Below are 72,089 nucleotides of genomic sequence, written 5' to 3'. Positions count from 1 at the left end.
TATGGACTTACCTTCACCTTTTGCTTCGACGGCTGGAACAGAAAAGTCATTTGGACATTGTACATCTCAAGATACTGTCGCTCAGTGAGCTGCTGGGCTCCATTGATTTTTAATCTCCTAAAGCACCGTGTCATTATTGCGGTAAAAACAACCGTCCCCATCTTTTCTTTGATGATCTCTCTAATCTTAATTGACAATAAGCACAGATTGAGTTTGTGTAGATTTCCGTGTCCCCTCTGTCCATCACAGCGTGTCCAAGCGTTACTCTGTTAGATAGATGGGTGGAGTGCATGTGCATGACTACAAGCAAGAACCCCTTGCTGTACACACAGGCACAAACACACTGCTCTGTCTGTGTCCACTGCCGACCTCTTCTTAGCTATCCAGCCCCACACCACAGAGAGCCCAGCTCCTGCCAGCACAAGCACTTTAGGGTTAATAAATGGATCCCAAATGGATCTAACCTCCAGAAGAGACACAAAGCGATGAAAAATGGCACTTTGTCACAGCACGCATAGAGGGCCTATCACCGTATGGTGACCTTGATATTTTAACCAAGTGCTTTGTGAGCCATAATTGACTTTCCCCTCGAAAAATCCATCCTCTCCTAACAATCAGATCCTTCCTCTCTCTCTATGTCCTTTCATCAGTATATTAGTGGATCACCCCTCATATCCAGTGGGGAGCCCAGACTGATGTTACTGTTCATACACTTTTCAGTTCACCACATATATCAAATCCCAGGAGGAGATACAGTGTGAAGTGCATAGATTCCAACTCACCCTTTAGATTGTCATCCTCAACATAAAGATGAGGAGAGAATTGAGAATCCCATGGGTTAACTGACTGGGAGATATTTTAAATAAATAAAGCTTAAAATTTTAAATGAAAATCAATCTATGCTTATTGTGATTTGACTCTAAGATGCAAATTTTGAGGCAAAAGCACATTTAACTTGCTGGCTTTTGCACTTCAGTTTATTAGTGCAGAATTGTTTCTCCGTCTGACATTTTGTCTGACACCTGTTTATTGTGAAAATCTAACTTTATAAAACTGGTAAAATACTAAAAATATTTGTTACAAACTGGCAAAGTTAAGTCAGTCTCTTTATTTATTTTGTAAGCAGTATATTGTGAGCTTGTGATTTTTCAGCAGAAAATGCTGTAAACAGCAACTCCCAGGAATCCATGTAGTTTGCAGGTCTGAAAGTCTGTTTTTATTGTATTTTGTTTTATTTTCATGCATGTCGAGCATAGCTGTGTAGTTAACCCTCTAAAGTCTAAGCTATCAAATCTAACCATATATTTTGGAGATGGAAAAAAATAAAATGTAATCAGACTTCGAAAAGGGTCAGAATCGTCATGGATTGTCAAAGTCATGGGAGACCAATTCAATAAAAACAAAAATGACATATTCTGATAACCTGAGTTTTTCTCATCAACCAAGTGAGACTGACAACTACACTTCTATTGGATGATACACTGGTGTTCCACTGTTAAAATCTTATCTTATTCATTAGTTTAGTCAGGCAAAAGCTGAAAACAGCCTTATAAAAGTTAGCTTATGTTGAGTTTAGAAGTATCTATTTAGATAAAGCTTATTCCCTCTCATGCAAACACCCATTGAGCCATAACTGTGGCTGTGAGGCTCCTAATGGGCTTTGTTATGGAAGCAGGATGGATAGTGATGGTTACTGTTTCACACTGGAACACAGCTAGGGCATGGAGGAGGCTATAATTCTCATGATAATTGGGTTAATACCTGTCATGATATCCCCTATTACCACAGCAGTAAATAGAGGAGAGATAGGAATTATTGTTGTTAATTAGAAAAGATGTAGATCAGCAGCATGAAGAGGAACTGTATATCTCAGCCTAATGCAGAGCAGAGATCACCTTTATTGTTATAACCACATGAATGTGCCTGGCCTGTTTGTGTGTGCATGTGTGTTCTGCAAAGATTGTACAGTATATTTTATGTATTGCTATTTTTATAGATATTAAAATGTTCCTACATATGTGTACATTTAAACTACCACAAGCACAAGAGCTCTGTGCATCTGTGTATCAATACACTGGACATTGTGTGCTAGAGTGTATATAAGTGTGTGTCTTACTGAGCAGGTGTGTGTGAGAATGTGACACAGTGTCTGTCCCCTGTCCTCTTCCCTTTTCAGGGCTGGTTACTCGGGGGGCAGCTATAAAAGGAAAGGGCTCTGTCAGCCTGTGATGTAGCTGGCTGTGTGCTACGCACACACACACACACACACACACACACACACACACACACGCATGCACGCGCACACACACACACACACACACACACAGATTAACACACTGACATACACACACAAGATAAGGATAAGGCAGAGGATATGGGCCAAAAGGCCAGCTGAGTTTACTAAACTTTCACAGGAGACTGAAATAGACCCCACCAATTTGTAGGGTTTATAGCATCTCTAGCTCTATGCATATGTCTGTGTGTGTGTGTGAGGGTGTGTGTGCAATATGAGTGAGTATCAGAGGGCCCTTTCAGACATCTGCCCATTTTCTGAACATGTTAGTCTCATGTCTGAGTAAATATGTGGTTCTGAAAGCTCAAACCCACTGTAGCTTAAGATGATAGTTTTGCATAGTACACTCTTGTCAATTTGTCTTGTACTAGGCTATTGTCAGAGACAAACTGTTTTAACTCATTTTCATTTACGTTGACTTTCGCAAGATTGTCAGCCACTTGCAAACCAAAGATTTGAACAGCAGATGGGTGTAGCTTAGTGAGATGTCACGTTCAGCTGAAAATCAGACACAGCGAGCAGGTTTAAAAGATTTATTCAACTGGTAAAAGATGTCAATGCAGAGCAGGTAAGTAGTTTGAGAGGGTGTTATGTCTACTAAAGGGGGGCTGGAGTTTTGTCAAAGAAGACAGAGGATGTCAGCGGTATCCAGGAAGAGCTGATAAGTCTTTGATTTATAATTGTAGTTTGAACCCTTACTTGCTGATTCCTCGAACCTCGCCTTGGAGCTATTGGTGGGCAGGCTAAATACCTATATGGAGCGATGAAAGTCCTTCCCTATACTGCCAGCATTCCACATTAGAAAGTACAGAGGCCAATTACTCATGCATGAAGAAGAGAATTTGATGAAACCAGACCATCCATCACTGCACTTCCCTGTGTGCACATTTACCTCAGAATATTAATGTCTATAAATATTTGTATGTAGCAAAGAGCCATAGAAAATATGAAGTCCCAGCAAACCCGTACCTAATGCCTATGTAACCTTGTACCCAGGTGATTTTTGTTTTACTCAGTGAAACAGATTTTACTATCACTTTTCACACAGTTCAATTTGTGGCCCCCATCCTATCCATTCTAGTCTGTTATTGCATTGAAGATCACATCATTCCATTGTCAATGCATGCTGAGGCACAAAAGATCCACAAATCCATCTACAAAGACTTTTCCTGTTTCTTTCAGACAGAACTCTACAACAGCTTCATAATGAGAAATCTATATTGTGGTAGTTATGATATTCTGCATGTGGATATCATCCAGCCTTAATGTGGACCCACTTCCAGCTCCATATTTTTCTTTGTGGACTCAATAAAAAGATTTGATGCCAAGATTCGGCAAGTGTCTGTGCTCACAGATCTCTGATCCTAATATAACCATATTAGGAATATCCTCTCTCATTGACATCATACCAAGAGTAGAAAATAAAGTGTTCCATCCATAATGTTTGGGGCAGAGACACAATTTTTTTAAATTTTGTCACCTTTACACAATCACATTGTAAGTTGAAGTGCAGACTTTCAGGTTTAATTCAAAAGGTTTTACAAAAATGTACCATAGGGAAGGTACATTAACAGAACACAAAGAGTAGAAATCAGAAGATACTAAAGAACTTAGGGAGCTAGAAATACAAAAGCAAAAACCAAGAAACTAGCAATGATTAATCATAATGAAATCAAAGATCAATAATAATTAAAAACACTGGTTCACAGACCCAGGACTGTGACACGTACGACTCTCATGGAGCATCACTTTGAAACACAGCCTGGCAAGATGGTGCGTTCACAGCCCTATAGGCTACATAAGCACAAAAACACAAATTGTGCAAAAGTAATTGGCGGAAATGTGAAAGCTGGGAGTAATAGAAGAGTCGCACAGCACTTGGTGTAGCCCCACAGTTCTTGTAGTAGAAGAAAGACAGGTCTCAGTGGTTATGTGTGGACTATCGCAGGGTGAATGAAGTGTCACAGTTTGATGCCTACCCCATACCCTGGGTCGACAAAGCTCCTGAACCGGGTAGGCACCCGGTCCAGGAGCTTTACACAACACTGGATTTAACCAAGGGCTACTGACAGATTACCTTGTCTGCAGAGTCTAAGGAAAAAATGGCCTTCTGTTCAACTTGTTCGGAGCCCCAGCCACTTTCCAGTGTCTCGTGCATCAGGTGCTGTGGCCGCAAGCTGCATATGCTGCCACCTACCTGGATGATGTCATCATCAATAGAGACACCTGGGCGGAGCATGTGGGTGGTCATGGTCCTGGAGTACCTGAGGCGAGCGGGGCTCACAGCCAACCCGAAGAAGTGTGCGGTTGGATGGACGGGGTACAGTATCTGGGGTACCACTTGGGGGGCAGGCAGATGTGTCCACAGATGGACAAAACAGCAGCCATTGCATCCTGCTCTCGTCCCAAGACTAAAAGAGAGTGTGCGCTGGAAAGTGCAAATTGCGAAGTGCAAAGAGCAGACTGTGTGATTGCGCCAAAATAAAAGAAGGCGAAATGCAGCCCACTTATTTATAATGGTCCTTTTGGGTTACAACAGTTTAGACACAGAGAGAAAAAGGAAATTAGCAGAGCTGGCATTTTGGCATTGGGGTGATCATTTATCGAGTGCAAGCTAAAACAAGAGAGAGTGAGAGAGAGACAAAAGGCAGGATAGCAAGAGAGACTCAGGAACCTCGACAATTTTAAAGCATTAACTAAATTAAATCTGATTACAATCAGCTTAAAAATGAAATTGTTATGAAATACTGTATTTTGTGAGTCCCACGTCACCTCCTGAAAATGTTTCTGCTCTTAGCAAGGTAAGCATCTCACAGAGGTCTTGATGCATGCTTAATCATCCAGGTAAGGAAATCCCAAAAAGTTGATTCTGTTCATCTGGACTTTCAGTGAGAGAAACATTTCGTCACTGAAGACTCTCTTACTTGGATAAGAATGCTACGTCCAGATGAACAGAATCAACTTTTTCGGACACCTGTGTAAAAAGATAATATGCAGCTGGTACCATAGAGCTCTTTGAGTGGTCAGTAAAACAAGAAAAGTTCTATATAAACGTATACTTGTGCATGTCTGAATAGGCTGTAATTACATCAGAGACAATACATTTGAAAAAAAAACAAAGATAGCAAAGAGTTCAAGTTCACACAAATACATCACGTGTATTTCAGGTAAAATATTCATCAGTACAGACAAAAGAAATGCTGAGTGAGAAGTTAAAGTTTGCAGATTGCTGCTGTCACTTCCATCATGCCTCTGTGAATTTGTGGCTCATTTGTAATCTCACCTCCTTTGTTAATAATTAAAGAAAGGGTAAGAGAGCCGGAATTTTTTGTAAGTAATGAATCTGATTCTGATGTCTGCATACTCCACGAGATGAGGCACTCACACCTGGAGTCTGTACCCCTGCTAGTTGGGACAGATCGCCTGCAATGCAGTAAACAGCTAATGCAGATATACTATAGTGTCCCAGTAGCACATGCGCACACGCGCACACAAAAAACAGAGCAAGCACATGGAAACAGAAGCACAGATTTAATCAAGCATATATCTGCATGCATCTTTTGAGATACATTTTGCCTGCACCCATGAAACATAATCATACGCTCAACTCATTTGTCCAAGAAATAAAAGATGCAAATTACGAATGGGTTCAGCTGCAATCAGATTTTGGAGGCCACAGTGGATTTTGCCCAACCCCATAACATTCAGTGTTACTTCAGCTCACTGAACTGAGTTCGTCTAATCATGCTGTGATGTAGAAATCAGATGCATCCATCCTAAAATAAAATACTTCCTAAATAATGTCTGAAATGTCTTACTTTTCTGCATTTATAACATGATAAAAAAATTATTATTTTTTACTGTGCAAGTGTGCTATGTGGTCAAATCCTGCCTCAGTTTTAGTATGCATACTTTGATTGCAATTTTTTTTCCATATTTTGATCACAATTCTTTTTTTCTCATTTCTGTTCAGATCCGGAGTGACTGTGAAGATAAAGTGGCTCAGTGAGAGGAAGTGTGAGAGAGCAAAAGGGTGAGAGAGGGAGGTGCAGGAGGAAAGACCTTGATGGGAAGCAGAGGGCATCCAGGAAAACATCAATGAAACTCAACTGATGAGGACTAAAGCTGAGCGAGAGCGAAAAAACCTTGACTTTGACGAAGAGTTGGGCAAAGATATAGACGACTTCAAAAGGAGACGGCGAGAGACGAAGCGGGATGAGAGAGTGATGGAGTGAGTCTGAGAGGTGGGGTGGGCAGAAAGAGTGATAAAGACTTGTGACAGGGTGAGAGCATAAATAGGTGGAAGTAAAGAGAGATTGACAGAGATGGATAGGTGACATAAAGAGACAGAGATGTTCATTTGGATGGCACATCTGTCAGTGCCGCGGTCACTCGTTGTCATTACTGACCATAGCCCAGTGTAGGCTCACAGTACCTGAGGCACTGAGTGTGCCCCCCTTCATTCTTGTGTTATAATCTGCATGTGTGTGTGTGTGTGTGTGTGTGTGTGTGTGTGTGTGTGTGTGTGTGTGTGTGTGTGTGTGTGTGTGTGTGTGTGTGTTGTAGCCATTTCATTGCACTGGCAGCTCTTAATCTGTATCTGTCCATGTCTGACAAATGAACCAGTATTTTATTCTTAAAACGAAGGCCAATGATCTATCTTTTCACTCCTATAACATTCTCACTCACTATTAACTTTATTTTCTTTTGAAAGCAAGATCAAACTTGATGCAACATAATTTCCCCATCTATCCATCTTCCTTGTCAAACACCTGCCTCCTACATTACCCACAATGCAGCCTTATTACAAACAGTTTACTTAGATATAAGTGTGTTATGCAAATAGTGGCTAATGTAGCCTTGAGCCTCTAACCTAGCTACACAGGTCTCCACAGACACATACACAGATATACACCAGTGAATTTCTTATTGTTTACATACTTGTATTCTTTGGACCAAACAGTGATTCAAGTACCTATTTTTGAGGTAATTTGCCTTTTTTGATTTTTATTTGAGTTTTGTTACTTATTTCGGAAAGATGTTATCTTTAGCGTTGGGTTCACTTTTCCCTCAAATTAATACTTGCTTTGCTATCTGCTTTGAGTTTCTGCTTTAGTGTAGTTCCATACATCAAAAAAATTAGATATAGATGTTTTTCCTCATGTTCTTGTGTTAAACAGCAATATGATGCAACAAACACAGCAGTACTACTAATCCAAAATACTTAAAGCTTCATAGAACTGAAACAAACATTTATTTTAGGTCCATTCTGCTGCTGATACATACTTTAGGTTTCTGAATATTAAAGTTGTTGCTGCCTTTCATAGTGTGTAACTTGAAGGCCCTGAGTACTTTCTCCCACACTGAAAACACTGGAATGATACAATTATTTTAACATTGCCTAATAAGACTGATTCAGGACAGACAATTAGTTATTTAAACTTTCCTAGCAGTTCTTCACAAACAGGGAACAGTCTGTCTATTTTCTCCATCTGTCAGCTGCTGCTGGCTCTTCCTCCTCCTCTTCCTCACACACTGCTGAGTTTGTCCTGGTGGATCATCAGGGGTGCAAAGCCTCACAGATGATGTGCAGCAGTGGGTCCCTCAGTCTGTCCTCACTCTGGACACTTGCAGTTGTCACACATGGAAATCAAATGTGTGACAAGCTGCAGGATTCAAACACAAGTGCAACTTATAAATACATGTTGTATGTATACTGCACAGCCGCTAACAACTCCAACATCATTGTGAAGTTTGCGGCCGACATTACAATGGTGGGTCTCATCACCAAAGGTGATGAGACTGCCTACAGGGAGGAGGTCAGCGCCCTGACCCACTGGTGTCAAGACAACCATCTCACCCTCAACGTCGCAAAGACAAAGGAGTTGATAGTGGACTTCTGGAGGTGCAGAGAAGTACACACCCCCATCACCATCAACGGCGCTGCTGTGGAGAGAGTGAGCAGCTTCCGGTTCCTTGGGGTACATCTGGCTGAGGATCTTACGTGGTCAGTACACATAAACAAAACAGTGAAGAAGGCGCAACAGCGCCTCTTCTTTCACAGGAGATTGAAAAGATTCGGCATGAGCCCCCGCATCCTCAGGACCTTCTATCGCTGTGCCATTGACAGCATCCTCACTGGATGCATCACCACCTGGTATGGCAACAGCACCGCTTACAACCACAAAGCTCTCCAGAGAGTAGTGCGGTGCTCTGAACGGATAATTGGAGGTGAGCTTCCCTCCCTCCAAGACATCTACAGGAAGCGGTGCCTGAGGAAAGCAGGGAGGATCATCAAGGACTCCAGTCACCCCAGCCATAAACTGTTCGGACTACTTCCCTCGGGAAGGAGGTTCTGTAGCATCCGGTCCCGTACCAGCAGACTGAGAGACAGCTTTTTCCATCAGGCCATCAGACTGCTGAACACGTCATAGACACCTCACCTTCACTACTGGAACTTCAACATTATGCACTACATACTGTACATTAATGCCACTGTTTTGCACATGTCTCAACTCTGTATATTTTTATATATTTTATTTATTGTTTACTTTATTTAATTTGTAAAATATGTATACACACACACACACACGCAGAAAAACATATTTAGTATACACATCCAGAAATGCATATACTGTATGCATATATATATATATATTGTACATATATTTATTAGTTTCAGATTAAGCCATTCTTATATTTTGCTTGTTTTACGTTATTGTATTTTGCACAACTCTGCTGCTTGTGAAGCTCGCACACAAGAATTTCACTCACATGTACTGTACCAGTGTATTGTCACATGTGATGTGACAATAAAAGTGATTTGATTTGATTTGTTCATACTTTTATTACACAATCAGAGAGAAAGAAAAAGAGAGAGTGTGTAGGACAGACAGACAGGTGGCAGTCTCAGGTGTATACACTGCTACAAAACAGCACAAAAGAAGGAGGATTTAGTGTTTGTGTTATTACGAAACAAGAAGAGTTCCCAGATGATACAGTGGACACATGTGTGACTCCTGTGATTAAAGCATCTTTCTTTCAGCTTAACGAGTGAACCGTCAGCTCGTTCAAACACACGTTAAAGTCCGTTTGGCTCGACACCACCGAACAGAGGCAGCAATATAACATAGCTAACATTAGCAGTGCAGTGAATCCTGCTTGTGCCGTCATATTCAGGACTGCAAACCGAGCAGCATCACTGACTTTCAGCTTGTTGTGTTTGTGGATATATGACTGACTTTAATTATCCATAAAATCATCACATTCTCTGTAAGATTAAAGTAAACTATTGAACAGCGTATAAAGTAAAGGCTTTAAAACCAAGTTAGTACAAACATCGCTAATGTCACATAACTTTCCCGACATGTGGCCAACAGTAATGTTTTAATGTTCTTCATTATAAAAACATTTGCGCATAAATAAGTGACATAATATTCAGTACTTACTTCTGAAATTTTACTCATCGTCCGCTCCCGCCAGTTTTTTTTTCGGCAAAATTATCCACACCACCGCCGCGCTATGAAGTCTGGGATATGTTAGGCCATGAAGGCTACACCGACCCATCCTTAAAATTCAGGAAAATTAAGGACGCATTTGAGGGCCGCATTTCGAGCAGCCTTTGAATTGGGACAGCCTTCGTCGTGTCACTGTGACGTAATCGGCCTTAAAATGCGGTCTTTAAGGCTGCAGACCAAATCCGGTCATTGGTACTTCCTGGCTTGTGTAGTTACTAGGTAACAAAAGCTCAACACTGCCCCTAGCATCCTGGAGCACTTCCGTTGTGTTTTGGAATTTGCATGTGTGTTGGGGTTTGCATGTGTTTTGGAATTTGCATGTGTTTTGGATTTTGCAAGTGTTTTGGAGTTTGTACGTGCTTTGTCTCTAGGGGCCACTGTAAGAAACAGAGGGCGCAAGAGACGCGACTGAAAATACTATATCAAAGAATATTAAATAATCAAACATAAACACAGGACCATGACAGTTGACTCTTCAGCTGTATTGCCCTCTTGTTTGCACTTTCCTCATCATCTCTTGTACATATTCTCGGTCTTTATGTATGTGCGTCACCACCCTTATCTCCCTTGTTTCTTGGGTCTGTTAAAATGAATCTATAATCCACATAGCCAAATACAAGTATATCAATTCTTGTCAGCATTCAGAAATATATTTGAAAGAAGGAAAAGAAAATGGGAATGGGTCATGTTTACTTACATCACTTCTCCTTTAATAAAATTCTGTATGCGTATCTGTGTATCTGTATTCTGTAGTGTATGCAAACTTAAGTTACAAATTGCCAAACTGTATTTCGTATCCATGACAAGTGCATTTAAACTTCTGTCCACAACTGTATGTCAGATTTGTGGTCTTTTATGCCGATTAGTAGTTTTAAAAATAAAAAAACATCCTCTCAGAATGGATGTGTGACTCACAGTAGACAGGCAGTCTGGGGAAAGTAGTGACCCATTAAACATCATAGCTGTGTTAAAACACATCTGACTGACATACATTAAAGTAGCATTTTTCAGACTCTGGGCTACAGTCCAGATCTGAGTCACCAAAAAGATTTAAAACCGTTTTCAAATTATGGTAAAATTAGCATCCAAAGCTATTATAAGAATAGTGTTGCCAAATCCTTTCAAAAGCTCTCCAACAAATGACAGGATAAAAAAGTGACTATGACACAGTGGGTCACTTCTCTGGGAGAAAAAAAGAGAGCGAGAAACAGCAGGGTAATATTTTGTAACATTAGCTTATAATGTAGAATGTGCACTGCAGTCAGCAAAAGCAGCAGAGGGGAAACTAGGAGAGAAAATACAGTCCCCCTGAGAGGAAAAAAAAGAAAAGTTTGAAACCCCACTGTAATAAAACGCAGAAGATGAGTTGATGGGGAGATGCAGAGGTGAGAGGGAGTGGCAGGCAGGGTGAATGAAAAGCAGAAAGTGATTATGGTGGATGTCTTATCATTCATATTCTTCAGTAGCTTTATTCCCACCCCCAACCCTGTCCTAACACAAAGGTCTATCCTTCACTGGAAAGGAGGTTGAGTGTGCTTGCATGTGCCTGGGTGTGAGTGCTTAAACAATTCCAGAGCAAGAATGCACTTGTGCTATTGTGTGTGTTGTTGCGTGTATGTGATTTGAGGATTCTGTCAGTAATACAGACTGTCCTGAAAATCACTTCATTAATCTGGAGTGATGTACATTCATCTTCTGGATCCTGGCTCCTTTTTAACACTCAGGGTGTGTGCAGGCTGACAGAATGCAGACACATAGTCTGCTGCCTCAATAGGGATGGCATAATCGGTGAAGGAGAGAGAGCATGGGAGAATGAGAAGAAAAAGAAAGGAACACGGGTCAAAGATAGTTGACCTACGCTCAAAGTCAGAGTGTTACAAAGGAAGAGAGAGGCAAGAGTATCGGAAGGGAAAGAAGAAAACAGAACGGGAGAGACGAGACAGATGGATAAACAGAAAGATTAATGTTGACAACCTAACAAGACTCAACTTAGCAAGAGATGACAAAGACAGAAAGAAAATACAGACAGAGTTAGCAGGCGAGGAAAAGAATGATGGTAGAGCGGAGAAAGACAGATGAGACAAGCTGAGAAAAGAGATGACATATTGCTGTATATAAAGGTGGCAACAGCTGGCATAGTCTGCAGTTGTCAGGGCCTTCACCATGCTGGAACAGTAAAGTTCCCTGCCAATGCATCCTTGAATAGCAATGGCTAAAGACAGACTGCCAGTATAGGTCACTGAATGGCTAGGGCTAAAGAAAGACCCAAACTGTAGAGCCATGCAGGGACACAGACAGGGATTTTAAAGGCAAAAGCAGCTGGGGTGTGTTAGGTTGGTGTGTACAATCCTCCGGGACACCCTGCCATGGACAATGTCACCTTAATGTTAGGTAACAGCAGGACAGCAGCTTGTCAGGGTATATATACTCCCTTTACACCTGTCTTGCCTACTCATTTATTCTGTGGGTTTAATTTACTATATGCCATGTCTCTCTTTAGCTTTATGTTGTTAGTGAAACTGATGAAATAGAATTTTTTTTTTGTTTGTTTTTGGAGAGTTTTTAGTGTAATTAGAACATAGACATAGATATAAAAATAAAAAAAAACCAGAAATAAAACCCCTTTTAACGCAACATCAATCATTTATCATTGATTATCATTGATTATTATTTATGTACATTACATAGCCATGTAACCTCCGGATTCTGTACATTTCAAAAACAATATGAATTATAGAGGAGCACTAGAGGTAATACACCAGGAAATATATGAAGTAAAGTCTTTACCAAATGTATCAAATAACTCAGAACTACTAATTTTAAGAAGTTCTGATAGTTAATTTTTTTAAGCCTATGGTGACAGTTCCTCAGTCTGTACAGATTTTGTTAGCTTCTGTCTTTCCTGTGTTGTGGAAGGCACCACTGGGACACTGCTCCACAAGGGGCCTACCTTGACACTGTGCAGCAACCAGCTTGCCCAGAGATTCAGTTTTTTGTTTGTTTTTTCTGGCTAACACTAATGATCCAGAGCATTCTAGGTCTTAAAATCTGCCATAGAGGAAAGACCTATAGATATCAGAGAAAGAAATGGTGGTCTTCCTTCTGGTTGTGTAATGGAGGTGCCATAAGGAGGGTTAATTTAACTTGTGGTGATTTATATAGGCAGTTTCAATTCAATTCAGTTTTACTGATACAGCTCCAAATCACAATAACAGTCGCCTCCAACTACTGGTCACCACCCATCTTGAGGAGTTTGCCCCCTCACATATACTAATGTGCCACAAACAGGACTTTAATATCACCAACCATTCCCATTTTAATACGGTGTATCCATATAAATGGCCCACCCTGTAGGATACTGGCATACAGTGGGTTTACAGAATAGAGAGTGGCCTGAGCAGCTTAACCATCTATAAGAAAAACTATTTGGAGGACTGCAAGGAAAAGTCGGGTGAAACTGGTTTCAATGAGATATAAAGAGCAAAAGGTATGACACAAAAGGGTTTGGTCATAGTGTAGCCGGGTCAAGGATATATTGCATTCTTGTTTTCCCACTGACCACAACGCCTTCAACCTGGCTATAACTTCACTTATCTGGATGCTGGTCGAATCTCTGAATCTCACGCAACTGGTTCAAGCTCTGTTTCTGTTGCTTTTCATCTGCTTGCCCTCCTGCCACAACCTCCTCGGACCACCTGATCACTCAGGCTGGATTCACAATCCACACTCACCCCTTCTGAATACGACCCAGACCGTTCCACCTCTCCCTCGTGTCACACTCAACCTGCAAGCAAGTAAGCCGCTGAAAATCCATTGAGTTGCCTTGCCTCCCCGTCATTCCACTGACATTTCTCTCCCTCTGCTTCAGTGACCTCAATCCACTGCTTGCGAATCCCACTAGATTGTCATCTCGTTTCCTGTGCTTAAGTATTTGTCTTTTGTCTTTGTAAATACAATCTCATTGAAAAACCTACCAGTTTGCCACCATCTGCATCTGCATTTGGGTCCAATTTCATGCACTGCCCTTTGCTGCCATAATACTTGGCCTTGTCAAATTAAGGTGCTGACCTGCAGCACCTCGAGGTCAGCACCTTAGCAAGCCACTGGAGGGAATTTGGACCAAGCAATCAAATCTGGGGAAGTATATTCATGGATGCATAGATCTCTACAGGCTTGGCAACAGCACCCTGACTGCCATTATGTATCATGATGAAATCTTTTAACTTTTTGTCAGACCCTACGCTGGTGTAGTGGGCCTGGATCTGGTGTCAAGCCGGCACTGCTGGCTGACTTCTGGCATGGTAAGTTGTATATCATCCAGATATGGGCCAGGCCTGGAGTAGATGGCACTGTCTATGTGATGGCATGCCACATCTGGCCTGATTGTGGTTTGGTTTATGTGGCCCAGGCTCATAGAAAACAGGTCTGGCCCGGATCTGGCATCAAGCTGGCACTTCTGACTGACTGGTGTCATGGCAGGGTGTATGTCAATCAGATGTGGGCTAGGTCTGGCAATGATGGCACTATTTATGTTCCTATTTTCCTATTTTAGTTAGAAGACCCAAAAGACATGTTGCAATACTATACTGCTTTGGTAGCCAACGTTTCAAATGCAGGTTTGACAGGTTTGGGATTTTACACCTTATCCAAAACCTAGTGAGGGTTTACTCGTTTTTACCCCTGAGTGGCTGTAGCTCAGGTGGTAGAGCAGGTCAGCTACTAACTGGAAGGTTGGTGGTTCCAGTCCATTTACCATAGAAAAGCACTATTAAGAATTAGTCCATTTACTGTCTGAACAGAGTTTCGTCATGTTACTTTTGCACTATTATGTTCCAGCACATGTTGTTATTATTACATGGCTTGATTAAAATACACATTAGGCTGACATCTGGGGCCAGAGCTGAAACTGTTCTGGTCCAGCACAGGACCACCAGTGTGTCTGCAACTGGCCTTGTGCTGGCCCATGTGTGGATTACCTCTGGCAAACCTGGTCTGGGCCACCAAAGGGCCGTCATTCTTTGCAGTATATGGGCCATGTGTAAGCACATTGTGTGGTACAGATCCAGGACATGCATGTTTTGCTATCTGGGCATCCGTTGTCTCTTTAGGAGCATGCCCCAATTTTGTTAGACATACATACAGACACATGTGGTCCATAAAAACTAAAAACCATTTTGAGTTGCTGCAATGAAATTTCAACAAAAATGAATTAGCCTGCTGCATTATTTTTTGACTTTGGGGGGGTCTTTGATTTCAGCCCTCTGTATGTTCATAATTTTAATTCCCATCGAACAATTTGACATGCTTTTGTTTTTAACACATTAACTGATCTCATGTGTTCCTTTTTTTTAGCAGTCTATATCAATGGATGTAATTCTTAAATACTTAATACCATACTTTTGTCACGGGTTGCTTAGAGGATCCACTCGCAGGACTCCTGGGTAGCGTTCAAACAGAGATTGTTTATTACAGATCTTCACCAAGTGTATGTACAGACAGTGCGAGATTAGTGCTATATACAAGACGTGAGGGGCAGGGCTCCAGGGCTCCAGGGAAAACAGGGAAATCACACACGCGCTCAGAACAGCCTCTCTCCACTCCGCTAGCGACCTGTCACTCCTTCCACACTCCACACGGGGAAACACGGGGACGGGTCCGGGGAATCTAGGAACAAAGGAACACGTTAAGTCTCTGAGACAGAGGCACGGGAAACTTGAGCTAGGTGTGTACTGACAAGAGCCTTCACAACAATCCAGCGTTGAACAGCTGATCTCCTCCTTCTAATATACCAGCTGGTCTGATGAGGCCCAGGTGTGCACGATCCGGGAAGGCGTGGACTGAGGGCGTGAACCCACCATGAGTTCCACCCCGGCAAAACAGGGGAGAGGGAGAGGGAGAGGAAAAAGAGAAGGGAAGGGGGGCTAGGAGTGGAGAGATGCTGATCAGCGCCTTGCCGATCCCGCAGGTCGTGACAACTTTTGACTATTTACATATATTTGTACTCCATCGTGTTGTAGTGCAAAGCCAAAATTACAAGAAATGTTTCCAAAAGTGTAAATAAAGTCCTTTTTCAGGTACTCCTGTGTCAGAATCTATCAAATTGCACAGCAACTTCCGTCCGATCTTTCCTCTCAGGACCCCGTGACTAAGACCAGTTGTGCTGACAGAATTGAGAAGACAGTAATTAATGTAGATAATTTGAAGAGATAATCAGGCCAGGTACTAGATGAGGCTGACCTTTATAGTCTCTTTTTAAGAAAGGGGAAAAAAAAACATCACCCCTCATCTTCAGAATGCCCAAAATGATGCTGCTGAACAGGATAAAAGAAAAGTCTATGCTCAGCATCGCCAGTTTTCAGGTCTGCGAACTTCTAAGTTTGCTGTCAGATACTTTTTGTTAGGATGCCTGGGTTGTTGATCCAGAGTTTTGAGTTTATTATGTTATTTATCATTTCTAGTCTTTGGTTTCTTTGTTAGAGTTCTGTCTTGTGGTTTACGTCTCTGTTCCCTCTGTTGCAGTGCCTGCCTGTGAGTCTGTCTTTAAGTTCAGTCTGTGTTATGTTTCCTGTTTTACTTTGGAGGTGCATGTCTTATGTTAATGGTAAATGGTAAATGGCCTGTATTTGTATAGCGCTTTTACTAGTTCCCCCTAGGGACCCCAAAGCGCTTTACACACCCAGTCATCCACCCATTCACACACAGGGGCCCGTCCAGCAACCTGCCTCCGCTGGAGGGTCCAAGGGGCCCGTCCAGTCTTCGCCGCCTGCAGAACCACCACCAATTCTGTCACCTGCGGTTGGCGTGCCGCCATCTGGTCCTGCCTCACCCCGCCCTGCTTCGTCCGCCTCCGCATGGGCTGGTTCCGCTTCGTCTGCACCAGAGGTCTCAGCACCACCTCGTCCTGTCCGGCCTGCATGTCCTCGTCCTGTCCGGCACTTTTAAGTCTCTATAAGAAACTAATAAAGCCTATACACCCTTTTGCAAGCATTTTATAATGTCTGCTCACACATGAGCTAATCTTACCTGGAACACAAGAATGCTGATGCAGGCTTTTTGTCCATATATTTGGTCAAGACAGTGAAAAGCACACTACTTTAGATAGCTGTAGTGTTTAAAGATGTCTCATTCTCCTTGAAAATAAGTCAAACGAGAAAATTATGGACAGCTACATGCTCCGTATAAAGAAAATGTACGTCACAGGTAACAGTGTACAAGGAAAAACAGAGCCACTGGGCAAGAGAACAATTTATCCAATTCCTAGAAGCTTCAGACATCAAAGGACAGGCTGACATTACAATATTTTCTGTGTTGTGGAGACTCTTTTAAGTAAATAACACAATGTGGGGGAAAAAATCCTTTGCAATTAACAGTTCCATGCATTTGAAACGAAAAAGTAAAAGTGAGGCTCAGTAAAAATTACATTAATACCTTAAGTACAAGTGCAGAGAAAAATGTCCCTCAGACTGTTGTACTCTTATATATCATTTGATTATTATAATTAGTGCAGGTGCTGTTAAAGAATTATGGCTAATATGATGCTTTAGTTTAATTTGTGAAAAAATAAATTACAAAAAGTACATGCCTAGCCATAAATTTATTGTGCCATTTAACCCATATTATAAATATATTACTGATGTTTACTACTAGGGATTTTCCATAAGATAGCAGGTTTCACTGAAGTTGCAATAAACATCACAATCTGCTAAATCTGCAAGATCAAGATGATGTTATATTACATTTGTGACAAACATGCATAGTTTCCCAGTTTAAATTAATAATGAACTTAATTAAGACTAGGCAAAAGGGACTTTCACAGATTGTTTGAAGCAACCCTAAGTGTATAAAGCAAAATACAAGCAGGTACCACCCTCCAGACTCACAAACAGCTTCTTCCTCTGGGCCATTCGGACTGTTAACTAACATTACCCACCTACCTACCCACCCACCTCACCATGGTCTGAGTAACCCTCATCACTCAGGCGAAGTCCTTTTGCATTACTTTCAAGCAGTTTGTTCTCCGTTGTGCACCTTTCTTGTTCTTTTACTCCTCTAATTTGTCTAGATTCCTTTTCATTGTATATATTTTTCCTGTTTGTTATTTATTCTGGGCCAAACAATGGCATGCTGGTTAGCACGGTTGCCTCACAGCAAAAAGGTCCAGAGCTCAATTACCCTCTCAGGCCATGGTCTTTCTGTGTGGAGTTTGCATGGTCTTCCCGTGTTTGTGTGGGTTCACTCCAGATTCCTCAATTTCACTCTTTATTTAAAAATTGAAGTAAATGTATATTCACATCAGAAAGTTGCTTGCTTACAACAAGCTAAGTGGCTGCTAAAATACATTTGACATGCCAAACTGGATGGAAACCTTTTTCCAAGAAAGGACTTTCTTCTCAAGGTGTCTATTCAAATTTACCATACATACCATAATTTATTTATATAGCACTTTAAAAACAACACATGGCTGACCAAAGTGCTACACAGCAGAAATATAAAAATTAGAATAAGAATAATAAATCTAAAGCATTTTGAGGTTAGTAATTTTCCCAAGGATACTTGGCATACATACTGGGGATGCAGGGATCAAACCACCAATGCTTCTGATCAGTACAGGACAAGCTCTACCTCCAGAGCTACAGTCAACCCAAAAGGTTTCCCGCAGTCTGCAACTTCATAAAAGCTTCCACTGAGCAGTGTCTGAGTCTTATGTAGTTTATCATGCTTGTGCTAAGTCTGTAATTTTGTCATGTTTTCTGTAATAACTTTAACCTTGCTATTACAAACTCTTCTACCAGTGGAATGGGTCAGTTTCTTGTTGCCGTTATTATTCCTCCTAACATATTTTCTTCTTGTCCTCTGTCCCTTTTTGTCTCCTTCACACACTTTTTAATTATTTCCCTGCTGCCACATTTCCCTATAGCCAGCTATCAGATTAAATGGGACGTGTTGAGTAGAATGGGTTTGATGTGCTGCGTGGGACAACATTGTGTGTGTGTGTGTGTGTGTGTGTGTGTGTGTGTGTGTGTGTGTGTGTGCACATTTGTGGGTGCACCCCCCTATGTGTATGTGTTTGTACATATTCTATGTGTAGGTCTATACTGTATGTGTGTGCTGGCTGTTCTTCCTCAGTGTATTTGTGTGTGAGGGATGTCCTGGTGCTCCTACTGAGAGTGATGAAAATGTCATTTTATCAGCATTTCCTGGCAAAAGAGCTGAGTGAATACTGATGCATGCTGCTACTCTGTACTCATGGCCTCTTGTGGTGTGTATAAATGGTTGTGAAAGCTGATCTCTGCGGGTGTTGGAAGTCTCTGTGTCCCTGGAACAGACACAGCACTGATGAACTGTCATGTATTTGGTCTAGCCTGTCCAATAAGCAAGACTTTCTTGAAATTCTTGCAGTGATCTTCAACAGTGTATTGTTGTGGCAATAGCATTGACTTTCCAAATACTTGTCAAATATTTTCTTTTTACATTGTCTGCTTTTTCACTCATTTTCAGTCCAGTCTTTGTACCATTTCCATTTTAAAATGGAAGCAAAGAAATTGGGAAACTGGAGGACAAAAAAGAAAAACAATTAGCAGCCCAAAACTAATGTAGAAATGTATCTGAAATTCAAATCCTTAAGAACTAGGAATAAAAGCAGCAAGAACCCAACACAGTACTTGAGAGCTGCATCTGGACTTTCAGTTTATCCATCAACTGTTATTTAATTAGAAATGGTCACTTTGGCAAGGTGGCTGTAACAAAGCCATTTTTTAGGAAGGGAAAGAGAAATGTGAAAGTTTCAGTTTAAATTGTAGTTGATATGAAGTGAGATACAACAGTGAGTATCTACAGCCATCTGGAAAATATGGTGGAGACTGTTTCAGCCACTGGTCTTTGGGTTCTCACAAAATTGATTAAATATGCATCCATCATGCATTAATCCATCATGCAATACAATCTGAAAGGATTGAATTCATAGTGGTTTCAGTTTTCAGCATTTAAATGATCCAAAACTAACTGTCAGTGCAGTTCAACAATACCTAGGAAAAACAGGAAAATAAACACAGTCACAGTCATAGATTGGCCTCCCCAAAGCCGAGACTTCAACATTATCGCAGCAGTGCAATCATCTTGACAGAGAAGCGAAGAAATGGCACCAACAACCAAAAAATACATGCATTACATAAAGCTACACAAAGAGAGTTGAGGCTATATTAATAATTTACTTTCAAGCTCACCCATACAGAAAAAGAAATAGTAAAAACGTATATGTGATTACTCATGAAAGTAGCCACTTTCATGAGTAAATCATATAAGGCTTACATGATTTACTCATGAAAGTGGCCACTTTCGCATTACTTTCATACATTGTTTTAGTAAGTATCCAAAACATACAAGTTTCATTATATAATTTTTCAAGGGATCTTATATCTTTTTTCACACTTATATGCTTTTCATACAAGTTTCACACAAGACAGATACAAACTTTATAAGATTTATATATATCTTTTCCATATGGGCAGTTTGTCCAATTTTGCCTCATGCACTGTACATATATGTTTGCACATTCATTTAATAAATTGCTGCAGCGATTTCCCATTTTCCTATCAAAATATAAAGCAATGATGGGTGGCTCAGGACCTTTGAGAAGTGTTGTATCCACACTAAGTGAAAGATCAGTAAGAAATTATACCTATGTCAAATAATGCCATGTGCGTTCTTAGCAGTGGCAGGTTAAGCATTAGGCAGAATGTATGTGACCAATATAGCACTGGTTGCAGTGTGATGACATTAGTATATGTAGTTTCCAGTGACACTGGAACCCTAATGGTTTTTGATCATTTGAGAGAAGCATTGATGTATTCTGAAGGCTAGGGAGAGATGCTTTACGCGCTGATTCAGTGAAATGCAGCAACGTTGACTGGCAGAGGCATACAGATAATGACTCAGAATACACACCTGTATGTTACTGAAGATTAAGAACTGACATATTCGTCATTGTCAGTCATCTTAATCTTAACATGATCCAGCATGTTTTTCACTTGCTAAATGAAAACTAAAGGGGGGGGAAAAACTATGCAACAACTGAAGACTGATTTATATCATTTGAATAATTACTAAAATAAATTGCAAGTGATAGTGCAAAAAGACATTTAATGTTTGCAGGTTGAAGGGAAAATAGGCAGGGGATCAAATCAGAAACATGACTGTCTTTTGTATTTCCCTTAGTATTAAGACCATTACTGTAAAAAGTCCAATTTTCATAATAATTTAAGAGTCTCAAAGCAGACACTTTTCCTTCCTGAAACTTTGCAAATACACTGCAGTTGCTGTCCATTTTCCCTTGGCATCCTATCCAGATTGCCAATATTGCTGAATCAAGCATTAAAAGCCGCTTTAGATTCCCTAATGAGCATCAGCAGCACTCCTCTCATCTATACAGTCACAGACACACACACACACAAGAAATGCAAACACAAACACATGACCGTTAAGGAGGTGAGCATATTGATTGATTAATTCCTGTCTGTGTGACCCTGAGGTCTGAGTCAATATGCAGCTGATCATCTGGACTGGACCAGTTCTGGACTCGGTCTCTGCTGCTCATAAACCCCTAGTGAAAACACCAGATCGCACAGACATGAGTGAGCCATTACAACGCCAGCCTAGTCCCCTGATTTGATTTTAATAGGGTCATTATCTTACAGAGTATTTCACTTTAAAAGTAGGAGCAACATCATTTCTTTCAAATGCTCCACTATTGAGAAAAAGCCTCCAGCAGTTGTTGAGAAATATCGGGTTTCGTTTCTGGAGTCACCCTGTAAATTAATAAACTAGAACTTTACTAATGTCAGATCTCCATCACGATATGTTTGGGCCTGGAGACATGTAATAAGCAGCCTGTTTCTGTGTCAACATAACATGTACAACACAGTAGCGATGAACAGAGGTTTGTGAAACACCACAGAGAAATAAATGTATCTTAAATGAAGGCCAACGGTGTGTGTGCATATGTGTGTTTGTGTGTGTAAGCCCCCAGCAACAGCAACATTGTAGTATAATGATACAATACTCTGTCTCAGCGGGTGCATGGGCCAGGAAGAGAGCCTGATGGAAGAGTAGGGTGAGGAAGGAGGCAGAATAGTACGTATGTTTGTGTGTGTTTAAGTCCAGGGAAGGGTGCATGTAGGGTGAGAGGGCTGGTTATGGGAGCAGAGGAGAGTGGTGGTGGGGAGGCTCTGATATCTGAACAGCTGTCAGCAATTTGGCTTCGCTGCTTGTCCAGCTTTGAACAAATCTGCTTCAGCTGCTGAAATGCAAAGTGTGTGTGTGTGTGTGTGTGTGTGTATGTGTGTGTGTCTGTCTGTCTGTGTGTGTTCATGGCAGGGTCTTACAAACAGGAAATATAAAACGTGCTCCAAAAGTAAATTCAAGGTTACCATATATAGAAATAGGTTTTATCTCCTCATGCACCTGCTACAGCAACTTCTAATGACAGTCAACATGCTTCTAATGCTGCTTTCATTCGGCTTACAATCACATTTTATTTGTTTCAGTACATTTCAGTGATAAAATCAGGTATCCTGTTAAAATGCAAACTTTAAAGAAGAGGGCAGAGTAAATTTTGAAGGAAAATTAATCAAGCGATTTTAGTATATCGATCAGTGGGTAACCAAGCTTGAACGCTCAAGCTCAACTAATAAAGCTTTGATCTCAAAACTCCCACATGCATTTCAAATTCCTGTCGATGAAATAGCTTGTCCATGTCCCACCCTAGTTGAACTTCAAATGTGCTGTATTGGATGCTCAAATATCTTCTACGGGCCATTGTTACTAATGGTCCATAAAAAGAACACATCTGTAAATGAAGTCTGATCAAATAGAATTCCATGAAAAATTTGCTGATTTCTCACGTGGTTCATAAACTTTTTAAATAAATTTGTCTTCATCGATTTGCCCTTGATTCAGGATTTGAACAAATTCAGAGTGAGGAAATGAGCAGGAAACATCACTACAGACCAATCACATCATGGACAAAATCTGCTCAGCTCCTTTCCTCTGGTAGGCGCCACAGAGCATTGTATGCCAAAACAAGCAGACAACTGTACTTTTTTTTCCCACAGGCTACACTTATGACACTCACAAAGTGTCTGTACTCAAAATCCACCATATCTGCTGATGAATCAAATAATGCTTTCTAGTTATTCAACCCTTATTTATTCGATGATTTTATTCCAAAATGTTTGCGCACTATACAGTAAGTATGCAACCCGATATCATGGCAAAGCGTGTAGCTGACATCCAGGTCCACTGAGTCCATTTCACTGAGTGAAATAGGTATTCCAGGGTCCTTAATCACCAGAAACGATTAATCTAATATGTATTTACATGTAAATGTGTTAGAAATGTCTCTTTAAATTCTTCCTCAAGATTATTTTCATTTGGCTTTAAATAAAATATCTCCTTCTGCTGGTATTGCAGATTTCTGTGAAATGTACACGGTGGACTGGTGTGCTTGTTACACGCTTCGCCATGATACTTGGTGAAAATATGCTATACATGTTATCATTATCTGTGTCATATTGGTGCCATGTTGTCTACTATGTTATGCACACTGAGACAAAGATATAGCCCGAGCCCAATTCCTGGTAAGTGTACACATACTTGGTCATTAAAGCTGGTCCTGATTCTGATTGTCTCACCAATTAGATCATATTTTCTTCAAAAGAGTGTCATGTTTTTTTTTTAAATTTGATTTGTTTTTAAGAATATACACTGAACAAAAATATAAACGCAACACCTTTGTTACTGCTCCCATTCCCCATGGGATGGACGTAGAGACCTAAAATTCATTCCAGATACACAATATAACCATCCCTCCCAAACAGTGGTCACAAATCAGTCCAAATGTGTGGTAGTGGGCACATCTGCTATATTGAGATAATCCATCCCACCTCACAGGTGTGCCACGTCAGGATGCTGATCTGACATCATGAGTAGTGCACAGGTGTACCTCAGACTGCCCACAACAAAAGGCCACCCTGGAAGTTTACAGTTTTTTGTTCTATTGTGGGTCTGGGGACCCAGAACCGGTCAGTATCTGGTGTGACCACCATTTGCCTCATGCAGTGCAACACATCGTCGCATGGAGTCTATCAGATTGTCAATTGTGGCCTGTGGAATGTTGGTCCACTCCACTTCAATGGCTGTGCGAGGTTGTTGGATATTCGTGGGAACTGGTACACGCTGTCGTATACGCCGGTCAAGCACATCCCGAACATGCTCAATGGGTGACATGTCCGGTGAGTATGCTGGCCATGCAAGAACTGGGACATTCTCAGCTGCCATCTGCCCTGAACAATGTGAACCATGATTCATCCGTGAAGCGCACACCTCTCCAACGTGCCAGACGCAATCGAATGTGAGCATTTGCCCACACAAGTCTGTTACGGCGACGAGCTGGAGTCAGGTCAAGACCCCGATGAGGACGACGGGCATGCAGTTGAGCGTCCCTGAGATGGTTTCTGACAGTTTGTGCAGAAATTGTTTGGTTGTGCAAACCAATTGTTCCAGCAGCTGTCTGGGTGGCTGGTCTCAGACGATCTTGGAGGTGAACCTGCTGGATGTGGAGGTCCTGGGCTGGTGTGGTTACACGAGGTCTGCGGTTGTGAGGCCGGTTGGATGTGCTGCCATATTCTCTGAAACGCCTGTGGAGACGGCTTATGGTTGAGAAATGAACATTCAATGCACGGGCGACAGATCTGGTTGACATTCCTGCTGTCAGCATGCCAATTGCACGCTCCCTCATTGCTTGTGGCATCTGTGGCATTTTGCTGTGAGACAAAACTGCACATTCCAGGGTGGCCTTTTGTTGTGGGCAGTCTGAGGTACACCTGTGCACTACTCATGATGTCAGATCAGCATCCTGATGTGGCACACCTGTGAGGTGGGATGGATTATCTCAATATAGCAGATGTGCCCACTACCACACATTTAGACTGATTTGTGACCACTGTTTGGGAGGGATGGTTATATTGTGTATCTGGAATGAATTTTAGGTCTCTACGTCCATCCCATGGGGAATGGGAGCAAAAACAAAAGTGTTGCGTTTATATTTTTGTTCAGTGTAAACTATAACTAATTAAGCTGGTTAGGCTTTAGTGGTTTGGCTCAATATGCTTTATAGGGATCTGTAATCAATAAGCTACAACTTGTTGATTACATAGTGTCCTTGGATTCTAAAAGCTCATGGAGTCCAGCTTCAGAGCACTAAATGGCAAAAACCAAAATAATAAACGCTTTAGAAGTCCACAAACCAATGGACAACTATTTCAGTCAATACTGTCTCCCACCTTTTTTGAAAAGTGTCACAACACAAGGAAATATTTCTCATGAAACAGTCTCATTTTGAAAATTCATATGATTTCTATCTTCTATTGTGAATAAAACATGGGTTTATGATAATGGGAAGTCATTGCATTCAGTTTTTATTAACATTTTACACAGTCTCCTAACCTCTTTGGAACTGAGGTTGTAAAACTGATCTTCTGCATATGTGTTTATAGTGATAGAGATTACGAATAAGGGTCTCACCATAACTATGTACTGACTAACAGTGATGCAGCCATTTTTTTTGATAACTGTGTTACTGTGACAGCCCTAACCATGGTGGAACATTAGTGTTTCTCTCTAAATCATGGTGGCATGTAGTGAATCTGGTCAACATCTACCGTGTCTGTTAAAACACACAACTTCATCGGAATGTATTGCTCCTGCACTAAGTGCAGATTTCTATCTGTCCCCAGACAAAGGACATCGAGCAAAGGTCCAGACTCACAACTTGGAGCATCTCTAAGTTCTAAATTGGTCTGGCAATTTCCCCTGTCGCATGTTGAGTGATAATAGTGAGGTCAGCCTCTGGTCAGCCAAATAGTAATGGGAGAATAGAGACGTTCCAATCTGTTTTACTGTTCCACCCCTATCAGCAAGTTTCCACCATTTCAGCGAGACAGAGAATAAGTAAGACAGAGCTGGGGAGAGAGAGAGTGAGAGATGGAGAGGAATGGGTGGTCTTCTCTGCACAATGGACAGTCGGCTCATTAAAATTAATTGTTTGGTAAAACGTTGAAAGTTTTGGCTGAGAGGATTCTCCATTCAATTTGTAATTTGGACAGTTTCCAGTTTGTCTTTCCACTCCGCCAATCGATTATGATGACACTTTCAACTGCAAAGAGCCTGAGGTGTATCACTCAAACCAGGCCCATCCTGAGCCTACTGTGTGCAACTGCATGCAAGCGTGTGTGTGTGTAAATGTGTGTGTTTGAGGCACACCAGTAGAGCTGAGGGCTGCTGCCTCAGTGGTAATGAATGTCAAGAGGCGTGCATTAATAAATTAGCCATGCATGTATTTTACCTTATTAATGGTCTCAGAGGCAAATCACAACCTCTTTAATGCATTTCACTTAGTGTAGCTTATGGGTGCATTTCATAAAACATGGCAGCTTTTTAGACACTTACTCTGGGTACAAATTTATCACCCTCTCTGCTTCCCTTCATTCCGCTCTCTTCTCCCTTTTTCATTTCCCCATGTAGCCTTCCCATGTATCTGCTGCTCAGTGCTTTTTACCAGATTAGATAACTTTCTGAATGAAATGTGTTCCATTTAAGATTTAATCTGTCAATATTTTCATTAGGGAAAAGAGAAGCTGAGACCACAAATTATGCTGCGATCTGCTAAGAAAACGGAGAAGATGAGAAGACACCAAAGTCACACATACCACTAATGATGTACGATGCATCAATTCGTCATCTCATCCTTTAATGAATAAACAAATCATCACTTACTGAACTGTGTTTTCTGTCTGTGTATATTGATAGATTCACTATATATATATATATATATATATATATATATATATATATATATATATATATATGTGTGTGTGTGTGTGTGTGTGTGTGTGTGTGTGTGTGTGTGTGTGTGTGTGTGTGTGTGTGTGTGTGCATTTGCTACACAATGTTATGGCACAACTGAGTTCATTGGATTCATTTGACTTTGTATTTTTGGTTAGAAACAATGCTTTTTAAAAGGACCGTTTTTAAAATATTGGTCCTGTTGGAGGTTACATCACAGATTCAAAATAAACACATTTTCTGTTTGGAAGAATATATTTCTGTTCAACAGCAGTGACCATCTTTTGTTTTGTAGAAATAAAAGGCATCTTCAGTCTTGGTTTCAAAGTAAAGTATTTACTGAATATCAAACTTCACATAGACTGACCAGCCCTATATCCTGGCGAGGACTCAAGAAAAATGGGAAAAGATAGAAGAAGAAGAAGAAGAAGAAGAAGAAGAAGAAGAAGAAGAAGAAGAAGAAGAAGAAGAAGAAGAAGAAGAAGAAGAAGAAGAAGAGAAAAGGAGAACACAGCTCTTTTTTTCTTCTACCTCTTTCAGTTTGTCCGTTTAGTGATCACCAGACTGGATCATCTGCCTCCATCTCACTCTGTCTCTAGCATCCTCATCTGTCACACCAGCCCTCTTCATATCCTCCTTCACTAAACCCACAAACTTTGTCTGCTATGCCTCCTCTCCACATGCCCAAGCCATTTCAGCCTTTCCTCTCTAACTTTGTCTCTAAATCACTCATCCTGAGCTGTCTCACTGATGTACTCATTCCTAATCCAGTCTGCTTTGATCCCTCCCAACGAAATTCTTAACATCAACTCTGCTTCATGTCTCTTTATTAGTTTCATTGTCTCCAAACCATACAACATGGAAGGTCTCACTGTCATTTTATAAACCTTTCCTTTCAGTCTTGTTGACATTCCTCACCCCTGACACTCATCTCCACCCACCCCACCCTCCTTGAATTCTTCTCTTCATTGCTGGGATGGTTAAACCACACAGACATAAACTCATCCATCTTCACTGCGTCTGCATCTTGCGTCTTCACCATTTCACCCTCTTATCTCTTATTTTTTCTTTCTCATTCTGTCTTGTTCAGCTGACTTTTGTTTCTCTCCTATCAGATTGAAAACAAGAAGGGACTCAGAGTCACCTGATGTAATCCCACCCCCACCTTGACACCATCTGTCACCCCTACCACACAACAACACTGTCATGATATCCTCATACATGTCTGTCACTTTGTGTTCAAAATGTTCATACAGTGCCACATTTCCTCTCTTGGTACTAGAGATGGGAACTGTTAAGAATTTAGCAACTCCAATTCCATTATTCATATCACTGATCGGTTCAATTCTTTATCAATTCTCATTAGCTCCGCCGCTTTGAGAGTCTCTGCCATCGCTAAGCAGTACATCAAAGACATTACATTCATGTAAATTAATTGCATGCTGTGTGGTCAAATGTTTGTGCAAATGATGAGATCAATGTTGGGGCCATTACACATGTTACACAGAACACTTTCTTAAAAGCAATACAATATGTTAATTACTTACTCCAAATAATGCATTACACGTTTCTCCATAAAATGACTTGAAACAAAAGCTTAACAATCCAATCAGAGAACAGATGGGTTTGGCTGTTGGAGGGGTGCTTTACGGAGCTTCAGTTACGGAGCTTAAATTTGTGATTGACATGATTAGCTGAAAGGGAGAAAAATCAAACACAAATCTTTTTTACACACACACAAGTTCTCATCTGTAGATGCACAAACATAAAATTTTGGTTTACAAGGTTACAAAACTCAGTTCACAAATACGCATTTGATTTCCAAGTACAGTGGTCCCTCGCTATAATGCAGTTCACTTTTCGCAGCCTTGCTGATTCGCCGATTTTTTTGTGTGCAATTTACCATGTTTTTTTTTTTTACAACGCACAATGCGTTGTAAAAAAAAAAACAGGACGCAGAACACAATGTTCTGCGTCCTGATTGGCTGTAGCCAAATTTACATAAAGTAGCAGTGTGACTCTGAAGTGCTGTACTGTATGTCTGTAAGTTTTCTCCCCAATAAACACAACAATGTGTCACGGTTCTGGGTCAGTTTCGAACCAGTATTTTGAGTTTTGATTATTAGAATTCTATGTTTCTGTTTTTTCATGTTTAAGGATTTGTTCTCGGTTGTATCTCACGTTTAGTTTAGTTCAGGTTCCATGTGTCATTCTGTCTGTCTCTCAGTGTCAGGTCTGCGTCTTGGTGTAGTGTTCTCATTTCCTGTTTTATTGTGAAGGTCTGGGTCTCATGTGAGTGTGTTCAGTTTTACCTCTGTCTCGTCTTGTTGATTATTCCCAGCTGTGTCCACCACCTGTGTGTAATTCCCCTGTGTTTCTCTGTGTGTATTTAAGTCGTGTCCTCTATCATTGTAGTTGCTGGTCTGTCTGTGTATCCACCATGTCGCACCCATGTGTTCTCCCTGCTGGCCATCGTCATTCTCCTCTACTCGGTCTCATTCAGGTTTGTGCGCTGCAGTTTAGTTGTTTTCCAGTCTAGTTTAGTTCGAGCTCCATTTGCTGTTTGTCCATATTTATTTCGTGTTCAATAAACCACCTTCGCATCTTCACAACTGCCTGCGATTGGATCCTCATTTATTATTTTCACACGGCTTATCTCACTCGCCGTGACAGTACGGACCAGCCAGATATGGATCCAGCGGCATTCACCCCACCCACGGAGCTTCGGGACCGCATAACAAACTCTGCTTCAAAATTAATCAACCTGTGGCTAGAGCATGAGGGAGAAGCATTTCTCTACCTTCTGGAAGCCAGGCTACAACAGCTTATTTCCGATTATCCCTGGCTATTGGACTCACTGCACCCTCTGGTATAAAACTTCATTCTACACGAACTTCACCTCCACCCTCCAGCCGCTACTGCTTCCCAACCCAGCCCCCCGGTGAAGGTTTTACCCGGCCAGCCGGAGCAGTCGCCTGGCCCGCCGGTGCAGTCGGCAGGGAGGAAGCGACGTTCGCGTCACCGGCGCGGCACCCCACAGCCGGACTTCAGGATGTCAAAACAGTCGGCTGTGGTGGGTGAAACAGACACTCCTTATGTTCCTTCTGACCCAGATACTAGGTCTATTTCTTCTGGAGCTATTTTTTGTGTCTCCTCTAAAATTAATAAGGATTTCTCTGTCTCACCCATGACCATTGCTCCTAAGACTACCTTTGTTGAGCCGACTTTTCGTGCTAATGACTATGTTCACGCTGTTGTTTCCATGCCCGGAGTAGCTGAGCCTAGCACTACGAACATAGGGAATTTAAGTGTCTGGGAAGCTTTCTTGTCTCCGTCAGTTCCTTCAGGGAAAGCAATAAACCTTTCTGAAACTGGTTTTTCTGGCCATATTCTCCCATCCTCACTTTCACCCCAGTCAGCAGCCCAGCTGCCCTCAGTTCAGTCAGCAGCCCAGCTGCCCTCAGTTCAGTCAGCAGCCCAGCTGCCCTCAGTTCAGTCAGCAGCCCAGCTGCCCTCAGTTCAGTCAGCAGCCCAGCTGCCCTCAGTTCAGTCAGACACTCCACAATTTATTACACCTCCACTACAACCGTCTCCGCTACTGGTAGGTCAGTCTGTAGCCGCTTCGCTGCCTATAGCTCTGTTGCCACCAGTTCAGCTGTCTGCCCACTCATTTACCCAGCCATCATCCTCACAGCCTCATTACAAGCAGGGAACACACTTCACACAAACTTTAGCTGGTTCACTTAAGCTGGCCATCTCAGAGACAGTTGCTCCCTCTAGGGCCTCCCCAGAGGCTGGGTGTCAGTCACCAGCCAACTCTGCTAAAGAGGGCATTACACAAACTTTAAAACACACCAATACCCTCAGAACACAGGTCATGGGAGAAATTAAACAGATTCCTTAAAAATGTGCAAATAACAGCATTTAAGACACGGCAAAACATTAACTCAGAAGACTTAAGAACAGCGCTTTAAAATTTAGTAAAACACAATGAAGTAGTACCAGAAATGCAGGAATAAGGTTTTTGTGAAACTCACTCACAAATGGTCTATCAAGTCTGCTCTGGAAAATACCAAACTTAAGATTCATTACTTTAGAGCTGGCTTTTTGTCCATCAAGCTCAAGGCATAGCTTTTGAAATACCTCAAAGGTAAATTTCAGCTGCTTGGGATAGGTAAGGTTCAGAGCGTAGATTACTCCCATCATCAAAGCACAGGATCTGGCAACATCAATCCTCTCCAGGATCTTGGATCCCTCAACGATGATGGTTGCAGGCCCATGACCAATGATAGCAATCTTCATGATTTGCATTGCAAGGTCTGCGTTGAGCTCCTCCTCATCCTTGTAGGAAAAAAATTTAATGTTAGGATGTATAAAATACATAGCTCAAGCACTTCAGGATGACGTGCATAAGGGAATGAACTACTACAGGTAGGAAAATAAGCTAAAACAGGTTGTCTTTTGTGTTTTTCAGTGATTTTACTTTGTCATTCTGTAATTTTTAAAAGCTAAATTAAACCATAATCCAACGTTTAAAATAAAAAATGTCTTGTTTTTCACAGTTTTGTTTTTCCACTTTGAAAAGAAAATCTAATAAATCATTTTTAAGGGTTATTCCACTTCTAAGTGAAATTTTATCTATTGACATATTGCCACAGTTAGAAAGTGAGAAACAAGCCTTTTGTAAACAGCATACTAATTCTCCTGATCCGAAAGCAATCCATTTGCTTTAGCAGAGCGTAAACAATGGAAGTGAATAGCAGGTGCTAGCATGTTGTGTGCAAAAGTGATTAAAATGACTAACAAAAATGAAAACAGTAATGAAAACAAATATTTCTTGGGAGCTCAGTAATCATGTTCACGGCAAATGAAAAGTGCAAAAGTAACACGGAAGATTTGCAGAAGCTGATTTAGACTTGAGACTACATTGCAGTTACGACAAACACCGCTGTAAACATCCACTGCATGGTGCATGGATATAACGCAACAGTTGAAAAAGTCTCCAGCTTCCATAAACAAACACACACAGCCACTACTATACAAGCAGCTGCAGTAACAATGGATGGGTCGTTGATTTGTTGAAGAAATATTGCACAAATAGCATGTTGGTTTATAGACACTGGTCGGCAGTGGCTTCAACTGCTGTGTTATAACCATGTGGAGGCTTACAGCAGTGCTCTGTCGTAATGTAGTCCCAAGTCTAAATCGGCTCCTGAAAATCCTTCATGTCAATTCATACTTTTCATTTGCAGTCAGCATGATTGTTGAGCTCCCCAGGAATACTTGGTATCATTATTGAGTGATTTTAATCACTTTTGAACACAAAATGCTGGTACCTGCCATTCACTTCCATTGTTTATGCTCTGCTGCCAGATCAGGAAAATGACTGCGCTGGCTACAAAATTTTTTATCCTGTGTGTTTATGTTGCACCTTATCACGGAAACAGGTTTCTATTCAGCAAATTATGTTCAATGACAATGGCAATAAACATCTTCGGATTGTAATTCTGAAATGCTTTTTTCTCACTTATACATGGCAATAGACATATCTTCACTTAGGGTTGGAATGTCCCTTAACTCATTCAGTGCCAGCCACTCTCAGATTTCATACTCCCCTCAGTGCCAGAGATATTTAGGTTTTTCACTGATTTTGAAGGCTCACAGAATATTTTGTTCTATGACTATGTGAATTCTGAAACTGTTGTGCCCTTAAACAGGGGAAATAGTGAGGAGAGGTGAAAGAACGGCACAGACACGCAGCTCTCACTCTCACTCGTCTGTATTGAGTTTCAGAAGCAATACAACCAAAACAATATTCTTATGGATGCACTCAGTCTCAGGACAACTGTATCCAAACTAAGTCACTATTGTTCGCTGCATTAGCTGATGAGAATACTTTAGGTAACATGAACTGTAGCATTAGGCAAAAACATCTTTTTAACTCGCACATGTTAGCTGACACAGTCACTAACTTTTCACAGCAATGAAATAATACTTTAAGTACTGCATGTCTTCCAGTAGTTAACTTATACAGATAATAACAGAAAAATCTTCACACAATATGGCGGAGCAATAGCGAAAACTAGCATACGCAGCAACAGAGATTAACTGGAACTTCTCAGCAAAATAGTCCGCAATTCACATCTTCCGCTACAATGAACAATGATAACAATGTAATAATCAACAGTAACACACATTTATACAGATTTGTGCATGACAGTTACCTTAAACAGGGGAAATAGTGAGGAGAGGTGAAAGAACGGCACAGACACGCAGCTCTCACTCTCACTCGTCTGTATTGAGTGAAGGAGGCAGCGCGCGAACCCACCTACTGGAGCCCTGAGGCATTAACAATGGATCGACGCACAATCCACCCAGGCAAAACTTTCACTGCTTATCTCCCTCTATATTCCCACTGCATATTCTATTCGAAAACAGTCAAAGCAACAAATAAAACATTAATAAGGGCATCACATGAAATATAAGGAACAGAGATGTACAACTTCAAAACTAATCAAATTTATGATCCACCACATACTCCCCCTCAGAATAGATGTTGTCCTCAACATCCAAATGTTTAACATTTAGCACAAACGTGGAGTTATGACCATTAATATCACCAAAACCACATACAATAAACCATTGCATACTATAATTGTTTCTTGTACCTTATATGTACTCTACAAAAATAGTTTCACAAGCTGGAACTCTTTTCATACATTCTTTAGTGTGGGTTATTACCCAAAGTCTTTCAGTGTTCTCATACAGTCTGTATGAATTACAGTGTCCATGCAGTTACATTAACACAGTCTGCTGCTGGCTTGAGAACAAAGTCATTTTAGTGCAGCTTGTCAAAGCAGTCACTCTCTCCTTTGACAAATGTCCATGAGAGTGATACAAGTGGCCGTAGCCATGTGGTGTGCTTTGGATGTGTCTGTTAAGCTGCAAGCACAATATGAATCAGTTCAATGTCCAAAAGTCACTTTGAATATGAATTCTGTGTTAAACAGTCCATTTCCTTGTGGTTGGTGTGGAGTGTAAGTACATTGTCTCTGTTCAGTAATGTGTTTCGTGTGTGATCACAATGTTTCTTTTCACTCAAGTCCATACAGTTATCAGTGGCAGTATGCCTGAACAGTCCGTGGAACCCTGAAGTGTGTATGATGTGATGGTGTTCTCAGGTTATAACAAGCTGGTGAACCAAGCCGATCATATGTGAAGATCTTTGGTGGCTTGCGCTCTCTACTCGGTCGCTGATGCTCTTGCTCACAGGTCCTGCTGTGTTTGTCTGGAACAGGTGCAGGAACAAGTTCCTCCACTGATGGTTCCTCGACATAATTTTCCTCTTGGTCGGGTAGTTGTTCACATTGGTTCAGTACTTCATGTTCATTCTCTGGCTCAGATGACATGTTTTCCACTGTTTGAAGGTGTTTGGCTGGTTCATCAGTGCTCATAGGATTCAGTGTCGGAGGGTAAAGTGGCTCAAATGGCTGCTGAGATGACACTGGATAGTACTCATCATCGTCATCCTCTTCCTCAGCTTGTTCCACTTCCTCACTTGTCTCCACGGCTCTTTTTCTTGTTCGTGGTCGCACTTCAGTTTCAACAGGCAGATAGTCACATGGCAGAAGAAGATTGCGATGCAATATCCTTGATCTCCCTTTTGCTTTCTCAGGTCTGAGTTCATAAACTGGGATATCTCTGCTGACCTGACGAACGACTGTGTGAACCACATCCTCCCAGTGGTTCCTCAGCTTGCCTGGACCTCCTCGAGGTGTCATGTTCCTTATTAAAACACGATCACCTGGCTGTAATACTGAGCTCTTCACCTTGCTGTCATAATGTCTTTTACTTCTTACAGCTGCTTTATGAGCATTTTCTCTCGTGATCTCATATGCTTCTTCCATGCCTTGTTTCCATTTTACCATGTAGTCATGATGATTGCCATCTCCTTGTTCTGAGGTCAAGCTGAACAGCATGTCGATTGGCAATCGTGGGGAGCGTCCATATAACAAGTAAAAAGGGGGAAATCCAGTTACCTCGCTGCGGGTACAATTATAGGCATAAATCAGTTTGTTAAGAGAGTCCTTCCAGTTAGTTTTCTGACTCTCTGAGAGTGTTTTCAGCATCTGGAGTAGTGTCCTATTAAACCGCTCCACTTGTCCATTCCCTTGGGGATGGTAGGGAGTAGTCCTGGACCCAGCAACTCCACAGTAGTTTTTCAGTTGTGTAAACAGATGATTTTCAAATTCAGCACCTTGATCATGATGTATTCGTGCTGGAAAGCCAAATCTTAAAGCATAGTCATTAAAGATTTTGTCTGCAGCCGTTTTACCTGATTTGGAAGTTGTGGCATACGCTTGGGCGAAGCGTGTGAAATGGTCAATGACTACAAGGATGTATTCATAACCCCCTTTGCACTTGTCAAAGTGCAGGAAATCAATTGAGACAAGTTCAAATGGGTGAGTAGTGACAATATTAGTCAGTGGTGCTTTGCTCTCATAACACGGCTTCTTCTGTTTTATGCAAACACACCTTCTGGTCACATAATCCTCTACTTCCCGTTGCATATAGGGCCAGTAAAACCGGTCCCGTATCAGTGACAATGTTCTCTCTACACCTTGATGGCCCATTTCATCATGTAGCTCCTTTAGTACAGTACTTTTGTGTATTTCTGGTAGGACCAACTGTTTTCTGTTTGCTGTTTTTCTGTGCAAGATCCCATTCTCATCCATCTCCAATTTGTTCCACTCCCTCAGGAGACATATGACCTGTGGGCTGAGTTTTCTTAGTTCTGAACGTGATGGTTTTTCCTGTGTTAATTTACACTGAATTACAGGTCCAATAGTTGGATCACTTCTCTGGTCCTGTTTGATCTGGCCTTTTGTCAGTGGAATGATGGAAACATCTGTGGCCATGGCTGAACACCTGACTGAGACACCCATGGACCATGACACATTGGAGTCATCCTGCCTTTCCACTGCCTGTGTGGTTGCTCCAATTACATCGTATGCCATTTCCTCTGTGCATTCATTCATAAACGTTTCCATGTCTACCGGCATCCTGGAGAGGCTGTCTGCATCCACATTTTCTTTACCAGGGCGATATTTAATTGTGAAGTGAAAATCTGCCAGTTCTGCTACCCATCGACATCCTGTTGCATTCAGTTTGGCAGTGGACAGTACATAGGTAAGTGGATTATTGTCGGTGTACACGGTGAAGAATGGTGCATAATATAGGTAATCACGGAATTTTTCTGTGATAGCCCACTTGAGAGCAAGAAACTCTAACTTGCCTGAATGCAGATGGTAATTCTTCTCAGCTGCAGTTAAAGTGCGGGAACCATAAGCAATCACACGAAGCTTTCCATTCTGCTTTTGGTACAACACGGCACCTAATCCCTGGTTTGACGCATCAGTGTGAAGGGTGAATGGCTGTGAAAATTCTGGAAAGCCTAGAACAGGGGGCTGAGTTAGACAGTCTATCAGCTGCTCTAGTGCTAACTGGTGCATGTCGGTCCACTCAATAGGTGTACTCGAAGGGACACTACACCTGTTTCGCTTTGTTTTCCACTTTAATCTTGTGTTTCGCTGGGTTTCAGCATCTGCAGGTCCCTTGAGCAAGTCATACAGAGGATTTGCAATTCTGGCAAAATCCTTGATGTATTGTCTGTAATAACTTAGTAGGCCCAACATTGCTCTTAGTTCACCAACAGTACCTGGCCGTTTGTTTTTCAAAGCTGTTACAGCAGCAGTGTCTGCGGAGTCTATCCTGCTTCCCTCTGCTGACACAATCCTGCCAAGGTACCTCACTTCTGTCCTAAACAGGTCACACTTCCTTGGTTTGAGTTTGATTCTGTACTCCCTGAGTCGGCGCAGCACTTTCCTGACATCCTCAACATGATCCTCAAACGTTCTGCTAAAGACAAGGACATCATCGAGGTAAGGCACACATATTTCATCCCTTAACCCTTCTAAGCACTCCTCCATGCAGCGTTGGAATGCTGCCGGAGCATTCATCAGTCCAAATGGGATTCTGACCCACTCATACAGGCCCCAGGGGGTCACAAAAGCTGTTAGGTGTTTACTGTCTTTGCCCATGAACCCCTGGTGGTATGCTTTACCCTGGTCCAGTAGAGAAAAGAGAGTGTTGCCACCTAAGTTGTCCATGATGTCTTGTACTCTGGGAATGGGGTGGCGGTCTGGGTGAGTCTTCCTATTCAGCTCTCGGTAGTCAATACACAAGCGCAGTGTACCGTCTTTTTTTCTTACACAGACTACCGGAGAGGAGTAAGATGAGTTTGATTTTTCCACCCACCCCTGAGCTATTAGGTCCTGTAGGTAGTTTTTCATTTCTTGATACAAGGGTTTTGGTACAGAGAGATAAGTCCGTGTGACTGGCTCATTATCTTTCAACGAAATGTTCATTTGCAAGTTTTCAACACAGCCTATGTCATCATCAGATTTAGAGAATGACTCTGACTCTTCTCTTAGCATCTGACTAACAGCTTGTCTCTGGTGGTCATTCAGGTGAGTCAAGTCGACAGGTGGGTCCCATTGTTCACTTTTAGGTGTGTTCTCACCTGAGCTCTTAGCCTGGATGGGACGGACCGATGCAGTAGGGAGGCAGTCAGTTTTGAATACATTAGCAGGATATATTGATGCAACAGACTGCACATTTCCGATAACAGTCCTACTTGGCAGTGTGATGTCATGGCTGGTGGGATTTTGTACACTAATGACAATTTTTGGTGTCATACCAGCCTTTACTAAAACAAGGGTATCACAGAACTCGAGTCCTTCAGGCCACTGTGGGTTCTCATGAGGCTCGAAGATCAGGGTTCTATCTTCTTTGAAAGGCGGGGCTTGCACTCGACACTCTATTTGGACGGAGCTCTGTTTAGGCACTTCAACTCTCTCATTTGTTGTTCTTACACTGTGCTCACATGGCTGTCCCACTGTCACTGCATTAACAAAAGCTCTTGCCCTACTCTTTCTGAGGTGAGGAAAAGCTACTTTTACTGTTTTCATGAGTTTCTCTTTATTCTTATTGTTTGTCTTATCCTGTACTCTGTTTGCAACTAGGTGTGAAATCACATTGAAGCCAATTATGGGGCATGACTGTTGGTTGCCTTTTAACACTAACACAGGTATTAGCAGATCTTTATCATTAGCAGTAAGTCTGAAGCTTACCTCGAGCCAACCAATATATGGTATTTCCGTCCCATTGGCTGCTTCAAGTTGCAGTGGTTCAAGTGGGTCTACTAGTTCTGCTATATCTCTTAGTTGGACATCAGGCAAATGGGTCTGTTTCCAGGCCGCATCTACAGCACAAATTTGTGAACCTGTGTCCCAAAGTGCCTGGATTCTTTGGTTGTGCAGAAAGCACTGAATGAGACATTTCTCTCCTACAAGCTCTTTTACAGTCGGCATCTTCACTGGATTACTTCTTTTCCTACACTTTGGTTTGCAACTTGACTGTGTTTCCTGTTTCTTAATAGATGAACATGTATGTGGCTTACAGTACCTTCTGTGCACAGACCAGTGTGTCTCTTGACAGTCTTTTGAGCAGTACAATGTTATTTTACAAACAGAACAACATTTTAACTTCATACTCTCTTCCTTTCCCTCACAGTTAGCACAATATTGGGACTTTTCAATGCTGTCGGTTGCCCCATGTCCCGTGGGAGCAACCTCCCTTAGTTTAAAGGGCTCCCTTTATCTGATTTTGTCAGTCTAGGTGCTTTACAACCTGCACGGAAATGCTCACTACTCCCACACCTAAAACAATGCTGGCAATATGCCTCACCTGCCTGCACACATGCAAAACATCTGGGACGGTGACTTGGTGAGGGATAATATCGCTGTGGTGCGAATCTTTGTTGAAACTGTGCTGTCCCATACACATGCCCAGGTCCATATGCTGAGTGGTGTTCCTGTGCTGCTGCAGGAGGGTGCTGGTGGTAAAATGGCATGCAGTTTTGTTCAGCCTTAATGGGGAAAGGCTGCTGAGGTGCTGGGGTTGTCTTTTGAATGGTTTCTCTGATTTGGGAAACTTCAGCCCTCAAGTCTTTCAGCAGCACCATGTCAGCACGCATTTCCTTTATTTCTGTTAGAAGATCAGGGGGTGGAGGGGCTGGTTTCTCTTGAGCTGTGCCTCTCTTTCCCACTGGGGAATCATTAGACTGGACAGTATTTACAGCTGTTACTCGTGATGGAGCGGCATGTTTCTTTTTGTCCTGTCTTTCCTTTTCATTTGCGACTGCAATATTTACCTTCTCGAGCAACAACTCATCTGAAGTATTTGTTTGCAGGAGGTAAGGTTGCAGGTCACTTTTAATATTGTCATTCTGAAGGCCAGTCAGGACAGTATGCATAAAAAGGCTCTGGACTAGTGCTGGATCATACTTTAGACTGGACTCAACTTCCTGAGAAGCAAACAGGATTTTCTGTCTCAAGTCCATTGTCCTGATCAAGAAATTTTGGGGTGTCTCTTTACTACTCTGAACCTCAGAGGTAAGTTGTTTGTATAACTCTGTGGCACCTTTCTCCTGGTAATGAGACCTGAGGATTCTCCTAAGAGCAGGTAATGTGAGGTTTTCTTTTCCTTCAAGATAACTCCTTAGCTGCAAGCCTGGCGTGATAGCACGAATTACAGCATCAGTGATTTCTGATTCTGGGTAGCCTCTATTGATCCCGCTTTCAATTTGTCTCGCCAGACTGGAGAATGTCAGCCTGTCTTTTTGCCCCGGCTCTCCTATTTGGCCTGATATCTTAAAATCTTTGCGCCACATGGAACTGTTTGGTGCTGTTGGAACAATGTTTCTCACTGGGATGCGAGGACTTAAGGCAGGATTCATGCTATTCCTCATCAAGTCATGCATTTCACCCTCTTTTTGTTGTAAGAGCAGTCTTAATGTCTCTATCTCCTCCTGGCTACTTTCCTGGTCCTGAACAGCTGGATCCACTGTTTCATTCACACCTTGTTTTTTATCCATTTGTATGTCACTTATAATGTCCTGGACATTAAGAAGTTCTGACATACCTTCGTCCTCACGGGTAGCCAGCTCTGTGCATTCAAGGTGCTTAACTAAATGCGAGACTAGCTGACTGCGCGTTCTATTAATCACAAACTCTTTTCCTGGTCCTGAGATTTGAAGTACATCACATAATTTAGTCAGCTGCTCTAAAGTCAGTTGATACAGTGTTCCTTTAATCTCCAGCTGAAGCTTTTCTAATTCAGACTCCATGTTGTCAGAGGAGTTAGCACAAGCAGTCAGTTGAGAAATGATCAGACTTAGTTGGCTTTTACTGCCCCCTAGTGGCCACTTTTTCACTTCAGGATACAGATACCAACGTAGGTCTAGCGATGTCTCTGCTGCTTTACTATGCTCCTTTCTGATACCTGGGTCGTCTGGGGGGGGATGATCAACGAGAGGATTTCTCTTACAGGTCAGGGATGGTCCTCGAATCAATCATCCCAGCGGTGCCTCCAAATGTTGTGCCCTTAAACAGGGGAAATAGTGAGGAGAGGTGAAAGAACGGCACAGACACGCAGCTCTCACTCTCACTCATCTGTATTGAGTTTCAGAAGCAATACAACCAAAACAATATTCTTATGGATGCACTCAGTCTCAGGACAACTGTATCCAAACTAAGTCACTATTGTTCGCTGCATTAGCTGATGAGAATACTTTAGGTAACATGAACTGTAGCATTAGGCAAAAACATCTTTTTAACTCGCACATGTTAGCTGACACAGTCACTAACTTTTCACAGCAATGAAATAATACTTTAAGTACTGCATGTCTTCCAGTAGTTAACTTATACAGATAATAACAGAAAAATCTTCACACAATATGGCGGAGCAATAGCGAAAACTAGCATACGCAGCAACAGAGATTAACTGGAACTTCTCAGCAAAATAGTCCGCAATTCACATCTTCCGCTACAATGAACAATGATAACAATGTAATAATCAACAGTAACACACATTTATACAGATTTGTGCATGACAGTTACCTTAAACAGGGGAAATAGTGAGGAGAGGTGAAAGAACGGCACAGACACGCAGCTCTCACTCTCACTCGTCTGTATTGAGTGAAGGAGGCAGCGCGCGAACCCACCTACTGGAGCCCTGAGGCATTAACAATGGATCGACGCACAATCCACCCAGGCAAAACTTTCACTGCTTATCTCCCTCTATATTCCCACTGCATATTCTATTCGAAAACAGTCAAAGCAACAAATAAAACATTAATAAGGGCATCACATGAAATATAAGGAACAGAGATGTACAACTTCAAAACTAATCAAATTTATGATCCACCACAAAACCACCATGACAAAAATGAGTCTCTCTTCTTTCAGCAGCAAAAAAAAATGTTTCTACCTCTGTTATTTAGAAATCTGCAGTAGAAAAGAGAAACTTTCATGACAAAACACCTGTTTCTGGATCAAAAGCGCTTTGTGTAAATAGGTTTTTCTAGCAGATCAGTGACTTTGATGTAAATATTTCGTGTTTCAATGATTCATGCAACATCTCAACTATGTTTTACTACTATGAAGTAAAAAAATCACCTGTAAAAATGTACTTTTGGCAGATTATTTTGTGTATAAAAATAGTTGTTTATAGACAATTTCAACATTTGAAAAATATATAAGAAAAAAGCGACTAATTTATGATTCAGAGAGTCTGTGTGTGTGTGTTACTCCCGCATGTGCACAAGTGAGTGCGCGACTTAGTCTGTTCACCCCCCACCCGGCTATCGGTTCTGTGTTCTGTGTGTTTTATGCAGCAAATCGTTCATTATTCTGGTCCCTGCTGCCTTCAGAAGTTTCTAACAGGAGATAAATCCGGTTCATGTTCACTGGAATCGCTAGAAAAACCATGACGTCAGGCTGCGGGCCTCAAGCTCGAAATGACGAGCTGGATCAAAAATCGCGCCACAATACTCGTTCTCAGTAGAGCCGACTGTCACGCTGGTGGGATTTTATCCATGTAATCAACTCCACCACCTTCTCAATTCAATAAAAAGCTCAAGAGGCCTCTATGGCACTGAGCGTTCGGATTCATTTTGACGTCTAAAGACGTCTATGGCACTGAATGACTTAAATACTCAACCCTGAACAGAAAATCCAATGAACAAAACACAAAGACCCAACAGAGACATGCATTCAAAACTAAACAAAAAGTTAAAAACCAACTCAAGTACTTACACTGTATTGTTTGAAAAGATCCTCCTCCTTCTCTCCAAGATAGACTATAAGGCAGCGAATAGCAATTTCTCTGCGCTTTTCAACTGTGTTGTCCTGATTGATAGAAAAAAATAGAAGGTGTTCAAAATACTCTTTTTCAGTGGAAAATGTGCCCACATTACAGAACTGGCAACAGAAACTGAGTATTTCAGAGGTTCTCATTGTTGAGTGAGTTGAGTGTTTCCTTGATATGTGTGATTTTAGGCTACCCCATGACTTAAATGAACAAAAACAATCTAGGTAAGGACATGGCAGAGGCTGTATACTGGGGATATGGCGTAACCTATAATGTTTCATCAGCTCTTCCTTAGTGGAGGTTGCAAATTTACAGATTTTACAAGGCCAATCCATACCTCATGATTCTGAATTACTCAATTCAAGCTTACTTGTTAAAGCTTACTTCAGAAGGTCCCTTGGTATTCGATACCAGGAGAAGATGATGGTTTGAGCCTTTGTCCTGGCAAGAAACACAGCAAAGTAACTGAATATTTCGGTGAGATTCTTAGCGGTCAACAGACACACCGGACTAATGGCGACCGCACTTCCTGCGCAGAAGCCAATGGGGTTGAACTTCACCCCGTAACGTTACGAAAATTTAGGAGCGTTTCTTAACAATTACTAACATAAAATGCTTCCCTTCAAAAAATAAATTTCACATTTCAAAAATAAAATCACAGTGAACACAACTTAGCTTGGCTAGCTACGTTAGCATAGTAGTTTGCGCCGGGGCTAACAACGTCCGCTATCTTTTAAAAATTATAAGACAATTACAGTGGTCTGCATTAGAGTAACATCAATGTTAAAATTTCCAAAAAGAGCCCAACAATTTATGCTATCGCGGAATTAGCTGCTGTGTGTATATTAAAACACACAAACGCGGGGGCAAGCTAAGATGTATGTTATGTATGTTACGTCGTTGTTTTACAGTAAACTAACAAAATCCAGAGCAACTGCAGATATGTGTAATTTCGCATAAAATTACTCACCGTTCGCGACGAACACAGCTCTTGATAAACCTTGAACACGTGCTGTTGAATATGTCCGCTTGTGTAGAAGAAGGGAACTGTGAGCTGTTTACACGTCATCAAGTTGTATTTTACATCGACAGAACTTAAAATTATATTGTTTTTTGATTAAAAGAAGATTTTAAATTCAGACAAATCACGATTATATATTGAGTAAAGAGGCATAATTTATGAGTCACCCGAACTCAATAAAATAAAAATTTCAATTAGGAAGTCTAACAGTATTTATGAACTTGATTTTTCATTTCACAACAACATATATATGTAAGTAATGACTAAAGGTCCCATTAATTACTTTTTAGAGTGTAGAGGTCAAGATGCCAGCACCAGCAGCTCTACTAGAGGACTTTACTGAGCAGTCTCAGCCATCATCCCTTGCTGAGAGCTCCATTGAGTTCACCCCTCTGCCCCTGTCCTCTGCTAGAGGACCAGAGGGACCCATTCAGCCGTCTATCTCAGCTGGAGGGCCGGAGGAGCCCGTCCAGCCTCACACCACGTCAGCTGGAGGGCCCGAGTTGCCCGTCCAGCCTCAAGCCAAGTCAGATGGTGGGTCCGAGGAGCCCACCCAGCACCATGCCTCGTCTGCTGGGGGTCCTGGAGGACCCAGCAAGCACATCCTCACGTCTGCTGACGGTCCGGGGAAGTTTGTTCAGCCATCACCTGCTGAATCATCCCCTGTGACTTCTACACTGTTGCCTGCATCTACATCATCGCTGTGTGTATTTAAGTCGTGTCCTCTGTCATTGTAGTTGCTGGTCCGTCTGTGTATCCACCATGTCTCACCCATGTGTTCTCCCTGCTGTCCATCGTCATTCTCCTCTGCTCGTTCTCATTCAGGTTTGTGCTCTGTAGTTTAGTTGTTTTCCAGTCTAGTTTAGTTCGAGCTCCATTTGCTGTTTGTCCATATTTATTTCGTGTTCAATAAACCACCTTCGCATCTTCACGACTGCCTGCGATTGGATCCTCATTTATTATTTTCACACGGCTTATCTCACTCGCCGTGACACAATGTCGCATTTTGCGACGTGAAAGGCAGCCGTGGGTGCCTTTGGTTTCATTCTATAATACTGCACTTATTTTTCTATGAAGGTTTGAGTGTTTAAACAAGAGAGAAAAGTTTGAAATATTCATGCCTGTTTTGAGAAAAGTGTATAAAGTGTGTAGTGAGGGGTTTTACAGCCTTAAAACATCTATAATAATTGTAAAAGATAAAGTTGGCTACTTTGCGGATTTCACCTATCGTGGGTTATTTTTAGAATGTAACTCCCGCAATAAACGAGGGACCACTGTAGAAAATATTTAAGACCACACTTTGAGCCCATAGTCATGTTCCCTCAGAAGTTTGGCTTCTGTTTTTGTTTTCTGTCTCTCTCTCCTTTCTGTCTGTGTTGGTTTTTGTTTTGACTGTGTTCAGGAGCGGGACTCATTCTGGGTTCCCGCCCTTTGCTCCATACAACTGGACGTATCACCAATCCATGATTTTATTATGGTTAGTAAATTATTTTAAATAACATGCCTTATATTGAACAATTACCGGGTTGCTTCTTAAAAACTTTGTGGTCAGTATATTAATTATTAGTTCTCATTTGAAGACTTGCAAAACCCGCAGATCTACAAGTTCTGTTTAGTCCATTGGATTTCACACACCAGATCCATTTGGTACCAGACAGAGAATTTTAAAGTATGATTTGACTCGTGCTTCTGTAGATGCAGATTTAATTTCAGAGTTACAGCTGAAAATTAAAATCACAGCTTTAACCCTAAACTTTAAAATAACTGCCAGGTAGCATTTCAAAGATGGCTGACTTTACCAGCATGTACCTGCAAAAACCCCGATAATCATTTAAATACTGTGCAATGAGAGCAAGCTTTAGATCGTGGCTCAAGAGTTGGGAGTTCGCCTTGTAATCGGAAGGTTGCCGGTTTGAGCCCCAGCTTGGACAGTCTCGGTTGTTGTGTCCTTGGGCAAGACACTTCACCCGTTGCCTACTGGTGGTGGTCAGAGGGCCTGGTGGCGCCAGTGTCCGGCAGCCTCGCCTCTGTCAGTGCGCCCCAGGGTGGCTGTGGCTACAATGTAGGTTGCCATCACCAGTGTGTGAATGTATGTGTGTGTGTGTGTGTGTGTGTGTGTGTGTTTGAATGGGTGGATGACTGGATATGTAAAGCGCTTTGGGGTCCTTAGGGACTAGTAAAGCGCTATATAAATACAGGCCATTTACCAGGCCATTTAAATGTGAAAACAAAGGGAAAACCATCTATTCCTCCTCACTCCTTTACATCCCTCCCACCTCAGGAGTGCCTCCCTTGTCTCTCCCTCCCTCAGATCCTGAAGGTCAGATCCTGGTGAGTGATCTCCAGTTCTGCTGAGTCCACCAAACAGTGGAGGAGAGTGGTGCTATGCTGCGACCCGGCCGGCCACTGATGTCCATAAACCAAACCAGGAATGACAGGTGTTGCTGGGTCCGCTCTGCCTCCTCTCTTCAGCCACTTTTATTCCTTCTCTTTCTTCCCTTCTTTTTCCCCACTGTGTGCCCCTGCAGCGCGCGCACACACACACACACACACACTCATTCTCTGTTGATTTATGGTTTATTGTTCCTTGTTGTGTTTCAAGGTCACTGCTAACGTGGGACAAACTAGGCCCAGGGGGGGTGTCTTTCAGCGTACCTGCCAGGGATCCGCCAACACTGCTGCAAGCTGTCGACAGGGCTCCTTCTGCTGGAGATATGGCCAAAATGTGGGTCTCCCCATCACGCTCCAGCTGTGGTTCATGAACTACATCAGCAGCCTAAGAGGTGACTTTAATCAGTAGTATTAAAGTCAGAGGTTACATCAACACAGCACCTTTGAAAAACACAAAGAGGCAGATCAGATCCTTACAGGAGCTTACTGCTCCCTGGTGTTGATATAAGAGTAATTTTTTTTTTCTCTTTTTTTTTTTTAGATCTATCTGTCTTTTTTGCAAAATTCTCTCTGTAGCTATTTGTGTTTTTCCTGATTTCCTGATTCTTATATTAGGGTTAATTGACCTGGGAGTGAGAGAAAATAGAGGGCGAAAAGGAGCATTAAGAGGAAAAACACATGCTCACTGCGGCAGACGAGGTTCCTCCCTGAACTGTAGTCAATGAAACAAAGATCCATCATAGGACTCCCAGGGGAAATGCTGATGTCTAAATAGAAATTAGCAGGACACAACTCGTCAGCACGGAGCTATCTGCTTAGACAGTGGAGTCGCTCGTGGATGGTAGGTGGAAAAAAAGATAAATATTGGGCTTAGTTAGCTTACAATTTGGCCATCTGAGTGTGTCTGTGTGTATGTGAGGACTGTGGTTTTCCAGAGGATGTTAGTTGTTTCCTGATTGACTCCAGATTTCTCTTCAGCTAAATGGAACCCGTCATGGTATTAGCATCTGTAATGGGCATCAACAGAGGAGTCTGTGAGGAAAGGGAGTGTGTGTGTGTGAGACTCTTCACTCCAACACTCATACAATTTTGCATTACAGGTTTGTACTGGTGCACAGAGCTGTCACTGGGACATTGATAAAGTGTGTTTGTGGTTGCATCCATGCCTGCTCACGAGTAAAGCAGTGGCGTGTCCAGCGGGGTGGCCTGGGGGGGGCACAGGCCACCCCCCACCCCACCCACCCCCCCCCCCCCCCCCCCAACCAGACTGGCCACCCCAGGTGCCACACCGAAGCTAAAACAATAAAATTCAATGAAATATCAAATGTATGATTATGTTTTCACAGTGGAGCTCAGATATCCGAGTGTAAGTGAATGCAGCATCAGCTTCTGCACTATGAGAAAACAATTTTTCGGCAAAAGATTAACAGGTTAACATAGCTGGACTGGCCATCGGGTACACCATTTGACCGGTGGGCTGATGACTTTTTTTTTTTTTTTTTTTTTGTAATGGCATGAACAATGAGAGGTGGTGGATTGGCCAGATGCTGGCCGATGTGTAAAAATAACTCCGTTGTTTGGTGGTGGCTATGGCGGAGCTTCCACAGAGGAGGAGAGGCCCAAGGTAGCCGCCAGTCCGAGTGTCAGGTGAACTGAACTTCAGGTCAGAAGTTATGACCTGCAGTCTAGCTGGGTCAGATATAAACCAAGTTTAGGGGTACCGTATTTTCACGACCATAAGACGCACTGTACTAAAAGGCGCAGTCACAGTTATGTGTGCCATTACTGTATTTAACTGTATTGGGCGACCGTGGCTCACGGGGGTTGGGAATCGCATCTGTAACCGGAAGGTCGCCGGTTCGATCCCTGGGCTCTCTGTCCTGGTCGTTGTGTCGTAGGGCAAGACACTTTACCCTACTTGCCTACTGGTGTTGGCCAGAGGGGCCGATGGCGCGATATGGCAGCCTCGCTTCTGTCAGTCTGCCCCAGGGCAGCTGTGGCTACAACTGTAGCTGCCTCCACCAGTGTATGAATGTGAGAGTGAATGAATAGTGGTATTGAAAAGCGCTATATAAATCCAATCCATTATTATTATTATTATTAACACACACATAAGGCGCACTGGATTATAGGGCGCATACAAGTACCGTATGCTTATTTAAAAATAAAGCGGGAGCAAACCTGAGTTCGGTACCTTACTCCCATTTCTATTACCGGTAATTGTCATCATCAACAGCACACAAGCATACAAGTGTGCATATTTAAAAATAAAGCAGGAGCAAAACTGAGTTTGGTACTCACATTTTTATTACCAGTAATCGTCATCATCAACAACACACAAGCATACAAGTGTGCATATTTAAAAATAAAGCAGGAGCAAAACGAAGTTTGGTACTCATATTTTTATCATCAATCAAACCCATCGAAGTCCTCATCCTCTGTGTCTGAATTGAACAGCTGCGCTAAATCTCCATCAAACATGCCAAGTTCACTTTCTTCACTGTCAGAGTCACTTTCCGTGCCGTGCGGCTCCTCGGAAATGATGCCGGCTTTTGCGAAAGCTCGAACAACAGTGCCAGCAGACATGTTAGCCCAAGCATCTACAATCCATTGGCAAATTGTGGCGTAACTCGCCCGGCGCTGCCTTCCATTCTTGGTGAAACTGTGGTCTCCATCGGTCATCCATCGCTCCCAGGCCACTCGCAGCCTTACTTTGAACAGGCGGTTCACACCGATGTCCAGCGGTTGGAGTTCCTTTGTCAGGCCTCCCGGAATGACAGCAAGCTCACAGTTCATTTGTTTCACTAGTTTTTTCACATCGGCTGTGAGGTGGGCACGCATAGAGTCACAGATTAAGAGCGATGGTGATGCGTGGAAAAAACCACCTGGTCTCCTTACATACACCTCCCTCAGCCACTCTTTCATCATTTCCTCATCCATCCAGCCCTTTTCATTTGCCTTAATGATGATTCCTGCTGGAAACTTCTCTTTAGGCAAAGTCTTTCTCTTAAAAATCACCATAGGCGGCAGTTTCTGTCCATTAGCATGGCAGCCAAGCACAACAGTAAAAGACAACTTTTCATACCCCGTTGTGCGTATCGCTACCGTGCTGGTCCCCTTCTTCTCCACAGTGTGACTCACCGGGATGTCAAAAGTGAGCGGGACCTCGTCCATGTTTGTGATGTGGCTGGGCTGTTTTTGTTTTTGTCGCCGATGTGTTTGCTGCAGTTGGAGCGGAAGATGGCCAGCTTTTCCTTATAATCTGCTGAAAGTTGCTGTGCTACCGTAGTCCTGGTCCGGATGGAAAAATGGCACAGTTTCATAAAACGAAAGCACCAAGACGGACCTCCTTGGAAATGTTCAATGTTCATCTCTTCAGCTAGTGAAACTGCTTTTAGCCGAATGGTGACCGTCGAAACGCTTCTCCCGCTCGTTCTTTGCTCGATGATCCACCGCTCGAGTCTTTCCTCCAACTCGGGCCACCTCACCTTATGTCCGCGGAAACTCAGCTGCGTTTTCTTGACCTGCCGGAGCTTGTTTTCTAGCTTCCTCCATTTGCCAACCATCGATTCGTTAATCTTAAATTCTCTCGCCGCTGCTCGATTTCCATGTTCCTCCGCATAGCTGATGGCCTTCAGTTTAAACTGTGCTTCATAAGCGTGTCTCTTTGCCATTTTCAGGGTTGTTAAAACAACGATGTTCCACATAATGCACATACCTGTCCTTTTATAAGGTATGTGCGATTGTCTGGTATATATGATCAACGCCCACACTTCACCCTTTAGCGTTCTCATGGTGTTCTCTACTACGTCCTCCTTACAACACACAGGGCGCACTGTGCTATAGGGCGCGCCGTACTTTTTGAAGAAAATCTAAGACTTTTAAGTGCGCCTTATGGTCGTGAAAATACGGTAGTTTATTTTCGTTGTGGTGACTTTTTACAGTCAGTTACAATAACTCGTACTGCGAGTTTCTATACAGCTGGGTGGGTGCTATGATGTTACTGATAGTGAACTTTACTGACTAACCTAATGAATAAAATAGAGTTGTCAACGGCTCCTTAAAAAATGGAATGGTCCCACATTCAGAGAAAATATTGCGCATTTCGTATTGAGCTGAGAAGAGAGGCAGTTTGTCCCGTACTTTAGCTATAATGAAAAAAAGACACAAAGGTGGAGTTATTCTGTCGTTACGCTGCACAGCTGCCTCTTCTTCTCTCATTCTCTCCCCTCCCTCTCCTGTTTCTACTTAAATCATGAAACTGATCAATTATCAGCTGATCGGCTTTTCTCTCTTGTTTATTTATCGCCCACTTTGCGCCAGAAAGAGGAAACCAGCCGATGTCACGCTAAACAACAGCAGCACGTTTAAGCTTGATCAGCTGTTGTTAGAATTTATTTAATATTAATTTCTAGTATCAGCTGATGTTTGCTGGAGCCACAGCTGTAAAAGCTGCTGGTCATGATATCGGTTTGGTTATGTGGTGAGAGGGTAACATGAAGATGAAACCAGGAGATGTCCTTACTGAATCATCAGAGCTGAACAGGTGATGGAGAAACAGGCTTACCTTTTAGGTGACATGAATGAGTTGAAGGGAAGTTATGAACTGTTTCTGAGAGACAAATAACACCAGGATCCTTTTCTAAGTAGCTGACAGCTGGTAACTGTGCAGGAAAGTTTTGCCAGGGGGGCCAGGTAGGGCATTAACAGCATTAACCTTTCTTTCTTATTCTCATTTAAAATATCTAGCTTTTATTAAATAATTATCTGAATCTTGCGAACAAAGTTTTTATCTGACGTAAAATGTATAGAAATCACACATATACCAAAAAGACAGTGTACATCACTGTCACAACAGTGTTTGTTTTCATTCAAAGGCTTTATGGCTTTAATACCTGGTGGGCCGGTCTCTAGTCAAAATGCCCAATTTTTTGTCCCAGTCCAGCCCTGCAGGTTAATACTGGCAGTCTCACCATGCCAGCTGACTGTATTTCATCATCAGCCAGTGTTGTTCTTTATACATCAATATTACCAAAGTTTACCATAAGGCAGCATAGAAAGTATTTACTTGCTTTCAGGTTTTATTCAAATGTTAGTCTTTTCAGTTGTTTCCCCACTTTTTTCGTGTTTCAAAATCAAACACCAGTTTGTAAGAAGATTATCTTCTTTTTTTTAATAGGCAGATAAAGTTTTGCATTGGCATTGCCTAATTTGCCAATTGTATGTTAAAAATGTTCGTATTTTAATATTCAAAAATGTTTTTGCTCAAATCATATGTGCACTATATGTCAGTAAAAATACTATGCAAATATTGCTGTCCTTGAATGCTGAATAAACACTGACAAAGCACTGATTGTATCTCTTGTACTTTATCAACACAGTATCTAAAAACTTTGCACCGTTGTGGTTAAAATCTCATTCTAATAAGAGTTAAAAGCGCATTCGGTTATTAGGTTTATAGAGTTATTGAATTATGGTCAACGGTTGGTAGAATTTTTTTTAACATTATCTGCCAATTACATCTGCCACCCTTCTCCAAATCTGTGCCCCTACCTGGCCCCCCCAGCAAAAATTTTCTAGACACGCCACCGGAGTAAAGATACCCAGGGGCCTGTAGCATGAAGCATGATTTAGGGTTTATCAAGGTAACTTCAGGTTTAACCATGAGTGTCAACAGGAGCTCGGCATGTACAGAGTCACAGTGTACTGACTAATCTGTTGTCTCAGAGCACCTCAGAAACACTGAGGTTTAAATGTCCAAAGTTTAATGAACACTTTGGAAGATGCCTTTGTGTAATTTTGAGATACACATGCATTTTTCACCCAAACTCACTTTACAACACTTGTTGGGTCATCAATCCAAACAAGTGATGGGTTATTTTTTTAAGATTTGCATTAAGTATTTATAGGCTTTTATATTGGAAGTGCTTGTGTTCTTATTCACTTTCTGACTGCTTACAGTCTTCCCCCTATTTTTTTCGGTAATTTTACCTTACTTCCTTTTCAGTCCATCTCTTCCTGTCATATCCTTGTACTTTTTCATCTGATCTTGTTACTTCCTTTCTCTGCCAACCCTCACCCTTTTTTTTTTTCTTCAAGTCCTCTTTAACCCTCCCACATTACGCTCTTCCACTTTTTGTTTTCCTCTTAAATTTCCTTTGGACCAAAAGATGTCTCTCCCCTCTCGCTCTTTTCCTCCTCCCCTGTTTGAAATGTGCGTGAGAGAAGCTCTTTCCTGAGCTTTCCAGGTCACACGCTCCCTACAGAGAAGTCAACCTCTGGCTTTCCTCTCCTTTTCTCCTGCACCTCACCTATGTTACCCTTCGCCCAGGCTGCAAGTTTTCTTTTTTTTTTTTTTTACTTTTAACTAGATTGCTTACCCTGAAAATCTAAAAGATTTTACAAATCCAGTTGGCAAATCTGATATCGGTGCACTATTTAAACTGCGTTACCCCACAGACTCACTGCACATCAGCAGCCACTTTGCAGCTCAGCTCAACCCACCCTTCTCCTTTCATAGTGTATTTGACTTAACACATCACATTCGTTGTCATTGATGCCTGATTTGCTTTCTGCTTTGGTCTTGCTTCACCTCTCCATGTCTTCTGATTCCTGTGTCTTGAAATTGTCATCCTGACACTAAATTACAGTTATGTCTTTAATTGAATCAACAATATCTTGTATTGAGTATGATTCTGAAACGAATCGGACTAAAAGTTTTCTTCACACTATGTAAACTAACTTAATTAAAGAGATATACAGAAAGCAGAAAATAAAAGTACTGTATGTTACCTTGGGGTGTCAGGGCCAAAACTGAACTCTGAACTCGCAGTAATCTTCAAGCTTAAAAAAGATTGTCTATCCGTGCAGTGCAGTGGTCGAAGCTGTATACTAATAGGGGCTGATCTAGAAACTGAATTGAGGATGTTTTTTTTATTTAACCAAATAAATCCCCTTTGACCTCCATTTGCAGGATTTATTGGAGGCTTGTTTCCATCCACTCTCTGTACAAATTATTCCCCTTTCATTTTATTGGCCCACTGCAAATACTTAGCTTGTTAGATACAGATATAGATAAGAAAACTGTAGCTTTTCTGTCAGTCGCCTACAGAGGAATTACCAAATACAGAACCACAAACTGCAACCTTTGGCTTGAACTCCATGCCAGCTAAATAAAACAGTTTACTTTAGATTTTGTGCATCTATTCATCCATGTTGTACTCACTAGCAGCAGTTTTAAAAAAATGTTTATAAAAAGCTACTAATCAAAGTTTTAATACATTATTAAAATGAGAATTAGGAAATTGTACCAAATGTCCTTTGCACTCCTCTATCATCGTGAATGGATGGATGACTCCTGCAACACAGGTAACAGCCAACCCAAGGCACAGAGTTGATCACGGGTCACCTCAAATTTATGCTGCCCCTCTCTTTCCCTCACCCGCGCAACTTCAGAGGCACATTAGTTAAAGCCTTAAAGCAGCTAAGAGGAAAGAAAAATGTCAAGAGAGTAAAAGTTTAAAGCTAAAAGTCCACCTTGACATGAACGCATCCCTGCAGAAGTAAATGTTTTTATTATGGTGAGCTGCTGCATGCATTGAACTAGAGTCTGATGCTGAGTATTTATTGTCATCTACATATCAGGCCATGCACCAGTGATGACTAAACCTAGTACACAAAGTTACTGTACAACAACCCTGGGAGAGTTTGCCAAGAATTCTTTTTTCAAGTTTGTTCAGCTTGTGTCACTGAATGCAGCACAGCACCTTCACTCCATCGCTTAGTTGTGGTTAGAATGATAAAAACCTAAAGTAGTTAAAACAATATATTTAAATAGAATCCCATTATGAAATGTGAAAACATGTTACTTTGTTGCAATAATGTATTTTGAGTTTGAAGACAACAGATAATGAATGGACTTTGACTGATGCTACATCATTGTGCTGCAAAACTAAAGCTTCATTTTTTATTAATAGAAATGGGGTATCTACTCATCACATATTGTACTCAGAGACATACAAAGTAAATTTGAGTCTCATTGGTGAGGCATCAATCTGGATAAGTAGCTTTTGCAGAAGTGGGGAGTGGGTTGGAGAAATTCCAATGCAGTCACCTATCCATCACTCAGAGGCAGTCAATCATTTTCAACCATCACACTTCAAATCCTCAGTTAAGTTTTAGGTGGTGCAGTGGTCAGTGCTGTTGCTTCACATTTCTTGTCCTTGGTACAGCTAGTTTAATGTGAGAGTTAGGGCTGGGCGATATGGCCTAAAATTCATATCGCGATATAATTTGAAGCATGTGCGGTAACGATATATATCGCGATATATTCTTTTCTTCAGTATAATGTATTATCCACACTCAGTGTTGGGGAGTAACGGAATACATGTATCGCCGTTACGTATTTAAAATACAAAATATGAGTAACTGTATTCCGTTACAGTTACCGTTGGTGGTATTTAGAATACAGTTACTTTGTTGAAATAAATGGATTACACTGCGGTACTTTCCTGTTTCATATTGTCGCAGGTCAGGATTGTTTGGGTTTTGTTTGACATCTATGTTCTGCTGTTTCAGGCGGCAGCGTTACGGTTGCCATGGTTACAGGTGTAATGTTCGAACTCCTATTTTGAAAATCGCCGGAAGTAGCTGGGTGTGTGTTCATGTGCTAGCTTAGCAGTTTACAGTGTGTGGATACGTTATCTATATCTACGGAATAAAAAGAACCTGTATGACGGCTCCGAGGCGATTTCTTCATAAGCAGTGAAGACACGACATGGTGTCAGAGTGAGTAACTCCTCAGCGGACCCACTCGAAAAAACAAATATATAAATAAAAAAGAGGAAGAAAATGGAAGCCTACGGTGTACCAGCCCCGAGAATGGACTGGGACTCGTCCAACCTACCCGACGCCTGGCGCCGCTTCAAACAGCATGTGGAGCTAATGTTTTCTGGACCACTCAAAGACAAGTCAGAGGAACAAAAGTGCAGCTTTCTACTTTTGTGGATCGGAGACAAGGGACGAGATATAAGTAATACGTGGAACCTAACAGAAGACGAAGCTAAGGTGCTACAAACGTATTACAATGGCTTCACAACGTACCTCACGCCGAAAGCTAACCCTATATTCGCCAGATACAAATTCCACGAAAAAACACAAGACAGCAGTGAATCTTTTGAGCACTTCGTCACAGAGCTAAAACTCCTTGTTAAAGACTGTGATTATGAAAAAAGTGAAGAAATGGTCAGAGACAGAATAGTTTTTGGAACCAACTCTCCTCACGTCAGAGAGAAGCTACTTAGCCAAGGACGGACTCTTACGCTAGAGAAAGCTATAGACATAGCCCGTTCCTATGAGCTAGCACAGTCACAGCTAAAAGCTATGACTAACGACAACCATGAAGTGCATGCCATACGTCGCAAAGGCGCAAAACCACAAACCAGCAAAGCAAGTGAAAGTTTCAGACACCAAAACAAAGCCTGCATGGCATGTGGGAGGAATCACGACAAACGAACTGACTGCCCAGCCAAAGGAAAGCAGTGTCTGAAATGCAATAAATTCAACCACTTTGCAAAAGTATGCAGATCTAAGAGCAACGTGGAAAGAAAAACAGGACACAGAGAGGTGCACACTGTACTAGAGGCTAACGATTCAGAGCCAGAGCTGTTCATAGACACCATAGCTGTGGAGGATAATGGAGACAGTCCGTTTGCAGACATACTACTGGGACCAAATATGATAAAACTCACCTTCAAGTTGGACACTGGAGCACAAGCGAACATCATACCAGCCAACACTTTCCAAATGCTACAAACTCCACTCAGGGAGGACAAGGACAAACTGTTTGGCTATGGGGGCCACCCACTCAAAGTCAACGGACACTGTGAGTTGATTAGCAGATACAAAGACCGAAAATCAGAACAGACGTTTCATGTTGTTGACTGCACCGGCCCACCAATATTAGGCTTCAGAGCATGCAAAGCCCTCGGACTCATTAAGGTTGTGTACGCAGTAACGGAGAGCAAGGAAGCAGGGCAGCCCACCGAAGCATGAGCGAATATTCTGATGTTTTTAAAGGCATTGGGGAATTCCAAGGTGAGTGCAGTTTCACCGTGGACCCGACTGTCGCACCAGTCGTGTGCCCACCAAGAAGAGTGCCTTTTGCCCTCAGAGATCGGGTCAAATCAGAGCTGGACAATATGGAAAGAGACAAGATTATCCAAAAAGTCACAGAGCCCACCAAATGGGTCAATGCTCTGGTAATCTGTGAGAACCCGAAAAGACCCAAATTCCGGCTGTGCCTGGACCCAAGACCTCTAAATAAAGCCATAATGAGACCACATTATCCACTCCCCACTCTCGAGGATGTGACACACAAGCTTACAGGTGCAAACTTTTTCAGCATCCTCGACGCACGTTCCGGCTATTGGGCCATCAAGCTAAGTGAAGAGTCATCCTTTTTGACTACTTTCAACACAATCTTTGGCAGATACCGTTTCCTCAGACTCCCTGTTACGCCCCTAGTCTAGGCGGGTAGGGACGCACATAAGGTTGGAGGAGAGAGAGACAAATCCCCGCCCTGGTTCCCAAGCCAAACATCCAAACCAGTTGTGAGTAAAAAAGTGATTTTATTTAAGGACAAGAAGCATAGCTCCAGGGTGAGCCCAGGCCAAAATAATAAACAAAACCAACTAAGTCCCACCAGAAAAGACTAACTAAACCCTAAGAAAGAAAAAAGAACAAACAAATGACAGAGCTATCCCTCGCTCCCTGACCAAGAAAACAGGAGAAAACAATTCCAAAAGAAAAGGCAGCTCACCCCTTCCGCTTCAGCCCACGAGTGCCTAAGCTCTCAGCTAAAGCACTAGGAGCGGCTTTTACAATTCACACTCCCACAAATACACAAGATAAACACAGGCTGGGAAAACCAGGGTCAGGACTGCGACGGCTGTCAGGCTACTCGCTCGTTCCACACTCTCTCTCTCTCTCTCTCTGGAGCTGTCAGAGCGGCTTTTTGAATGTGGTCACCTGTTCCATGGTCCAATCAGCTCACTACTCTTCATTAGGGGAGGTACCTGTAGAGAGTCTTAAGCACAGTAAAGAGACACAGAACAAATCACCCCACACAGTGTTCTTATGGCCACAGCCGTAACACTCCCCTTTGGCATTGTGTCTGCTCAAGATGAGTTCCAGAGGAGGATTGACGAGACATATGAAGGCCTGGAAGGTGTGGCAGGCATCGTTGACGACATCATTGTGTTCGGAAAAACAAAAGAGGAACACGATAAGAACCTCAAAGCCATGCTCAACCGCACAAGAGAGAAAGGTTTAAAACTCAATCCAGAAAAGTGCCGTATCTGTGTTACAGAGTTGAGTTTTTTCGGACATAAGCTCACAACCAACGGGCTGAAACCAGACCCACTCAAGGTAAAAGCCATCAAAAACATGAAACCTCCAGAAAATGCTGCAGAGCTGGAAACAATTCTTGGCATGGTGAATTACCTCGCCAGATTCGCCCCAAACCTGGCAGAAATGAGCGCACCACTCAGACTGCTGCTGCGCCAAGACATGCCGTTCAAATGGGAAGAAGAACATGCACGTGCTTTCCAGCAAATCAAAGACACCCTTACTGCCGAACCAGGGCCAGTGCTTGCATATTTTAACCCTCAAAAGGAAGTAACTCTACAAGTAGACGCATCTAAAAATGGACTAGGTGCAACAGTTATGCAAGAAGGAAGGCCGGTCACATACGCTTCAAAAATGCTTAACAAAACAGAGCAAAACTACGCTCAAATAGAGAAAGAACTCTACGCCGTCCTCTATGGCTGTAAAAGATTCCATGACTAAATCTACGGACGTCATATTACAGTTGAGTCGGATCACAAGCCACTGGAAAGTATACTACGCAAACCGCTAGCCTTGGCACCGCCTCGACTACAACGTATGCTGCTTGCTCTTCAGAAGTACAGCATAACACTTGTCCACAGGCCTGGAAAAGAGATCCCAGTAGCAGACACGCTATCAAGAAAGTCAATAGACGACAGTGATAGCTCACTAAGTGAGGAAATGGAAACACAAGTGCACACAATCATCCGGACAGCACCAGTGAGCACAGAGAAACTGGAATGCATCAAAACTGCCACAGCCCAGGATGAACAACTCTCCACCCCCAAACGCATCATCCGGTCAGGCTGGCCAGAGACACGCAAAAAGTGCCCAGAACTTGTCAGTGAGTACTGGAACCATCGTGATGAAATCCCTGAGGCAGATGGACTTCTCCTAAAAGGTGAAAGACTAATAATTCCGCACTCACTGAGAAAAGACATGCTGCAACGAATACACACTGGACATTTTGGAGTCGAAAAGAGCAAACACAGGGCACGAGACATAATGTTCTGGCCAGGCATGAGCAAACAGATCGAACAGACAGTTATGAAATGTGACATCTGCCAAACGCATCGCAGCTCGAACCAAAAAGAGCCCATGCTGTCTCAAGAAATCCCAGAGAACCCATGGCAAACTGTGGGGACCGATTTGTTCTCATGGAACTCTGAAAACTACATTGTCATTTGTGACTACTTAAGCAGATACTTTGAACTCGAGCGCCTGCCAAACATTACCACAGCAGCTGTGATTCACAAGATGAAAGCCACATTCTCCAGACATGGCATTCCGAAGAAAGTCATAAGCGACAACGGACCATGTTACAGCTCACAAGAGTTCAGACGTTTTGCGGAGTACTGGGGATTCCAGCATATTACATCAAGCCCGCGTTACCCCCAGAGCAACGGTTTAGCTGAAAAGACTGTCCAAACTGCAAAACGTATACTGACAAAAGCAAAACAGGACAAGATGGATCCCTACTTGAGCTTGCTGGAGTACAGGAACACGCCTGTTGATGGCCTTAAATCCCCAGCCCAAATCCTCATGAGCCGTAGATTGCGCTCCATTTTGCCCTCAACAACTACACAGCTCCGCCCTCAGGTCAACCCACAAAGCCTTGTGCAAGAAAGACGGGAGAAATGTCAACTCCGTCAGAAAAGACATTATGACACCTCCGCCCGACCCCTGCCGACACCGCAGGCTGGCGCACTAATACGCTACCAACAAGAAGATGGGACATGGCAGCCAGCCACTATTGTCAAACCAGCAGAGACCCCACGCAGCTATCACATCAAAACAGGTGATGGTCAACTCCTGAGACGCAATCGCCGACACTTCATCAGCGCCCAGGACACCTCGCCATGCACTCCCACACAAACTGGCGTTTGTGATGACACCCAAACCACTCAAGACATTGTTCCGGAGACCAGGTCTCCCCACCACACTCCAACTACAAGGACTGAAACCTGCCATCGCACCAGATTCGGCCGTGCCATCAAGCCAAGGCAGGTCCTTGATTTGTAAGCCCCCTCCCAAAAAAAAAAAAAAAAAAAAAAAAAAAAGGAAAAAGAGACACTTATGCAGCAGAAACTAAAAAGAGTGTTGAAATGTTTGGAAACTTAAGAAGTGTTGAAATGTTTGAAGAAAAAAAAATGTTTAGAATACACATACAGCAGCATAGCATACTGAAACTTAGAAGTTTACATCTTAGTATAGTCTCATTACCAAGGAAGCGTTTTTTGTTTGTTAAAGGGAGATGTAATGTTCGAACTCCTATTTTGAAAATCGCCGGAAGTAGCTGGGTGTGTGTTCATGTGCTAGCTTAGCAGTTTACAGTGTGTGGATACGTTATCTATATCTACGGAATAAAAAGAACCTGTATGACGGCTCCGAGGCGATTTCTTCATAAGCAGTGAAGACACGACAACAGGGTAACGCTCTCTCTCTGCGTGTTTCCTGGGTGAGAGAGCGCCTTTTTTTTGTTGTTGTTGTTGTGCTAAGCTAATAGAAAGAATGCTACAGGTATAGCTCTAAAGAATGTAGCATCATAGGCAGTGTAGTCCGTGCTGCTGGGAGAATGGACTGTCATACCCGTTATGTGTGTGTGAGCGAGGGAGGGAGAAAAAGGAAAAGTACGAGCTGTCATCGAGCAAAAACAGGAGCTGGAAGCATGTAAATATAATAATAACCACTGCAGCCAAGAAGAGTGCCTGACAAGCCCAGTTGTAAGTAAGCTATTAAGACTCGACTGTACGCTGTGTTCGTGTTTTCCTCCGAAACAATAAGTTCCGTTGGAGCAGCCTTTCAACGCCTCTCTCTGTCTCTCGCTAACAAAGTTGACCCAGATAACAAAGTAAAGCTATTTTTCGGCTACAAGCCCGACACAGAACCCGACGTATTAGCCAGAGGTCCCTTTACTACGCTTCAGAGCCGCAGACCGTGAGTAACAGTAATAAATCACAGCAATAGTACATTCACGTAGTTGTAAACAGCATATATTAAGTAATCCAAAGTATTCAGAATACGTTACTCTCATCGAGTAACGTAACGGAATACGTTACAGAATACATTTTGGGGCATGTATTCTGTAATCTGTAATGGAATACATTTTAAAAGTAATCTTCCCAACACTGTCCACACTATAAGGCACACTTAAAATCCTTTAATTTTCTCAAAAATCGAGAGTGTGCCTTATGTATGAATTTTGGTTGTACTTACTGACCTCGAACCGATTTTGGCGTGCAGAAATCTTCAGGTCCCAAAGTCAAACGAACACTAAGAGTTAAAAACGTTCTAAATTATTTCATCTTTAATAAAATCATCAGCGTTGCTGCTTTAGAAGGTGTAACAAGTTTTACATCCAGGCATCCATGAAAACAGAATTTATTAAATTTAACGGAGTTAGAAGTTAACAGGAAGTAAGCTCGCTAGTTTCCACCTAAACATGACACACCATGTTCTGACTGAGAGATTTTTGAAACTAATTAAAACGTACAGCTCTGCTACCACTTCCAGCATAAATGAAGACAGAAAACTAAACAGCAGTGGCATTTGCAGGGTTACTGAAGTTGCACTACCTGGTATATAATGTTGTGCTACGTGATTGCTAGTGACACGGCTATGTTAGCATAACATTACCACAGTGAAGCTGGAGGATGAACGCCAACTTTTTTTCCACTCATTAAAAGTTAACGTGAGGGATTCTGGTGGTTAGGGACAAATGCAATCGTATAGCAGGATGCTATACACGGGCCAAACTTCAGTCAGGAGAACAACTGATATAATCCATCCACAATACGAGGTTAGTTATTATTATACTGCAACAACATGGGAATAGAACAGCTGCAAGAGAATTCAACATTAATGAATCAATGTTACGGAAGTGGAGGAAGCACAGTTTTTGGCTTTCCTCATATTTCAAAAGTGCTTCATCTCTTTGCTATGACTGTCGCCCGCCATAATTTGCAGATGATAATGGTTGTAGCTGCTGCGATGCTTTCGACCAAAACAGGTGCAGCTTGATGACATCATCAACATGCGCTATCGCGATAGAGCATTATAGTCAAAATCTCTATCGTTGGCCAAATTCATATCGTTTCTATCGTATATCATTTATATCGCATATCGTTTATATTGCCCACCCCTAGTGAGAGTGAATTTAAACATGGAGCATACTCCACGTTGGGCATGCTGGGAATAGAAGTGTCAGGCAGTAAAGTTCATTTTGACAGCAAACTTAGTTTTCATTGTTTCAGGTTTTTCTTCACATATCTGCACAGAGACTGCAGAACAGATGGAGACCTCTGTTTATTTCTCTTTCATCACCAATACACACACACATACACACTGCTCTGCAAATCAGTCTGTGTCGTGTCGTCTGTGTAACCTTCCCAGTTATGTCTCGTCATAGTCGGTTCGGTACGCATATGTATCGAACAATACAAAATTTGTAATTTATTTTATCAACTTTCCTTCTGACGATGCTGTCTGTGTTGAGCGCTCAGTGAATCTGCGTTCGACTACTCCGCCTAGGCTGCACTGTCGAGCGCAGATCCACTGAGCGCTCAACACAGACAGCATAGTCAGGAGGAAGAGCGCAGGGCAAGCTAGCGAGACAGAAGTTAAGCTCTCCTTGCAAGATGGACCTCCCCCACTCTCATTCAGATCTGGCGTTTGGAATTATTTTGGTTTTCATGTGACGTATGACCCTGAAGGTAAGCGAGTCATGGACTAAAGTAAAACAGTATGTTGGATGTGCCATGCAATGCTTAATTACATTGGTGTGAACTAGTGTGTTAGCGCAGTTAGCTCGTTAACGTGTTGGCCGTCTAGCCCCATGCACGGGGCGATCGGCGGTAGCTCGTTAACGGAGATTTGCCGTGTTGTGGCGTTAAGGTCATTTCAACGAGATTAACCTGAAAGCACTAGTGGGAACACAACGAATATGACTGCACATTTACTCCGACATCATCCTAGTGCAAAGACAAAAACAACAAGCATGCTACTAACTTTAGCCGAGTCATTTAGACAGCTGTTAGCACATGATTCTCCTTATGCTGCTGAGAATATAGCCCAGAAGAAGCGGATAGTATAGCTTTTATTTTGGAAAGAGACATTTCTCTGTAATAAACTCTCTTTTCCAAAGATGAGTGATTCCTCAATCAGATACAGGGCTTGCAAAATCGCTAGCCTGACGTCCTGGAGCTAGCGATCTTTCCAGTCGGGCTACAAAAATCTATCTCTTCCCTGCCCGTCGGGCTATTGTAGGAAAAATATATGTCAATGCTTTTGCATTCTTTCAGAAATGTAGCTGGGTAATTATGTCATTGGCATCGGTGAGCCACTGTCAATATGTGACATATTGAAATCGCGTTTGAATTTGCGCTTGTTTTTTTGCTTTCACTTTGCAATGACAGCACTGATCTGTGAGTGATGATAATTTGTGCACCAATTCCTCTGACATCGTCTTATTAATCGTTAGCTTACTATGCAAACATGACAAGTGAAATCTCCCGCAGCAAGCTTAAACATGTGAGAGGTTGATCGCGCAGAGAATCGCTGAGCTTATGTGAGTGAGCGTGTGTAAAAGTAGCAGTATATATATTTCAGTTCTGCTGAGCCAAATAAGACAGGTCAGGGTGAAGAAGTGACAGCCAAAGAAAAGCTTACCACAAAACGGAGAAGTTATGACAAATGAGACTATAAGGCAAAAAGAAAGTGCAGCTTTATGGTTTCATGGACAAAAGAATTTCTGTGGCTGCAATATGACGAGCTAAATAACCAGGGGTGCACATAAGTGGTCCGCAGGTGCGCATTCGCTGTCAAAATAAAAAACGCGCACAAGGGTTAGGGTTAAATTTAAAAACTGTACTTTTGAGTTAAAATATATATTTATAATTTTAATAAATGACAAATTAAAAAGGCATGAACATTTTTTGTATCGAAAAAATATCGAACCGTGACACCAAAGTATCGAACCGAACCGAACCGTGAATTTTGTGTATCGTTGCACCCCTAATATATATATATATATATATAAAAATGTTCATGCATTTTTAATTTGTCATTTATTAAAATTATAAATATATATTTTAACTCAAAAGTACAGTTTTTAAATTTAACCCTAACCCTTGTGCGTGTTTTTTATTTTGACAGCGAATGCGCACCTGCGGACCACTTATGTGCAGCCCTGGTTATTTAGCTCATCATATCGCAGCCACAGAAATTCTTTTGTCCATGAAACCATAAAGCTGCACTTTCTTTTTGCCTTATAGTCTCATTTGTCATAACTTCTCCGTTTTGTGGTAAGCTTTTCTTTGGCTGTCACTTCTTCACCCTGACCTGTCTTATTTGGCTCAGCAGAACTGAAATGCTTTTACACGCTCACTCACATAAGCTCAGCGATTCTCTGCGCGATCAACCTCTCACATGTTTAAGCTTGCTGCGGGAGATTTCACTTGTCATGTTTGCATAGTAAGCTAACGATTAATAAGACGATGTCAGAGGAATTGGTGCACAAATTATCATCACTCACAGATCAGTGCTGTCGCTCTCTATACACAGTTCGCACGATTGCAAAGTGAAAGCAAAAAAACAAGCGCAAATTCAAACGCGACTTCAATATGTCACATATTGACAGTGGCTCACCGATGCCAATGACATAATTACCCAGCTACATTTCTGAAAGAATGCAAAAGCATTGACACATATTTTTCCTACAATAGCCCGACGGGCAGGGAAGAGAAAGATTTTGGTAGCCCGACTGAAAAAAATCGCTAGCTCCAGGACGTCGGGCTAGCGATATTGCAAGCCCTGTATCTGATTGAGGAATCACTCATTTTTGGAAAAGAGAGTTTATTACAGAGAAATGGCTCTTTCCAAAATAAAAGCTATACTATCCGCTTCTTCTGGGCTATATTCTCAGCAGCATAAGGAGAATCATGTGCTAACAGCTGTCTAAATGACTCGGCTAAAGTTAGTAGCATGCTTGCTTTTTTTTGTCTGCTTCCACTTGTCTTTGCACTAGGATGATGTCGGCGTAAATGTGCAGTCATATTCGTTGTGTTCCCACTAGTGCTTTCAGGTTAATCTCGTTGAAATGACCTTAACGCCACAACACGGCAAATCTCCGTTAACGAGCTACCGCCTATCGCCCCGTGCATGGGGCTAGACGGCCAACACGTTAACGAGCTAACTGCGCTAACACACTAGTTCCCACCCATGTAATTGAGCATTGCATGGCACATCCAACATACTGTTTTACTTTAGTCCATGACTCGCTTACCTTCAGGGTCATACGTCACATGAAAACCAAAATAATTCCAAACGCCAGATCTGAATGAGGTTCAATTTGCCTGTTGCAAGTAGAGCTTAACTTCTGTCTCGCTAGCTTGCCCTGCGCTCTTCCTTCTGACTATGCTGTCTGTGTTGAGCGCTCAGTGGATCTGCGCTCGACAGTGCAGCCTAGGCGGAGTAGTCGAACACAGATTCACTGAGCGCTCAACACAGACAGCATCGTCAGAAGGAAAATTGATCAAATAAATTACAAATGTTGTATTGTTTGATACATATGCGTACCGAACCGAAAGCACTGTATCGAACGGTTCAATATCGATACGAATATCGTTGCACCCCTAATATATATATATATACAGATACATGTGTGTGTGTGTGTGTGTGTGTGTGTGCGTGTGTGTGTGTGTATATATATGTGTATATATATATTCTCTCTCTCTCTCTCTAATCTGTGAATGTGCTTGGTGACAGCATGCATCTAACTGATCAGCCTTGATCTGTGAGAATCAGTGTCTCAAGCCAAGAGCAAGAATGGAGAGGCTAGAGAGTCAGCACTCTACCTCTGTCACTCGCTTCCTCTCTTCTCTTCTCTCTCTCTTTCTCTTGCTCTGCTGCACACAGACACACACATACACACCTCATTTTAGAATCTTAAGTACTCTGACATGGTTTGATGATCACAGGAAAAGCCTGCTCTGTGCTGTCCCACTTCAGTCAAGGTGATTATTGACAGTCTCCCTCTGCTGGCACTGTAGCCTTACTACGAGCACTCTTAAATACCTATCAAACACCAAAGGGGATGAACACCACTAGACAGGAAATGCATGTATGAACATCTCTGACTACAGATTTTTACAATCCAAACCTCTACTTTGGATAGTATTTAATCTGTAATGATTTTGAGGGAGCTGGAATTACTTCTGTTAATTTTATTCTTCCTCTGTGATTTTTTTCTGTAATGCTGAAGTGTGGCAGGAAAAGCAAAGCTAAAGAAAGCTTTATTTTCAAATGTGTAAAATACTGGAATTTAACCTGTAACACAGAGCACAAAACATGGAAGGAGTAGGGTCACACCATCTGGATCACATTCGACAGACCACAGATAGCCTGAAATGTCTGATGAATAAACCTGTGTATGAAAATCAGTTCTTTGCTACATTGCCTGTTATGCTGACACAACACTGTTTTATCCTTGACTGAGTCAAGCTAGGGTTAGTTACCATTAAAAAAATATTCCTCTGACAGTGACAGCCAATGAGTGAAAAAGCAGCCAATTTAAAAAAAAAAAAAAACAACTTTGAAAGACCTTCAGAAAGCCAGAAGAACTATAACGCAAGACCATTTAAACACTTTTTAAAAGTACAAGAAAAGAAATGAAGCAGGGCCTGAGACTTTTGCACAAAGTCTATACAAGGAGCTTGGAGGAATAGACATGCTATAAGTGGCAGGTTAATCAGCAATGACGCATATTCCATGTGAAGCTTGATGTTTTGCACAGTTTCTCTTTTTCTTCCCTCTAGCTTGTTTAGTTTCATTTTATCTGGTGATTTGGTTTAGACAACAAGAACTACAACATTAGGTTTTAAGGTGAAAAGCGGTCATGATACCTTTTGTGTGACTGAAAAAAAAAAGAAAAGTACCACATACAACAGTGACCCAGCTAAAATGTAAAATGTAGGAGAGCATGAGATTAGATGGGTCACAGCTAGCTTATTAGAAGCAGCTGAACCTTTTTTAAATAAATAATTTAAATTTAGCACATTGCTAATTTCATTTTTTTAATTTGCTGATTATTATTAAATATTCTTGAACATTTGTGTTTGCCCAACATAATAAAATATTCCTTCCTGAACCTCCCTGCCCCTAATCAGGATCAAACTGATGTAGAGCCATGAATTATTAAATGACAACATAAAATATATTTAGGAGGAAAGATAATAACAAATAACACATTAAGTAGTACGTTGATGGTATGGGTGTGACGGTACAGTTTGACCTCACCATGATGGCCTGTTGATTAATATGTTAACTGTAAGCAGAGAAGCTACATTTTCCTGCTTCAGCAAGAAGCAGGAAAATGCTTGCTTAGCAACAGCTAAAAAAAAAAGTAAATTAACGCATCACACCAGATTTATAAATTACAATGGTGGACTGTTAAAATGCTCCGTGTGAAACGTTTGCTTTAGGAGGTTCCATTAGGTAGACATAAACAGCTGACAGGAGCCTTCACAGATCATGTGTGCAATTAAGCAAGAATCCTGTAAAGAATGATTACTGGAGGAAGAGAGATTGACACAAACAGAGAAAGAAATTTAAAAAATCAAGGAAGCAAAAGCAAATGTGTCAACCTGCATAAAGATGTAGAGAAAAGTGAAAACCAGCTGTCATGTGAAGAGGGCAAAATATCAACAAATGAGCTATCCTGAGCCTGAGCTAACAGGACAGCCTATTTGTATTTTTAACATGTGTACAGCATAGCTGGTTGAATCCTGTCATGTCAGGTTTCTATGTTCATGATAGATGCCTTGTCTCCCTCTGGCTGCAGACATGTAGCCTGGGCTCAGTGGAATTCCTCTGTCTGTTATTCACAAATGCTTTTTTGACGACATATCCATTTTTGTCCTACACCATTTGGTCCCACTATATTGCTCTCTGCAATTTCCCATCTATCCCTATTATCCGTCGCAAAGTGGCAGATACCTGCTTACGTCCATCCAAGGAGGGGGTCAGAGAGACGAGGGAGGTAGCAAAGGGAATCCACCAAAACTCGGATCTCAGAAAGCCTGAAAAGGAGATTTCTCAGTTATAAAATTGTTAGGATGCCTGGGTCATTGACCCAGGGTTTTTGAGTTTATTATATTATTTATAATTTCTAGTCTTTGGGTTTTTGTTAGAGTCATGTCTTATGGTTTGTCTCTGTGTAATCCTTAGTTGCTGTCTTCCCTGTCCGCTATATCCCCGTGTCCAGTCAGTGTCTGTGTCTGCCCTGGTCCCACGTCTCTGTTCCCTCTGTTGTAGTGCCTGCATGTGAGTCTGTGTCTTTGTTCAGTCTGTGTTATGTGTTTCCTGTTTTACTTTGAAGGTCTCTGTCTTATCTCAGTGTATTCAGTTTACGCTTCCTTGTCTCATCAGTTCTGATTTGCCCCAACTGTGTTTCCCTCCTGCTGTCCATTCCCTGATTGCTCCCTCTATGTATTTAAGCCCTGTATTTCAGTTTGTCATTGTCGTGATCTACCTTTATCTTGCTGTGTGTTTTGGCTGCGTAGGTGTATTTTGTATTCTTAGTTTTTGTTACCCTTTTTGAGTTCAGCATTAAAGCTGTTTTGAGTTACTTTCTGTCTCCGGAGGAGTCTGCACTTTGGGTCCTTCTCCTGCCTGCACACAGCCGTCACATAACAAAAATAATAGAAATTAGCGTTTTCAAATGGTGCAACATCAGCTTAAATGAAATGTTTTAAAGTTGATGCATAAAAATACAACAATAAAACCTCTGTATTTTTATTCATGGACTCCATGAGAGCATTTTTCCGTGATTCACAGTTGAAAAAAAAAACTTCATCTATCTCCTAATGGTCCTGTTACTCATTCTTATTGACATCATACAAAGGTAAGAGTAGAACAAACTGTCTGAAACTGAGTGTATCGAGTTCTCCAAAGTCACACAGGACTAGAGCTATGCTGACTTCATTATTTAAATTTTAGACCAAGTTTCTTATAAACATCCGCCTGGCCTGTTTGGTGCCCTGGGCGACCCCCCCCCCCCCCCCCCCCCCCCCCCCACCCAACTGTTGTCGGAAAATATTAGATAGATATTTAAGAAATATAAGATAAGATAAGATACACCTGGTGCAGATAGCAGAAGGAGAATACAAAAAATAAAAATAAAATACAACAAATACAAAATAAGTAAGATGATACACTATATATTTTATATAGCGAGAGAGAGAGAGAAAGAGTATGCAAATGGATAACAAACAGCCATTATAATTCGTCATACAATGAGAATAGCAGATAAATCAACAATACACCTCTCCCAGTTAATGGCTAATTAATATTATGCTGAACACAGCCCAAAAGATTCAGTAAGCCACATCAGTGTCTACTGTCTGTCAGGGCTGGACTGGGACAAAAAATCGGCCCGGGCATTTTGACTGGTGGTATTATAGGAAAAGCCATAAATCCTTTGAATGAAAACAAATGCTGTTGTCACAGTAATGTACACTGTCTTGCTGGTATATATGTATCATTATAATAAACTTAAACCTACACCATCCTCCCTATTCTGGTATTCTAAACAGTACCCAAAAGTAGACTGCTTGGTCGAGTTAACCTCCTGAGCTATCTACAACACATGGTGAAAACCTGAAATTAAGACAGAGAAGACTAGAGGTGAGACATGATCATTACTGATTACTGATAGATTTAGATATATTTTCATAAACCATTCAATTTGCCACATCAATAAACAGCATAGCAGGGCAAAATATTTTTTCTAACATTGCAACCTTTAAAAAGTGAAAGGAGATGAGAAAGGTGAGAAAGAATAAAACTTAATTGACTTTTTGATGGCATTTTACACACAGCACTGGTACAGTATCTAGAAAATGTGGGAAAATACTGGCATCATATACAGGGAGTGCAGAATTATTAGGCAAGTTGTATTTTTGAGGAATAATTTTATTATTGAACAACAACCATGTTCTCAATGAACCCAAAAAACTCATTAATATCAAAGCTGAATGTTTTTGGAAGTAGTTTTTAGTTTGTTTTTAGTTTTAGCTATTTTAGGGGGATATCTGTGTGTGCAGGTGACTATTACTGTGCATAATTATTAGGCAACTTAACAAAAATCAAATATATACCCATTTCAATTATTTATTTTTACCAGTGAAACCAATATAACATCTCCACATTCACAAATATACATTTCTGACATTCAAAAACAAAACAAAAACAAATCAGCGACCAATATAGCCACCTTTCTTTGCAAGGACACTCAAAAGCCTGCCATCCATGGATTCTGTCAGTGTTTTGATCTGTTCACCATCAACATTGCGTGCAGCAGCAACCACAGCCTCCCAGACACTGTTCAGAGAGGTGTACTGTTTTCCCTCCTTGTAAATCTCACATTTGCTGATGGACCACAGGTTCTCAATGGGGTTCAGATCAGGTGAACAAGGAGGGCATGTCATTAGTTTTTCTTCTTTTATACCCTTTCTTTCCAGCCACGCTGTGGAGTACTTGGATGTGTGTGATGGAGCATTGTCCTGCATGAAAATCATGTTTTTCTTGAAGGATGCAGACTTCTTCCTGTACCACTCCTTGAAGAAGGTGTCTTCCAGAAACTGGCAGTAGGACTGGGAGTTGAGCTTGACTCCATCCTCAACCCGAATAGGCCCCACAAGCTCATCTTTGATGATACCAGCCCAAACCAGTACTCCACCTCCACCTTGCTGGCATCTGAGTCGGACTGGAGCTCTCTGCCCTTTACCAATCCAGCCACGGGCCCATCCATCTGGCCCATCAAGACTCACTCTCATTTCATCAGTCCATAAAACCTTAGAAAAACCAGTTTTGAGATATTTCTTGGCCCAGTCTTGACGTTTCAGCTTGTGTGTCTTGTTCAGTGGTGGTCGTCTTTCAGCCTTTCTTACCTTGGCCATGTCGCTGAGTATTGCACACCTTGTGCTTTTGGACACTCCAGTGATGTTGCAGCTCTGAAATATGGCCAAACTGGTGGCAAGTGGCATCTTGGCAGCTGCACGCTTGACTTTTCTCAGTTCATGGGCAGTTATTTTGCGCCTTGGTTTTTCCACACACTTCTTGCGACCCTGTTGACTAGTTTGAATGAAACGCTTGATTGTTCGATGATCACGCTTCAGAAGGTTTGCAATTTTGAGACTGCTGCATCCCTCTGCAAGATATCTCACTATTTTTGACTTTTCTGAGCCTGTCAAGTCCTTCTTTTGACCCATTTTGCCAAAGGAAAGGAAGTTGCCTAATAATTATGCACACCTGATATAGGGTGTTGATGTCATTAGACCACACCCCTTCTCATTACAGAGATGCACATCCCCTAATATGCTTAATTGGTAGTAGGCTTTCGAGCCTATACAGCTTGGAGTAGGACAACATGCATGAAGAGGATGATGTGGACAAAATACTCATTTGCCTAATAATTCTGCACTCCCTGTACAACAAGACACAGACGTAGAGAGTGAGGATGAGGGTGAGCTTGTGTGGAGGTTTTCACAGCAAAACAGTACCACCACCATTATCCCTCCAACCCTGGAATCTCTGGTGGGTGAACAACAACTGGGGGAGCCTCAAACAGCTGACTTCGACCCTTTCTTACAGGACCAAAGAGAGATACACGAACCTGAGTTGCAGACAGCAGAGCAACATTACAACCACCAGGAGTCACAGGATGAACAACAAGATGAGCAAGGAGACAGTGACTCCAACAGTGAACAAGGGTTGTCACCTGTCCTCAGACACCCCAAGAGAGAGCAACGTCAGCCCAAAATGCTGACATATGATATATTAGGACAACCCACAGTCAGACAAGCTGATATGGACAGTGTTAAGATGGGAGCTATTTGCACCCAGAGACTGTGGAGGCCTTGGTGGCCTGAAGATATACCAGCAAGGTGTGAGAGACAGTAATAAGAAACTGATCCAAAACGAAGACATTAACATGAACATTGTGACAAGCAGAATAGAGCAAATGTAGCACCAACAGACAATGGACAGAATCTAACACTCATTCTTATGGTGTGTGCTAACTTGTCACATGCTGAACATATGATGATGATGACCATCTGTAAAAGATGCCTTGATATGTAAACAAAGTTAAGTGTGGTAACAGACTAGTGTATTGTTGGCCGAATATTGAGTCTGGTTACAGTCAGAGATTCAGAGTAACATGATGAGCTTGTTTACTAACCTTGAGGGAGAAAAATGGTTACTTGGCACAACATGATTCGTGATTAGCTTCTACCATGACTTTTAATTTGCTGCATGCAAATTGTTGAATTGCAATGTTTCATTGAACAGGTGTCAGAAGTATGTGTAACCATAATTGTTACCCAGGGATAGGTATACTAATAGTACACAAGAAATGTACTGACAACAGCAAACATGTTCAAAGAGTTTAAGAAAAAATAGACAGAAGCCTTTTTTTTTCTCTTTCTTCCTTTTTTTATTAAGTAGGGGAGGGTGTGGCACCCTGAGTATTTTGAGCATTAAGAACAAGTCTCAGATGTGTTCCTTATGTGTTCGTGCCCACCCCCCATCATCTTTTTTTGCTATTTGTTGTGACAATAGTTTGCATCATAACACAGAGCGAAAAGCTCATTTGCTCCCACCTGATGTGATGTTAGGGTGATATTTAGTTTCGCCAGTACGTGGCAGTGGCGGCTCAGCCAAACGGGTAACTGGCAAAATAATCCTTCACAAAAGTAGCGCAGGCCAGTTATTACAATGGAAGCCGCCAGTAACACTGAATTGTTTTGCTGTGTTTCAGGTGAGAGCAATATACGAGAACTACATACATTTATGTAAAGTTGATGCTTATTTAACATGTTTGGAGTGTAATTCTTGTTTATATGGTGTTTAATGTGAGCGAATAAGGGAGTTGTTTCACGTTATCTGTGGGTAATGCTAGTAACATTTGTGCGCTAGCTTAGTCATGTTAGCCTCCTGCATTAATCTCTGTAACAGTGTTGTTCCATCAGTAAGGTGAAAGGAAACTGTTAGCTGGTTTCAGTTAAAGTTATAGGAAATAGACCAGCCAGTACATGTTATGTTGTCTATTGTTTACTGGTCATTTTCTCTGTGTTTTAAGGGCTGATTAATACATGGCCATTACACGTAATGCTACAAAAGTAACGCAGGCCAGTTATTACAATGGAAGCCGCCAGTAACACTGAATTGTTTTGCTGTGTTTCAGCGCAATAAATCTTCATGTGCACCTGAATGAACCCTGTCGTCCTTCAGTGTGTAACAAAGACAACAT

General features: G+C 41.9%; 1 long non-coding RNA gene across 1 annotated transcript; it reads left to right on the top strand.

Annotated features, from left to right (window-relative positions):
* Positions 1-29,140: 29,140 nt before the first annotated feature.
* On the top strand, positions 29,141-30,084 carry LOC113013875 (uncharacterized). The gene is made up of 2 exons (XR_003270882.1): positions 29,141-29,212; positions 29,383-30,084. It is a non-coding gene; the product is annotated as an uncharacterized LOC113013875 (long non-coding RNA).
* Positions 30,085-72,089: the final 42,005 nt, after the last annotated feature.

This window comes from Astatotilapia calliptera, chromosome 20 (genome assembly GCF_900246225.1).
Source record: "Astatotilapia calliptera chromosome 20, fAstCal1.2, whole genome shotgun sequence".
Lineage (NCBI taxonomy): Eukaryota > Metazoa > Chordata > Actinopteri > Cichliformes > Cichlidae > Astatotilapia > Astatotilapia calliptera.
The sequence above is the reverse complement of the archived record's forward strand: the minus strand, read 5'-3'. Positions and strand labels throughout refer to the sequence as shown.